The 70,267-nt window shown below is 43.3% G+C and overlaps 6 protein-coding genes across 13 annotated transcripts in view; 2 read left to right on the top strand and 4 right to left on the bottom strand.

Annotated features, from left to right (window-relative positions):
- Nucleotides 1–16,458, bottom strand: part of ppp2r3a (protein phosphatase 2, regulatory subunit B'', alpha) — a 78,540-nt gene extending 62,082 nt beyond the window's left edge. For 2 of the 4 annotated variants that reach the window (XM_048245033.1, XM_048245025.1), the window contains exons 1-2: nt 16,289–16,458; nt 2,190–2,243 (exon numbers count right to left, since the gene is read on the bottom strand). The gene's annotated coding sequence lies outside the window, so the exon portion shown is untranslated. Of the gene's footprint in view, nt 1–2,189; nt 2,244–3,414; nt 3,506–16,288 lie in introns of all 4 variants that reach the window. The other 2 variants (XM_048245042.1, XM_048245051.1) reach the window with 2 other exon arrangements.
- A 26,787-nt stretch (nt 16,459–43,245) lies between these two features.
- LOC125300026 (neutral cholesterol ester hydrolase 1-like) lies at nt 43,246–46,138 on the top strand. Its single transcript, XM_048251504.1, has 5 exons — nt 43,246–43,505; nt 44,095–44,311; nt 44,741–44,810; nt 44,937–45,108; nt 45,334–46,138. Exons 1-5 carry the CDS (start codon nt 43,368–43,370, stop codon nt 45,949–45,951), a joined length of 1,215 nt encoding a protein of 404 aa, XP_048107461.1. The 5' UTR covers nt 43,246–43,367; the 3' UTR covers nt 45,952–46,138.
- Nucleotides 46,139–50,959: 4,821 nt separating this feature from the next.
- LOC125306108 (tumor necrosis factor ligand superfamily member 10-like) lies at nt 50,960–53,403 on the top strand. Its single transcript, XM_048261279.1, has 5 exons — nt 50,960–51,093; nt 51,294–51,422; nt 51,525–51,579; nt 52,153–52,269; nt 52,445–53,403. The coding sequence occupies exons 1-5, from the start codon at nt 50,983–50,985 to the stop codon at nt 52,867–52,869; spliced, it is 837 nt and encodes a 278-aa protein (XP_048117236.1). The 5' UTR covers nt 50,960–50,982; the 3' UTR covers nt 52,870–53,403.
- Nucleotides 53,404–53,623: 220 nt separating this feature from the next.
- On the bottom strand, nt 53,624–58,807 carry LOC125306085 (E3 ubiquitin-protein ligase MSL2-like). 4 transcript variants are annotated; one of them, XM_048261241.1, is made up of 3 exons: nt 58,673–58,807; nt 57,263–57,417; nt 53,624–56,987 (listed from the first exon to the last, which is right to left on the bottom strand). In XM_048261241.1, exons 2-3 carry the CDS (start codon nt 57,402–57,404, stop codon nt 55,453–55,455), a joined length of 1,677 nt encoding a protein of 558 aa, XP_048117198.1. In that variant the 5' UTR covers nt 57,405–57,417; nt 58,673–58,807; the 3' UTR covers nt 53,624–55,452. The 4 variants fall into 4 exon arrangements, with proteins under 4 accessions (XP_048117198.1, XP_048117224.1, XP_048117207.1 ...); XM_048261267.1 differs by lacking the exon at nt 58,673–58,807 and adding an exon at nt 58,406–58,562; XM_048261250.1 differs by lacking the exon at nt 58,673–58,807 and adding an exon at nt 58,150–58,358.
- Nucleotides 58,808–61,912: 3,105 nt separating this feature from the next.
- On the bottom strand, nt 61,913–66,392 carry bag1 (BCL2 associated athanogene 1). Of its 2 annotated transcripts, none has more exons than XM_048260018.1 (7): nt 65,486–66,392; nt 63,896–64,021; nt 63,678–63,760; nt 63,460–63,576; nt 63,232–63,339; nt 63,054–63,116; nt 61,913–62,877 (listed from the first exon to the last, which is right to left on the bottom strand). In XM_048260018.1, the coding sequence occupies exons 1-7, from the start codon at nt 65,520–65,522 to the stop codon at nt 62,788–62,790; spliced, it is 624 nt and encodes a 207-aa protein (XP_048115975.1). In that variant the 5' UTR covers nt 65,523–66,392; the 3' UTR covers nt 61,913–62,787. The 2 variants fall into 2 exon arrangements, with proteins under 2 accessions (XP_048115975.1, XP_048115984.1); XM_048260027.1 differs by having other exon boundaries at nt 63,460–63,573.
- A 459-nt stretch (nt 66,393–66,851) lies between these two features.
- chmp5a (charged multivesicular body protein 5a) lies at nt 66,852–69,416 on the bottom strand. Its single transcript, XM_048260005.1, has 8 exons — nt 69,273–69,416; nt 68,420–68,524; nt 68,250–68,296; nt 67,980–68,073; nt 67,452–67,523; nt 67,247–67,355; nt 67,034–67,149; nt 66,852–66,937 (listed from the first exon to the last, which is right to left on the bottom strand). The coding sequence occupies exons 1-8, from the start codon at nt 69,339–69,341 to the stop codon at nt 66,887–66,889; spliced, it is 663 nt and encodes a 220-aa protein (XP_048115962.1). The 5' UTR covers nt 69,342–69,416; the 3' UTR covers nt 66,852–66,886.
- Between the last annotated feature and the right edge of the window lie 851 nt (nt 69,417–70,267).

The following is a 70,267-nucleotide window of genomic DNA, read 5'->3' as shown; positions in this document are numbered from 1 at the left end:
TTAACAGAGTTAGGTTTGCAACTTTACGAAAGTATAAAACAATGAAAAAAAATCAATGTTAAACAGAGAGGACAAGTGTTCAACACATTAGTAAGCATCCTGCTGCACTATGCTGCCTTGAGAAATGCCCTACCGCATTGCCCTCTTAGCGCTCACTCCTCCTCCATCTGTCTCAGCACTGCGGTGGACCGTGTCTATGGCCAGACCCACACATGGCATCTATTTAACCTATACATTTCTGCTAAAGGTGCCACCCATTATACATCGAAGGCACAATACAGAATAGCCAGCCAGCAGGGCACTTGCTTGTGCGTGGTGCACTGACTAGTCTAGACAGATATAATTGGAAACACCCCCGCTTTGTTTCAACTGGGCAAGAAAATATCTTCCAGGCAGATTTTTGTGGATGTCTCTTTAGTTGGGATGATACGGTGCAGGACTGTGATGTCATTTCCCACCAAAGCATGTGTGTGCAGTGGGATAGTGGGCAGAGGAGAACCAAATCGTCACGGCAACAGCTGCAGGATGTGAAGCACCACACTTCCAAGGTTTGCCAGGAGGCAGTCAGAAAAGAAGAGAAGAAGATGTGCTAGCCATAAACAGTCCTGAGTGTGTGCTAGTCTTAAACAGTGCTGAGTGTGTGCTTGGGACAAATATATGACAGAACTTCTTTCTGCCTTGCAGGCTAACAGATCAAGGTGTCACAGTGTCACAGTATTATCAGATCTCCATGAGTGAGACATCATTGGATAGCTTTGAAACTACACTTTCAGAATCTGTGAATAACTCAAAATGTCTCTGGGGAGACATGTGCCTGGTTTTCCCACGCCTGGTCACATATTTTAAAAATGGTAAATTGGTCAGAAATTAGTTCTAATGAGGTTCTAATGTGACCATGTCCAGAGGGAATCAAGTCTCAAGTTTAACATTTAGCATAAAAAATCAGTCTCATCAGACCACAGTTTCCGCTCTTCCAGGCGCATCTACATTAAGAGGAAAGTCATCTACAGAAAGTGTCATGTCTACACTGTTATGATGACACATTGCTGCTTCATTGGTGCATCATGATTCACATCCATGTTGAATTCAAGCTCAAATCAAGTGTAACCCAGAGGCTGGGTCATCCAGGAACAGCAGAGTTCAACTCAGAGTTCTCGTCTGAGCTACAATCTTGAGCCAAGTGTATGTGTGAAGTCAAGTCAAGTCAAGTCAAAATGTATTATCCCACAGGGGGAAATTTTTGCAGTTGCAAAAACACAACCAGCGACACAACACACAAGATAATAAATTAAGACAGTATTACAACACAGATAGACAAGGACCAGTACATTAAATAAAACACAGTGCAAGATCACTACATGGAGAGGCCAGGATAAGCAGTCCAAAAAAGTCTAAATATGCAAAGAAGCGGCAGATTAAAAAGATGACATCATTTGTGCAAATTCAGCATGTTAAAGGAATTATCCGGAGTAAAATGCACTTTAGATCAATTTACGAATGATTGGGAGTACATACGTTGAGTTGACATCAAAATCATGTAATTCGGATGTGTTTTGAGAAAGTTTGATTTTGCTTTTTTCAGTCAAAGCTAATGTTGTTTGGAACTGTAGAAGCGGTATAAAATAGCGTGGAAGTGACCAGGGCAAAATCGAATTTCTCAAAACACACAAAATGCATGATTTTTTATACCTTTAATGACAGTACATACATATAATTCCTTTAATGACAGTACATACAAAGGAGAGTTGGTAACGTTTAGTACTATGGGTGGGAACTCTGTACCTTCTACCTGAAGGTAGTAGCACAAACTTCCTAGGGGATGGTCAACACAGTCCAAAATGGCCAGAGCCTTCCTAACGACATGACGGTCGTAGGTTGTGGCAAAGTTAGTTCAGACCTACTAGTGCTGGGCCATCTGGACTGTTGTTTGTGTTTATTCTTGTTACCATCAGCTGTAGGGTTTGATAAGTAAGATAAAAGTTATCATTATCTTAAGGTTTGATAATAAGATAACCTTTCTTGGCCTCTGCTCTACTCATCACATCCTAGCTTGTGTGAGCAGCTGGGTTGACCCATTTTGTAATGTAATGTTAATGAGAGGATGCTTTTGGACCGCAATGCATTTTGTCTGTGATGCTTTTTGACTGTGATGCTTTTTGAGCGTTTTGCTTTGATTTTTGGCCACTTACCTAAGAAGCCATGTCAGACACCGCCATACTATGCGAGCTTCTACTCAGCAATTCCTGTTAAAACACAGAAAAAAGCGGTGTCTTGGTTACAGGAATATTGTGAAAAGCCTAGGAAATAACCACAGATATCCCACGGTGGCACACAAAGAAGACACTTTTTTGAGACAGAGTTAAATGTACTGGAAGAGGCTCTAGAAAATAACACATCTGACAGATGGCGACGCTACCAACCCAGGAGGCTTTTCACTCCCCAGATCCGCACCTCCCCTGTGCTCTCTCTGGCTGGCCTCAAGGCCTAAACTAAGTGAGGCACTTCTGATGGCCAGCGCAGTGTTTTCTTTTTGAAACTGGACTAAGTTGACCCACATTCTGCAGGGTTATATAAGGCGTCTATCGTGACGTCTAAACCCCTACATCCACAAACAGCGCCATTCTAGGACTGGGGCCCCAGCATCTCAGCAATGTTGAAAAACAAATGCTTTGCCATCTGACTAATTGGGCTTTCTACATATGCTCAAATTGAGAACAACAGCATCCATCACAGCTGCTTAAGCTCCAAGGACAACTTACCACAACCAGACATTAAATGACTGTCTAAAGAAACAGCTTGTTAGGAAGGATAGATGATTACAGAAGAGCTTTCAAGGTTAGTGGAAACGTATGGTGAATTATTCCAAACCACTCCATTTCTCTCAAAACACTAACCTGCATTTCTGATTCAACAGGTCACCCGAGGTAAAGGTGAAAATGTCAATTACCAACGATGTAGTGGCTTCACTAAAAATGCCAAACAACTCTTCTAATTTTTGATGGTTGTGTTTCTGAAGGGAGAAGGCCACTTTTAACAATCATTCAGAAAGTCTCTCCGAGAGCCACTGGGATTATGTGGTGACCACTTGGCGGACTTATGATATATAGCTTCCCGCAGTTTGGCTAGGTTTGAAAATGCATACGTGGACAGCATATTGAGCACCAAGGCCTTAAAAGCTGTCATTATGCTAAAAGAGATAGAGGGCCCCGTCAACACACAAACACTTCAGCGCTAGTGCGGAAAACTAATCATTTTAGTGAATTACTGTGTTCCAACGGCAAACGGCAAACTAACACTGACCGAGAAAAACTATATATTACCTTGGCTTGAATAATTACCTTCTTCTCTCTCTCTCTCTCTCTCTCTCTCACACACACACACACACACACAGTAGTATAAAGTAAGTCAACCTACCCAAGCTTCTTCGCAAATTAAGAGAGAAAGGTCGCCACTGTCATCTTACTTCTGCATCTCAGTTGACGCACAACAGTTATCTGCCAAGTTTCTGACAAAAAAAATACTACAATAAGAAAAAAAAATACTACCGGTACAATACCAGAGTAAGTGGAACCGCAAAGTAAACCTCACTGTGAAAATCACAGTGCAACTCAGTGCAACCTGTGGCTTTCTGGAGGAATGCACTTTGCATGGACTATGGTGATATACACTACAGACGTATGCAGTCATGATAAATATAGCACAGGGTTTGCATATCCTGAATTCTAAAAATTCAGATGGGATGGCTCTCGCAGCTCTTGCGGTGGATAGTCAGGACCATCTGACTCACTCTGAGCTGCTGCACAGATCAAATGTTGGAGGTCCAGGACGTCTGTGTGCTTTGCAACGGCATGTTTGCTGGTTGTTTTTGCTTCAGATTTTGGAACCTTAAAGCCGTTATTATTACTTTTTTGGATGCACAGTTTGTTTATAACAGACCACAGAGTGATCAAAACCTCTCTACTATAGTATCCTATAGTATAGCTAACACATTTCTGGTCTAGCTGTAATGGCCAGCACACAATTCACTTGTCAACTTTTCTGGAGCTAATTGCTGTCAGGTTTGAATTTGAAAAATGTCAACAGAATATTACTTCAAAAGAGTGCTGGCAACAGACCAAAGACACCCCACATCAACCAAAAACACTGCAGTCCCCTTCTGAATTCAAAAGTTCTAATAGCTAAGGAGATTTCCATCTACATGTGGATGACTAATGATGTGTGGCTATTGCTGAAACGGTGTCTAATGACACATTTGCTTTGGCAAATGAATGGTCAGGTAGATCCTTCTGATGGTAGATGGTAGAGTTGGGGCAAACTAATCACTGAGAATAAGGCTACATCCACACTAATCTGTTTTCGTTTTTAAAACATTGTTTCGTTTTACAGTAGTACTACAGCTAGTAGTGGAAGTGAGTCACGAAGAGTCAAGACACATCAGACTGACAAGGTCCAATCAGGACGGGAGCGTGGGTTTCCATGTCACCGCTTTCACATGCCGTCCACATTAGAACGCCAGGAGTTTTCAAATGAATACAGGAGCCGACAGCGTTTTCCAATTTTGCAGTTTTTGCAGGAGCCCGAAATCGCCAGAGTGGTGTAGATGAGGAGTGCAAACAAATCAGGATGTGTGGATGTAGTCTAGAAGTCATCTGTCAGTCATGCATACAGGGCAACTGCACCATCAGGCCCATAACCTAACCCCATAGTCTAGTGCTCCATTATGAGATTATGACACTGCTTGTGGGCACACTTCTTGGGTACAACATGTACACTCACAGCACCAAAATACTGGTCAAAGGGCGCTCCCCATTTCACAGTGCAGCTCTTCCCACCCATTCAAGGCGAAACCAAACCACACCAAACCACTAATGGGAGTTGTTAATGGACCTCAAGCAGTCTGTGGTAATGGGGTGTGACGCCAGATCAGGATCACTCATGCACATGTGCACTCTTTGATCTGCATGCCAATTTGTGTTCTAGGTACTGTAGCGACCTGAAAAGAGAGGGTGTTGCTGTGGACAGGCCCTTAGTAAGTAAGTAATTATCTGGTTATTACGCAATGCACCTCTCTGTTTCTCTTTCTTTTTCTTTCTCTCTCTCTCTATCCCTCTATCACTATCTCTTCTTTCTCACACTTCCACGTTGAGTTCCTCAGAAGTATGAAGAAATATGACAGTATGTTTTCGTAATTAACCATGTAAATAGTTTCAGAAGCATGTTTGTCTGGACAGCTGCCAGGGAGCGACCAACGCTTCATGAGTTGTTTAGACATTCAACTGGACAATGCCATAATTATGCAGGCTGTCTCTCTCCCTCCGATCTGTCTGATTTACAAGCCTTGCTAGAGTAATAATGCAGGCAATCAAATCATTATGTTGTATGCATTTCTGAGGCTAGCATTACTTCTCAAATGATCGAGTATCTGCAAAGATGAATCCTAACTCATACACGAGTTCAGACACAAGGCCAGCAGTGATTAAACATTCTGAGTGAGTCTGTACAGACGCCTACAGTAGTCCTTGTGGTTTTCCATGAGTCTAACAGCTAGAGCTACAGTTACCTGAGGCTAAGCCTTTATAGCCATGCTTGTACAAACAGCTCTGCCTTCAGGTCAATGCCATGCTCTCTCATTTTCCTTACATGAGTTATGGTTAAGGTGTTTTTTTGTTTTGTTTTTCATCAAGGTCGCTCAGTAATCAGTGTACTTACAAGTCTTTATTTCATTTGGGACATGAATCAATATGAAGTAATGCTGCAGGTGAAATGTTTTACGCAAACAAACTCAAACTAAATAAGTGGGTCAGGTTGTTAACATGCCAAATTCTCTGAAGGAAGAAGGCTGGTGTATGTTTGTCATTCCTCTCCTTGCTCTCCTACTTTAGGCTACTTTAGGCTTTTACCGCTTTCACTGGGCAGATCCTGTCTCAACTGTTAGGGCTCTTCCAAAGTGCACTTCATCTGTTCATGATCTGTGCATGTCCTTAAACACAACTCTATCAATTCCACGATTATTAAAAGGAGGAGCTTTTGAAAAAAAAAATAATTACAGTATGAGTCAAAACTACATTTTCATCACAATGTATTTTCCTCGACGAGTGACTCTACAGACGGACTGAGGAATTTGTCATGAGTGTTGTTCTCCCAGGGCCACATCATATCCAGAGCACTAAGATCTGCCCCTCCCCACCTCCCCGACCACTAGACTTGTCCTACTCACACAGACACACACCAGAAAAATTAACAGAGACCCTCTGTCATCACACTTACCCAATATCAAATGAATGTTTCTTCTCACTCATACGGCATACACCCCCCACACACACACACACACACAGCCACACACACTCACAGCCACTCACCCACACACACAGACACACACACACACATTCACATGCCTTTCGATCACAGCCTGACCATAGTCAAGGGGGTTGATACAGTGAATACCTTCAGACGCAGCGAGAGTGAGAGTGCTCATGTGGACTTGAGGGAGAGACCAACAGAATTAAATCAATAGGAAGTGTCTCCGCATGCTTTCCACATCACCACCCCTGAGCTGGCCAGTCCTGGGGACACCTTGTTCGCGCCCTACCCTATTATCAGCTACCATTGTTGTAGCCATGGCAACTACTTAAAATAAGCAAGGGCACTTCACAGTGGGCCGAAGCAGGCGATTATTCCAGCATCTCCTTTTGCCAACTCAACAGACGAAACAAAGACAGTCATAGAAGTGTCAGTTTATGAAGAGACAGTATTATGCTGACGCTAACACACTTGAATAAACAAACACACAGATACCACCACTGCCACACCATCGTTGACGAGCACTGTGCAGCGTCCTTTGTGTTGTGATGACTACATGGTTATGCCAGCGCTGGAGACATGCTGAAACACTTCCCTCATCTTCCTTTTGCAACACTGTGTTTTCTAGCAGGGCAGCACCCACCAACAGGGTGTTTTCCAAATGCAATTAAAGGAGATGGCTGCTGGCTCAAGGCCTTCACACAACACTACCACACCTCTCACAGTCTACTGACGCCCATATACACACAGGCGGCGAGCACGTCCTGAGATTGCCTTTGAACTGTGAGAAGATGTTCTGAATGGTCTTTGACAGGAAATCTGTCCGTTAAGAATCCCTTTGTGAGTGATTTAACTGCGCTGGGATGGTAAACACACTCTTGGTATCACTCTCAGTGTTTACCTCTTTCCAGGCATCTGCAGCTATAATTAAAAAATAATTATCCACATTCAACACCCCCCCCCCTTCTCTCTCTCTCTCTCTCTCTCTCTCTCTAGTCTTTAAATTAAGCCATGTGTTTTGACTAGGGCTGTCAATCGATTAAAAAAAATAATCTAATTAATTACATACTCTGTGATGAATTAATCTAAATTAATCGCATATATAATATTTGCTGTGAAAGTATTTTAAATATTTAAATTCAAATGAATCATTGAATAATCAGCATTAATGACGTTAAAGTTCAAAAACTCTTTTATTATTATTTTAATAATGGACATAATAATCTATGATATGACCTAATATGCTGAAGAAATAAATTTAAATACAAGGTATTTCAGGCCACAGATATAACCTAGGGGACACAATGAAAATAAATGAACACTCCCCTCAATGTCTATTTCTTTGCATTGATGTGCGACTTTAGAGTTGATGAACTCCGGTGATATGCAAATTCCTTGCTGCAGACATTGCAGAGGACTTTATTTTAATCAACACCATCAGGCCATTTTTTAAAAGTAAATGTTCCAATCAATGATCTAAGCAGCACATTTTCTTCTCTCCTTCTTTTTACAGTCTAATGGTTACTGACTACAATGGCTCGGGGTCAAAGGTCATACGGAATCGATTAATCTGATTTAATCAGTTATTTTTTTCTCAAATTAATTAATCAAAATTAATCAGTTATTTTGACAGCCCTAGTTTTGACTATCCTTCACATCCTGGACAGCAAGCTACACAAGCATGGCCACAGCAAAACTGGGCAGTAACGCAGAATTCCCTCAGACATTAACGTTCTTTATTTACACCGTTGGTTTGCAATGCACTTTCACCAACCTCTAACACCAACACGATTATAATAACCCATAACCAGGCTGCTGACCGGGCCGGTGTCGGAGTGAAACTGGGCAACAGGTAGGCCTGTGGGGTGGCGGACGGGAAGCCGTGTGGGTGGTCCGTCCGCTCCCGAAGTCTCCCGCTGCTGGGATGACCGCAGTTCTGCCCGCTGCCGACCGGCTCCAGCCCCGCGGCCACAGCCGCCGCTGCCTGGGCCTGGAAATGCACCGCTGAGGTTCCGCCCGTCTAGCACATGGCCCATGGCGCTCACTACTGCCCTTTCGCCATCTCCTTGCTCTGTGCGACCTTCCATGTTTACAAACAAATGGTTTCAGGGTTTACCTTAGCTAAGTTAATGGAATATGATAAAAGCCGTGTTCTTCCCCACCCCCCCTTTTTGTCCTTTGTAGACTACCGCCCCTAGGGTCTCATCAAAATTTACAATCTCCTCTTTCTCTCTCTCTCTCTCTCTCTCTTTCTCTCTACTGAGAGGGTATTAAAGGGCAAAATGAGCATAGTTTCCCACTGTAAAAGCATATGTGTGTGTGTGTGTGTGTGTGTGTGTGTGTGTGTGTGTGTGTGTGTGTGTGTGTGTGTGTGTGTGTGTGTGTGTGTCGTGTGTGTGTGTGTGTGTATATATGTGTGAGTGTGTGTGTGTGTGTGTGTGTGAAGGGGGGGCTTGAAACTCCCACAGCAGCACAGCTGTTGAAGCTGACTAAACAACAACACATTAATCTTTGCCAGTTTCCACAAAACAAATTTCCATTTCAAACTAGGAAAAATCACAGGGAGCATGAGCAAGACATGGGGTCAGATTGGGCAGAGGGGCGGTGGAGCGAGACAGGGGGTCAGACAGACTGGGTAGACAGACAACGGTGGTTAACAGACAGGATGAAGAGTTTAGACTGAACGGGTCATCCTCAGAGAATGATGGTGGAAGAAAAAAAGTTGGCCCTGCCCAATGGCTGAGTCATACCTGGATGGAGACCTGAGAACGTTCCCAACACACTCATCTGGGAATAGTGGCGCAGTTTTGGGATCAGCCCTGGCCTCCACCATGCCCAAGCCGGAGGCCTGATGAGCCTCTCATGACTGATTCTCCATCAGCTCGGCTGCGCTGCTGCTGCTGCACTTTGGTGATTCATGAGTCCTGGCTTAGGTCATGCTTTAAAAAGGACTGCAGGATGGCGTCCCATGTGTTAAAGAGTTCAGGCACAGCTCATGTAGCATTCATTGTGTTCAACTGCAGTGGCCGCGCTCCAAGGGAAAACAAACAAGGCCGCCGGCCGGTCACTGGTCTCCATTGATATTCCATATGTGAACAGATTAAAATGGCCTCTCTGACTTTGCCACAAGCCTCTCAAAGAAAACACACTAGACTCACTACACAATTCTGCTAAGATTGCTTTAAAATTAACCTCCATGCAGTCTTCCCTGTGTGCTTTAATACGCCCGCCTACATGATGTGATTTAGAAACGGTTGTTGAGTGTATATTGTGGTAAGTTAGAGAGCGGAGAATGGAGATGAGGAGTGAGTTATTAACCCCATTTCTGAACACTACTTCAGCAACCAAGCACACAAGGATCCAAGCACTCTTCTTATGTACGTTCGATTCATTTTCATTGTACACAGGCCTACGCACTGCACCGTCGTAAAGCCCATTTAACTGCAGTTTAAAATAAGGCCTATGAATTATTTTCCCATTTATGTGCTGAAACCGTGCCAATAAGTGAGGCATGTTCCAGCGGCCACACAATGGCTTTGTTCTTTTGGGGACGCTGTGGGGTTTTTTTCTCCCTCGCTCTCTCTGCCTCTCGGCCTCGCTCCTTTCTTTATAATTTTCCTCTGGAACACTCTGGCACTGGGAGAACGTCTCTGGGTCGCTTGCTCTCTCTGTGGCGGAGCCGCGCAAACGCGCACAAAGGAGACCAGTGTTGCAAAGGGAGAGGAGGAGGACAACAATCGGCCACTCAGTGGACGACCATTTACTCATGGAGCCGCATTCCACAGGCTGCAGGGGCCAGGCCATGACATTCAGATTGACTCCGGAGAGGGAGAGAGGGAGAGAGGGGGAGGGGAGAACCAGGGGCGGCCGGAGAGAGAGAGGGAGGGGGTTGGATTGGGACTTGTTGCGCCTTGTTGTGGTTGAGGGACCCCAGTGCAGTGAATGGATTCAGCTTCAGGGTAATCACACCAGGGTCAGGTCATGGTGTCTCCTCATACTGCTGTCATGACCATGGTACAGAGGAGGTAGATCTACCAGTAACATTTCTACAGCTAACAATGCTCACGTCAATTGTTCTTTGTTAGCACCGGTTATTTGCAACCGAGTTTTCTATTTACATTCGTCTGTCAGTGCACTCACACAGCGATGGGGGGATGGGCGAGTGCATGCTTCCTTCATTGTCTTGGTTAATGTTTGTTCTCTATTTGCATGCTAATAAGACATGGATTTTGCATTTCAAAAGTTCCAGTGTGTTCATGTTCTGTACTTCAGAGGGGGGTGGATAATCTATTCCACGACGCTGATCTAAATCAGATGGCTCACCTGACAGTCCTAAGGGACAGACCACCCACACGAGGGGGGCTCCGTCGTCAGCTGGATTTAAGATGTGTCAGGTGCAATTAGCCAGAAAATCTGGATAAACCCAGTTCTATGACAAAGCAAAGAGACGCTGGGCCACAATGGTGCCTATTGTTACGACAAGGCTGAAGCAGATGTGATAGATAGACACAATACGCAAAAACACGCTTTAGTTTACATCATGTGAAAAGTATTTGCTACGTTCTGAACGGGTGCAAGGCCGCTGCTTCGCCTAGGCACGGCTGCAAGCTGTCAGCTCTGCCTGTCATCGTACAGTAAGCCGTCATTAAGGGCTCGGAGGGCTCTGCATATGCAGAGCTGGGACCTCAGAGACACAGTTTAGCATAGCGAGAAGTACCCACCACCAGCGTCTATGAGGCCTGATGGAGTATCAGTCATGTAAGGCAACACCTAACTGAGTTAGACACTCTTATGATGCCCTGGTGACTAGAAACGTGTTTTTGCACAGTAGCACGCCACTAGACACGTAGGCAGGCCGGACGAACGCTTATTATTTCTAAATAAGGGTTGTGTCTGTGTGCTGCGCTCAAGAGTCGCGGGTGACGGGGTGTAAAGTCCAACGTGAAGGGCTGCTTATCAGAGGCGATGATGTGGCGACCCAGTCTGACACAGCTGGACGCTGCGATGGCAGCCAAACCCAAGATTGTGGTGTGGCAGCTCAGGTGGAGCGGGCTACGTAGACGACACACACTGAGGTCAAGACTCACTTTATGACCTTGAAATATATGGTTCACTCTCTATTTAGTTCTCTGGTACTGTGTGTGTGTGTGTGTGTGTGTGTGTGTGTGTGTGTGTGTGTGTGTGTGTGTGTGTGTGTGTGTGTCTGTTTAAAAATTAAAGACTGAATGATATTTGGAAAATAATATCAAGACACAATTGTGGCAATAAGTTAGCACTACACCACTGGGAGTTATTTGTATCATCTTATTACTTGCTTTGAATGAGAGCAGAACAACTAAGCAATAAGAATGGAACAACTGATTTAGTTGCCAACAGTCTCAACAGTAGGTTCATATGAAATACAACAATAAAAAGATTGAATCCTGGTATATGGCACATAGTTAGAAGTCATGCTAGTCTGCTGGATTGATTCCTCTCTTGTTCTTCCAGCTACTGCTAACTGCTCCTAAAAGGGATTTGGTATAAAGTGCATTTCTGATTTGAAGCCAAAAGAGGAACTTGAGGACGAACCCAACATTATTCTCCACTGTGCAAACATACCTAAACAAACAAAGCCTTGTCAACTTAAGGCCCTGAGTCATTCCCCATAACAGCACACAAGATTAAGGAATGCTTTGCCAGGTAATGATTGAACCCTCTTGCAGTTAGCGCATTCAGAAGAGGTTCAGTGCACACTAGTGTCTGCAGTTGTTATTCAACATTTCTCATCCCATTTAGGTCTTCATTTGAGCAAACAGAAGAGAAGTTTCTACTTATAGCTCAAAGCCACAAGATTTAGAATGAAATAAATGCAGTTACTATGGCGATGCCTGAGTTTTTTTCCTTGTGTTTGAAGCTGCTTTCCTCCACAATCTTTCCTTACCTGCGCCACCCATGCCCTTAATACCCACTCTGTCTGTCTGTGCACAGATTATCCCAAACCAGATCTGATAGCCAGGAGGAAACTCCATCTTGTGAGTTATGAGAGGGAGTAACCACAGCACACAGACCTGCACATTCCTTCCAAGGCGAAGCAGCTGAGGTGGTTTGTGCGTGCCAAAGCGACCTCACAGTGAGGGATAGAGTATTTCCCATTTAACAAATTCATCTCCTAACCACATCCTCTCAATGGCAGCAGCACTGATGGAGCCTTCCGAGGGAAACGTGAACAAAAGGAAAAGCTGTTCAGTGAGAGAGGGGCAGGTGAAGTGGAGGTGTAATGTGCACCCAGCACTGCAACTCAATGGGCTGATTGGAACGGACAGGTAGCGTGGGCCAGTATTTGGCGGGCTACTACGGGACTAATTGGCCGATGGCCACAAACTGCCGGCGAGGCTTATGGACACACTTTCCCTCCCTGAGGCAGCCCTCCTCCTCCTGCTCTCTGCCACAGCGTGTGGGTGAAGATGTGGACGAGCTCCAAATCAAACAGCAATCTCTATCCAACCGTGTTTGCCTGGCGCTAAATGCGTCTGTAGAAGGATGGAAAGGGACTATAAAGGGCTGAGGGAAAAGTACCTTGACCATCGAAAACAGAGCGGCACTGCTGCAACCACTGTGCAAAAAACTCCCCCTCCCAACACTCAAGCACACCTACTTCAGCATACCTCATTTCATTCCTAACTCTTAACTGGAGAGCCATGGCTAGACGAGGGGCATGTGAGCCATTGTAGCCTTTTGAAAGTAAGCCTAAACAAATGCCTTATAAATGTTCAATTCTGCCACCCAAGTGCAGCAACAAGGCCTTAGTAGCATCTATATTCCATGAGCCAGCTGGAGCGTGCCTTGTCCTTGTTCCTGACTAGATCACTAGGTACAATTCCACAGCACTGACACTGGGGCTTCCTAAGGAGAGAGTGGAGGATGAGAGAAAGAGTGCCGAGCAGAACGAGAGGAGATCACATCATCATGTTTTTCAAGCACTCGCCTGAGGGACTAATTCTGAGATGTTCACGACCTATTTCCATATGTGCAATGGCAGACTGAGAGGATTCTTCCATGGAAATCACAGCTTTTACTGGAAGCTCCACACATACTGTAAGAAAACCTCGCTGCCACCTCTCTGCCTCTGTCCTGGAACCACTGAGAACTTGGTGTGTGTGTGTGTGTGTGTGTGTGTGTGTGTGTGTGCACGTGTGTGAGTAAGATGACTCAGTGTACCTCACTGCCTTACAACCAGGCATTTATCCCTCATGATGCTTCACACAGATGATGCCTCACCTACTATGAACACAGCTGCACATTAAAATAAAAAAGATCTAGTAAACTAACGTGTAGACTTTACAGTCAGGGAGCGCTTGCGGGCCAGCAAATACTTCAGGCCTTGGAAATGAGATTTCAGTGCACTGGACAGGCTTCAGGCAAGAGTGCTCATATTATCACTGCTAGTTGCCCAATACTATTACTCCCTCACTGACATTTGGATATGGCTTTAGAGAAAGAAAAAACAAGAAATGTGTTTCTTATCAAACCCACGCACAAGCCCATCCAAACCTCAATTATCGCAAAAGCAGCTGAAGGAGAAACGCCGGCACGACGGCCTCAACGGGGAACGCCTGAAAGCTGAGAGGGAATCTGGCGCCGCTTCCAGGGGCTTTTCTCCCGGCCGCTCGCTCGAACAAGTGCTGCTAGCCCAGTATGTCCCGCAGCATGTGGCCTAGTTGGACAGGCCACTCAGACCGGGAGGGTCTGGAGGTCATGGTTGCCAGTGGCACTCAGTATCCTGTCCAGGTGCGAGTGTGTGACTGTGTGTGTGTGTGTGTGTGTGTGTGTGTGTGTGTGTGTGTGTGTGTGTGTGTGTGTGTGTGGTTGTGTGGTTGTGTGGTTGTGTGGTTGTGTGTGTGTGTGGTTGTGTGGTTGTGTGTGTGTGTGTGGTTGTGTGTGCGTGTGCGTGCGTGCGTGTCTGTGTGTGTGTTTGTGTGGTTGCGTGTGAATGTGCGTGCGTGTGTGTGTGTGTGTGGGAGGGGGGACTCAGGACTTAAGACATGAGAGACACATTTCCTGTCATCTACTCAAATCAAATGACAAACTAGTGTGTGGTCCTTTGACAAATCTTTTAGAGTATTCTGCGCACAGGACCCTTTGAAGAATTGCATCACTTAGAAATTCAGTGAAGGGGCTCTAACTACTCTTTGAATGTGTTCCCAAAACAAACACAAGCTGCAGCAGTAAACCAACAATAAACAGGCAGGATTAACATAATGCCTCTGCAAAAAACACAAGGCCCACTTAACTATGCTAAGGCCAAAAGGAAGGACGTTGCTTCATAAAGTCCATCAAATGTGAGCGTGCGACTGGTTTTCAGGAGACGCATCACCGGTTCATGTGTGCTTCCCCCTTTTCAAACTCAAAGGAGCAAGTTTTTTTTTAGATCAGATCCTGTTATTTACCCGGCAAAGCAGCAGTGGAGCGCTGCTGCACCATACAAACACATAAAAGTTATTATGTGGTGTAGAGTGCACCCACTCTTCTGGCCTCACCGGAGTGCAGTGCCACTGACATGGTGCCAGTGTTGGGAGGAGGGGACATACCCAGTGAGTGAATCAGCCCCGGGGCACAACGCACGCCGCACAGGGCCGTCACGGCCGGTGGTGTAGCAGTAGCTGTGGCTCGACGGGGAAACACTTCTAGCAGCGCAGCCTCTGAGATCTCAGCTGACCACATGCAGGGCCAAACAGGAGGCACTCTCAGAGAGGGCAGGCCGACTCAGGGCAAAGAGGAGTGAGTGAGTGAGTGAGTGAGTGTGTGTGTGTGTGACAGTATGAGTGTGTGTGCCAAATCCAGTAAACACAGGTGGCAAATCATATAGTGCACTGCAAAAGGTGTGCTTTGTGGTGCTGTTGTTGACATCATTTGACAATGGTGCAGGCACAGAGATTAACTAAACAGTCTTTTTGGGGGAAAGTGTGTGTTTGTCTGTCTGCCCATGTGCTGTGTGTGTGTGTGTGTGTGTGTGTGTGTGTCTGCCCTGCACTTATCAATAGCTGCCCTGAAGGTCTCATCAGCTCCAGTAGTTCCGTTTCTATTTTCGGGTAATTGTACAGGAAGTGATAGTGTGACTAGCCAGCCTTTCAGAATCTGTCAACTTATCAGGAAACGGAGAAAGAACAGGGCACATCACGAGCCTCCACATGGGGAAGACACACGTGCATTAGTGCCAGCAGGATGCCTAGTTACACTTGCAGATGATACACCTCGGCAGTACATTTATAAAGGCAGCATGACAGAGAGCCAGTCCTCTTGGCATTCACAGGATATAGGGGGTGTGCTGTTGCCGGTGGGGAGGATGCAGATTACGCTCACCAGTCGTTTGACAACTAGGCCTATTAATTAGCCTTTGATGTGCTCAGGATCTTGTTAAAATAGACTACAGAGACTCACGGAACACAAAGCAGTTGCCTCGCCTATAAACTCTTGTTGTGGAAGTAGATGATACAACCATAGCCTACTGAGCATAAGGAGAGATAAAACTTTTTTAATGTAGCTGAGGTATTTTCCTGAAATAGAAGCAAACATTGTTGTAATGTTGCATTCTATAGGCTACTATACATGTCTTATTCATATAGATTAAAAACTATTCTCACTTTCGGTCATGAATTCATGTTAGCTTAGGCTACTCCAACCATCGCCGCGGCGTTTTACAAAATCGGTGTTTGTGTGGTGGTTCACTCACGATTCAGTCCTGAGGTTAACTGAAGCGCAGGTAGGTGCCGAAATACTATCATCATTCTATCCACTCTGAACTCAGTGATCACGACATGATCTTTAAAATGTTTCATGTATGGCAATTAGCCTAATAACACCGTTAAAACAAGGAACGACCGAAGTTTTCACGAATTTCTTGTCTACATTGTAGCAGCCACTGCCACTACTCGCTGCAACATAGCTTACAAGCCGTAGTTTAAACAGACTCGATGTAGCCTATGACTGAGACGGACACACAGCTTACCTTTTTTTCAAGTCAAAGTTTTCTTTGTGATGATCATAACGAGCTGACGGATATCCAGGGTCAATTTTAAACTTCCCCAGACTGTCAATGTCAAACGCGAGTCCGTGTCGGTGTGTTTTTCAGGAGCTGGAGCGCAACGCCTCTCAGTCGTGAGAACTCTACCCTGTGCTGCGTACCGCTGACAGTCGGAGGAGAATATGAGGATTGAACCGGCGACTAGAGGGGAGTTCCTGACAGCCAAATCGGGGCGGGAATTTCTAAAGAGTGACATTTGGAGCTGATCTGTATCACACACGGACTCTGGACGACGATCTCGGTTGCATCCAGCAAGCTGTCGTCAGAAGAAACCAGAGTTGGGTTCATCACCATGCTGCGCTGAAATGATTTAATTCACGTGTAGGCTAATTCGTGATGAATAGATCTACTCAGAAACAAAGATTTTGGAGCGGAGTGCCCCAAAATCTTTTCTCAGAACAAAGCCAAAAGATCCTTGCCTGTGTTTCTATAGAAACCACTCGGGCTACTCCATCTCTATTTTCAAAAAGCTCAGGCTACATGGAGTTTGTCATATTCATTTACTTTCCCTTAGGCTACTGCATTGTTTAGTTCGAGTAAAAAGCCTCTTTACTAACACCACATTTCTCTGTTGGTAGTCACAGAATAGAAAACATAACTCAGTATGACACAGCATCTGTAGCCCTGCCCCAGTTAGCAAAAGATAAATCAGTCATTATTTTCTTTATGATAATTTTTATGTAACAATGGAATTGACCTACCGGTAAATTGTGATTGTGGTTTGTATTGCTTTAGCCTAGGCATATAAAAATGGCTGTCAGCTTATGTTAGTCCTTCTCATAGGCCCTAAACTTAATTCCTGTCTGCAGCTTCTGTGCAGATGTAGGTTACATGTCAGGTTTTGCAGAGGCCATGTGCTGGAGTCCAATCTGACCTAGGCTCACTGATGGATGGTGTGCAGGGGGACTGCAATTTAGAGCATGTCTCTGGTCTCATCCACGGAGGAATTTGGCTCCCATAACAACATCAGGGGATCATAAGATTTATCACATGATGGTTGGAGAAGTGTTTAAACAGTCGGGCACCTGGCCTGGCCAGCCATGCCCCTGGTGGAGGACTTTGTGCAATGGTGCAAACTCAATCATCTTCAACTTAACACTTCAAAGACCAAGGAGATGGTGGTGGATTTCCGCAGGTCTAAGGCCTAGTCCACACGTACCAAACCAATCTTTTTTTCCTCCGTCTTCCCTGGAACCGTATCAAGAATATTTGCATCCAAACGGATCCATCTCAACACGACTCAACACATTACTTCACACCCCAGGCCTATAGGTGGCACTGTGTCTTTACAGAAATTCACCAAAACTTGCAAAACTTGCGCTTTAAAAACAGACAGAATAGGCTAGGCGAAATGGCTAGTTCAAGGAAACCAGAATTGTTTGTGTGGACTGACGGTGAACTGTCAACTGTAGCCAACTGTAAAACTAATAAACTTTATTTTACGGTTTGTGAAGGGTGCAGTCCCGTCTTTTATTTGGCTAACGCAGGTAGGCCTACTAATCACCTTTACTTTCTTTGGTTGTAGGATAGTCCGTGATTCACATTAGTTTTGGCTATCACCGCAATTAGGATACTAAACGCAAGGCTTACCCAAGTTCTAGGCTATTCTGTCGCCACATTTATAATATTGCTATAAAACCTTCGTTAGCAGTCAATACTTTTGCCTGCATCAAATCGCATTCGCGATTCAGTGTGCTACCATCGGCTTAACGTGAGTTCTAAGCCGCCTTTGTATGCTTATATCTGATTTCACTTTCGACTGTGAATGCATGTATATATGTTGTAAGACATGTAAAATAAATGAATGACACTGGCACTACGCACAAATTAATGTAGCCTAAACTTACACCGCACTTCCCTAATAACTTAAGTTCTCTCGTGTCACTGACAGTAGCTAGAATGCATAAAAAACACCGGGAAAAACAGTGTTCAGTCCACCAAGTCATAAGCTATCGGTGCCAAGCAGCATCAGTTGTGATATTTATCTTAACGGAGTGTAATCGAGGTAATGTCATGTATGAAAACTAGTATTGTTAGGCAATACTATAAGTGCAAGTCCAGGGCAGCTGAGGTGTGGCGATGACATCATCGATACGCTAAGCAGGATGTGCGGTTTCGCTGTCTAAACTAACTCAAACGGGCTACGGTTTTCAGATTTCTCCACTCTGGGACCAGGTTTCAGAAAAGTGCGGTTTCGGGCAGTACGTTTACAGGATTCGTTTGGACGCTCGGCCAAGACGAAGCAAAACCTCTGCGTTTAACCTAAAAAGCGTCTCCGTGTGGACAGGCCCTAAGCCCACTCTGCTACCAGTCCACATTGATGGGGTCAATGTGGAGGTGGTTAGCACCTGCAAGTATCTGGGTCTCCACCTGGACAATAAACTGGACTGGTCAGCCAACACTGATGCACTCTACAAGAAAGGGCAGAGCAGGCTGTACTTCCTGAGGAGGCTGCGGTCCTTCAATGTGTGCAGTAAGCTCCTCAGGATGTTCTACCAGTCTGTTGTTGCCAGCATCCTCTTCTATGCAGTAGTATGTTGGGGAGGAAGCACAAGGAAGAAGGATGCGGGGCGAATTGACAGGCTGGTAAGGAAAGCTGGCTTTGTAGTGGGAGCTGAGCTGGAGTGCATCACTTCACTATCTGACCCTGAACAAACTGATCAACATCTTGGACAATGAGTGTCACCCACTCCACAGCACTATTGTTAAGCAGAAGAGCCTGATCAGCTGGAGACTTCTGCCACTGCCTTGCACAACTGACAGACTGAGAAAAGTCATTTGTCCCCAGGGCCATTGAACTGTTCAATGCCTCACTTAAGGGAAGAGGAGAGATAGACTTCTCTGCATAGTCTGTCTGCCTCTTCACCCCCTCCATGTTTGGTACTGTCTGTCCACTAGCCACTTTTACCACTGTCTTTATGCCTCACTGTTTGCGTGCTATATTAGCACATTAGCACATATGCACACACCCCCCCCCCTCCATGCCACAGCCGAACTGTGGCCACACTTATACATTTTCTTAAATAGTTAAATATATACATATATAGACTTTACTTTACATTATTTCTGCATTGTTGCACTGTTGGACTTACTCACTTGCACTATCACCATGACCACTATCACCATTGCACTACCACCATGACACTCATTCACTCATATGCACAGAGAATCACAGGCTCAGTCCCTGCCTCAGTCATTGGAAGAGCCTAAACTGTTTTTAGAATTGATTCTAAACTGTTTTTAGAATTGATTTAGATTAAGTGTTAGTTAGTATAATTTGTATTTTTGTAATTTGTATTTTAGTATATTTTTATATATTGTATTTAAGTTTAGTTAGTATAATTTGTATTTTAGTATATTTAGCATATTCTTTATCTTCTACTGTCCTTATTGCTTAGTTGTGTTTTTATATTATATACTTTAATTACTCTTTCTGCTGTTAAAGAATGTGTTTGTGTTGTCTGTATGCTGCTGAGACCTTGAATTTCCCCTGGGGATCAATAAAGTATCTATCTATCTATCTATTACGATCAAAAAGGCAGGGAGGTTGGAGTAAAAGAGATTGAACAAATTGCTGCAGTGTTTTCCTGCGTTTAAGCTGCCGTCTTTGGCACTGTGGCATGGCAGGCAAGATATGGAGTGTCGTGCCTATACCCTCATTCCAGTCTTGAGGGGCCAAGCCGGTGTGGTGGGGTGTCGCTCCGCGTCAAGAATCGGAATCCACAGAAGTCAGCAGTGACCTGAATGAAGACAGGCTCTCACAGCCGTCAAAGAGGACCTGAATGAAGACAGGCTCTCACAGCCGTCAAAGAGGACCTGCTGCTGGTCTGATGGACACATTCATGTCACGCATTGCAAGTGGGACCCACACAATATTTACCACATAAAAACAAGTTGTTTTCCAAACAGAGAACATTTAATGATACTGAGATTTGGACAACATGGAATAGCGTATTAATAATGTCAATACACTCATTATAGTGTAGCACACTGCTGTAGTAGAGAAGGGTTACGTGGAATATAATCAGTGTAGTGTAATGTGGTTTACTGAGGTACCTTTCAGAGGGAATAGTGTGTAGGGAAATCATTGTTATAACCTCTAATTAAATTCCCTTCAACCAGAAAACTCACCAAATATCTCCACCTCTCCCCAAGCCCTGCATTTGCAACCCGTCAGAGAACAAAATGCCTCCATCCGTAATCAAACAGCCATTCAACCTCGCTACAACCCACCGTTAACCTTACAGGCTTCCCTAATTGACAGCCTCAGACTTATCAAAGCTAAACCAATCTGTGTTCCTGTCAGCCACCTCTTATGCATGTTTATGCAACACTCTCCTGGGGCGTGACTGTGTCTCAGGCCTCTGCGAGGCCGTGTGTGTGTGCGTGTGTGTGTGTGTGTGTGTGTGTGTGTGTGTGTGTGTGTGTGTGTGCGTGTGTGTGTGCGTGTGTGTGTGTGGGGTTGGTTGGCAGCCTCAGAGCTCCAGTAGGTGAGACATAATTGCCCTGCCGCTCTGTGGCTAAAAGTGTCACTGCGATGACAGGGCCGGCAGCTCACCGCGGGGGCAAGCGAGGCGCAATATGTGGGGGGCACCGGGGCAGTTGAAGTCAAGAGTCAGTGTGTCCTCATTTCACAGACCAAGCCTCAACACACACACACATATACATACATTACAAAATGACTTTGAAACAATCCCCCTTATAAGTCATTGAGGGGAAAAAATGAATGCAAAGCTGACAGAAAAAAAACAGATTAGTATCAATTCTCCTCTTACTATGTATCATTCCTCATCCCTTTGGCTATCTCTCCTGACATTTTGACAGACACTACAGTCCCAAAGGGCAAACAGATACCTTCCAGAGTGAGCAGTGACTATATTCTGAGTTGAAAAGGGCCCTTCAGCTCAGTAAAGATATCAGTTCCCACTACAGATGGAATAAGACAGGGATGGATAAGGTATTGTGTGTGTGTGTGTGTGTGTGTGTGTGTGTGTGTGTGTGCGTGCCTGCGTGTGTGCGTGCGTGCATGTTTGTGCATGAGTGTGTAAGAGAATGCTTATGCCCGTCTGTGTGTGGATGTATGTAGGGAGTGTGTTTCTATGCGCTGTCTGTCCAGGTTGGGTGGGAATTTTGGCATGTGCGTTGGCAGACACCCAGCTCTCCCAGCGTCAGCTCTGCCCGCTGGGTGAATCTTTCCCCTCTGTCGGCCCCTGCTTCCTGCCACCTCCGCTGCCACCCCCACCTGTGCCGGCCGGCACACAACAAGCCTCCCAGGCTGGCTGTCACACAGAGACGTGGCCAGACAGGGTGTTTCCACACGGATCAGACTTGCTAAGGCCGACCCCCCCCCCCCACCCACCCCAGTAGTTCCTCTGTATGCACGCTGGTGGAAGCTGGCGCATTAACACCCGAGTTCCTCCCAACAACAGGAGCTGAAGGGGAGGCCAAAAATACGACATCGGTGGTGGCGAGGGGCCACATGAAGGGCACAGGCATCACGGCCAGACCTGCGGCCCAGATCAGACAACAGACACATGTGACCCTCTGGAGGTGAGGGGGACTGGGGCTTAACACACACTGTGTTGTCTTAAGCTGGTGATACACAAGGCAACTTTTGGAGCAGTGTTGCTGGGCAGTGTCCCTGAGTGTTGATGTCCAGGATGATTTCCATTGGGCATCATTGGTTTTCTGGATATTGGGCATCCGGATGCCGAAACACTACTGACTTTGTGATTAGTAGATAGGTGGAGGGTGGCGCATCAGGCCAAAACACAACATGACATGACAAAACACAACATCAACAACAGTTGAGGGCTGCAACTTCACTTTTTAAATGACAATATCCTGGCCGGATTACTGTTGTCAGTGATATAAGTATTTAAAAATGAACATGATTTCTTAATGTCTAGTGACATATCAGGGCCATTTTATGATTAATTGAAATACATTTCTTACATACGGTTCCTTTAATCATCAGTAGGCAAATGAGGACCATCATCCAATCAAAACACATGGAGACAGTTATGAGGTTGTGCAGAAACATTGCTCAAAATGTATACCCTGTTTATCAGTGCCTAAACGAGCATGACCAGTTACAGTACATTTCAGAATCAGACATCAACACATTTATTAAAGTTGGTTTGACCTAGATAATGAGGTCAAAGACACTGGACTTTGAGGAAGTAAACATACAGAAGACGATGATCAGGTGTGAGAGTGTGGGTGTGGCTGGGTGTGCACATGGGTGTGTTCATGTATGTGTGTGTGTGTGTGAGAGAGAGCTCTTGCCAGGTCACAGGAGGGTCAATTCCAGCACTTCCTCTCCTAGTCTGTTGAGATTTCTTCTTCATTTCTTGTGAAAGAAGTTGTTGTATCTTTGTAGCTTTTCTACTGCTTTGTCTCTGTCTGTCTGTCTTTTCTCTCTCTCTCTCTGTGTGTGTGTGTGTGTGTGTGTGTGTCTGTCTGTGTGTGTGTGTGTGTGTGTGTGTGTGTACAGTATGTGTTGTGTGAAGGCGTTGTGAGGCCAGTACAGCCTAATTGCTGTTGCATGTCAGCCCTTGTGCAGCCTGCCAGACTGGCTCCCAGGCGTATTTGGCTTTGGCCTCTCTGCTGGCCAGACCAAGGTTACGTGTCAGGGGAGCTCTCTCTCTCTCTCTCTTGGCTCAGGGCAGCCGCTTCCTGATGGCTTGCATTTGTTGGTCTGAAAATTCCAGTTTCACTGGAGAATTGGAGTTTAGAAGACATACCTAATCCTGGGGATTCCACTTGGAGTTTTGTTTGGGTTTACCTAACAAAAAAGGCAAGCAAGGAATTGTTGATCTTCTGAACTTCTTCTGAATCAGTAAAATTCCAATGTTGTGTCCGAAGTAACTCTAGTAGATGCCCTTTTAGCCTTTACTGAGCCTGTGTGAACCCAGACGAACCTCTTAGCAAATTTGAATTTGTTCTGCAGGTCCATAGAAAGGATCCCACTAATGCTCATTTCATTTCCGAACTTCCCGTTTTATGACTTCCAGCAGTGAAATTAAACTTAAATTGGTGCAATAAACTTTTATCAAATTGTTCAGAAGTGTAAACACATCTTTCATGTAAGGGAAGGTTCTGAATGCTGTCGTTTACTCAATTGCAAAGAAATCACACGCCCACATCTGTTTAACCCTGTTGCCATCAGAGCAGCCACTGGTTGTGCTGAATGTATTGCACTGTGCATCTGTCATCATATAAGCCCACCCCATGCCGAATAAGTGTTTGTGATTGGATCCCGGCTGAACACATTGTAAGTAACAAGAGTACTCCATCAGTGTGACCATCAGGGTTGAGGTACACCTTTGGAATTCCATTTGACTAGAGTACTTTGCAGAAGCTCTGTGCACGTTCAAACAATATTTCCCTTGCCACTTTCAAAAATAAAACTGGAGGCAAACCATACTTTTCCTGGTCTAATCTTTCAGTTGCAAGAACTAAAAATAATCATTTGCATATGTCAATTAGAGTGAAAACTGTTCTGTTTAGACCTTTGGATACGTTAACATCAGAGGCCACATAATGGCATATTTCAGTCTGTTTAACTTCATTTGGAATGGAAGAAAAAAACCTTTATCTAAACACTGCGACAAAACATGTTTTAGCATCAAATTGGCCCTTAACAGGAAGCACCAGAGAGCTTGACTGTCCTCACATCCTTGCTGCAGTCCTGGAGAGAGACACATGAGACAGTCTTCACGAGACAGAACCGTCCTGGCAGATGATCCTAATTAAAGGCATTTTAGTTGAATTAAAAGAACATGATTTAGTTGGCCTGAGATGCAATAAGATGTCAAATCACATATCCAGACCATACCTGTCAACACTCCCGTTTTCCCGGGTTCTCCCGTATTTCAAGGTCATCTCCCAGCACCCTCCCGTTTTGTTATTTCTCCCGGAAAACTCCAGTAATTTGCATGGCCATCAAACTTCATTTTAAAATCATTGATCCATTCATTTTTTCTATTAGTCTGACATCTCCCAGGTTGCCAGATTGTATATGAAATACACCCGACACATACAAGATCACTTAGTTTCAATTTCAACCGTTTTGTCATAGGTTAAAACCTGGCAATCCAAAACCCAAATAAGGTGCCGACTGCGCAGCCTGAGTCTCGTCATAAGCAAGCGGGCTGGTTGAATGGCCTACTCCAGAACTAGCTGTGAAATTGTTGGGAATTTAATTGATTAACACATCACATAAACTGTTATTGAGTGTTGTTGATACACTGAACTTGTGCCCTGAATATTGAACCATATCTGACAGCAAGCTTTCCGAGTTTTGGAAGTAGGCTGCAGGCAGGCAGCTGGTGGATACATAACTGGCATATGTGTAAGGTAATGGTAAGGTAAAAGCAACGACCGAAATGCAGTGTTGAAACATGTGTATGAAACGTATTAAATATGCAAACACAGATCCCGTATAAACACTGCCCCCCAAAAAAAAAAATCTCCCGTTTTTGGAAAGCTAAATGTTGACAGGTATGATCCAGATGGACGGTTGACCCGACAGCTTGAGCCTATAATCTAGTAAATGCACTGCAATGGCCGGAGCATTCATGTTGTGCTCTCACAGATGCACCTTTCCCCTCTTCTCAGCCACATACACACATTTTCAGCCCTCCAAACAGAACTCCAGGTCCATAGTGGAAAACTCTGCCACGTGAGATGGCCAGAGTGTCAGAGTGACCCTTCATATGGTGAAAAGATTGCTCTGTTTTTGGCATGGAGGTGTCTAGTGCTGGCATTGTTTGTGTCTCAGGGCCCTCAGCTCAGTCTGTGGCAGAACTGCTCCCTGAGTTACACACGGTCCATAGTGGAAAACACTGCCACATGAGATGGCCAGAGTGTCAGAGTGACCCTTCATATGGTGAAAAGATTGCTCTGTTTTTGGCATGGAGGTGTCTAGTGCTGGCATTGTTTGTGTCTCAGGCCCTCAGCTCAGTCTGTGGCAGAACTGCTCCCTGAGTTACACACGGTCCATAGTGGGAAAACACTGCCACATGAGATGGCCAGAGTGTCAGAGTGACCCTTCATATGGTGAAAAGATTGCTCTGTTTTTGGCATGGAGGTGTCTAGTGCTGGCATTGTTTGTGTCTCAGGGCCCTCGGCTCAGTCTGTGCCAGAACTGCTCCCTGAGTTACACACGGAGCCTGCGTCCTCATGGCAACAGTTGTTTGTCCTGCCCTCTGAGTCTCAACAGCTGAGGTCGGCTGTTAGCAAAAGCTCACTTTTTCTTTTTCATTCTTCAAAAAGGACAAGGAAAAAAACAGAATGAAAGGGGGTGGCAGGCAACTCTGTATATATGTTGTATTGTGTGTGTGTGTGTGTGTGTGTGTGTGTGTGTGTGTGTGTGTGTGTTGTGTATATGTGTGCATGCAAGGGTGTGGGCTATTTGTGTGTGTTTTTGCAGGACTCTATGCAGAGACGAGCCACATCAGGATCTCATTTCCTTCCACTGGAGCCTGTGGGGGTAGAGACAGAGAGTGAGCAACGTGCCAAAAGCAAGCGTCCACTGAGATCCTTACACTGCGCGGAAGCAAAAGGTCAGGAGCCCGAGGGGAGACCCAGACAGTAGAGAGAGAGAGAGAGAAAGAGAAAGAGAGAAAGACAAAGATAGAAAGCCTTGACTTCAAAAATTCCAACTTTTTTTTGTTGGGACATACGGCCCTGCCAGCAACAGAACACAGTCCTCTTTCTATGAGGTCAAATGCCAGAGGTTAAAAGGTCAAATCTGATGCATCAGCCCTTCCACATGTGAGAGCTGGCTTCCCTTGCGTCTCAGCTCCGAGCCTTCTGCCATATGTTGCCAGCGTAGCTCCAATCCACTCACTTCCACATGTTGTTTATGCAATGATGTGTCCTCTGCACCGCTCATTGCTTCTTAACGAGCAGAGTCACACGCAGACAGCCTCCGTCCAAATGACTCCACGTAACGAGTCTTCAGCTCAACTCAGGCTTGAAAAGAGGAAGGAAGCTAAAAGCACCGTGGCTGAATATCAACCCTGACAACCACACCCAGAGTTGCAGTAGTGAAGCCTCTGTATTTTTCATTTTTATTTCCATGTTATGACGGACGCATGATGAATGACAAACAATGGGCCTGGAAAGGGTAGTTTGTGAGTCGGGAAATGGCTTGTCAGTGAATGCAGCAGCAGGATGTTGGAGGCAGGAGGTGGAGTCTATTTGTGCTGATAACCCAGATAACTCCATATGCATCCATCAGAGAGCGTGGACACTTTTCCCAGGCCACTGGCTCCATGCAAACAACTGCAAGAGTGTCAGCTCGGGAGGGGAGCTCTGTGCACACAAGTGTCAGCAGCAGCAGCCTCCACATCGTTTCCTGCTCACGACACGCTGAGAGCTGATTAAAGATACCAGAGATTGAGCAGAATGTGTGAGAGTTATGAGTGTTTGTGTGTGTGTATGGGTGTGGGTGTGTGTATGTGTGTGAGAGTGTGTCTAACTCTCTCCTTGCTGCTCTCTCTCTTGTTCCATCTCTCTCTCTCTCCGTCTCTCTCTCTCTCTCTATACTTGTGATCGTGACATCTGCTGGGGGCAGAGGCGAGAGTGACATCTCTCTGCAGAAGGCGTCTGCAGCGCTGGGATGTGTATGTGCTAATAAACTCCCTTATTATCCCCACCCTCACCTCCTGCTGAGAGCACAGAGACTCACTCCTCACCAGTGTGAGTGAGAATGGAGTTTTCACTGACTTTCTTTGTGAGATAAGTGTTCTACTTTTCTTTTAAAAATAGTTGTCTACATCACAGCATGGCACTAAATTACAGCTAATCTCACTTATTCTCAGTCTCTGAAACCAAAGGTAACAGCTCAGGTATAAGCATGCCACGTTTGCAACTAGTGTGATTCTGTTAAATAAAAAATAAATAAATACAAATGTATTCATTCAAATTCCTTTTGCTTTTTTTACTTCATTGTATCAGAGTGTATCTTTTCTTTTGGTTTCTGTCTTCCGAAACATATTTAACATTTCCTCATGGAAGTCTTTCCAACCCTACAGATTTGCCCACAGCCAGAGCTCGGCAATGGAGTCTGCCCTCAAATATGTAATTACATTGGCTTTTCTCCAGATGTATGGTGAACACAAGAGAGACAGAGAGAAGATGGTGGATTCCCCTGAGGGGAAGGGTGTGTGTGTGTGTGAGAGAGAGAGAGTTGTTTAGAAAGAGGCCCATGTAGAGATTTGTGTGTGGAGACTGCTGCGTTACTCTATCCCTCTGTGCAGTGCACCTGTCCTTTGATATCACTTGGCAAAGGAGGAGATGCAGATGCTTTTTGAATGTGAAGCTCATATGAGATGCACTGCCAAAGAGCGCTGACAGCATCGCCTCTGGCAAATGAGGCCATTTCTGCACAATCTTATTTAGAAATGGCTTCACAAAAAACTTTCATAAACCGTTACTGCAGTTAAAGTGATTGTACGAGCGATGGATTGAAAACAATGGTGTGGCTGTGGAGCCATGCGTAAAACCTGTTTTTTCTTGCTGGCCTGGTCCGCAGTCAGATTCAAATGGCTAAAGTCTGGAAGAGGGGTGTTCCTGTAGGCAGACAAATTTATGGCTGCAGCGCTTGGAGGGGGTATGGGGGCTGAGCGTGGTTTGTTACCGATGCATCCTCTGTTGTTTTTAGCCACTCTCCAAAGACCATCGTGGCCAACTGATTGACTTGAGGGAGAACTCATTGCAATGGAAGAACAGATGCTTTGATAACACTTCATAGTAACAGTCCAAAGTAAACGGCATAGTAGCCATTTAAAATAGTTTGTTGTTACCTATGTAGCTTATAGGTATTACTAAATCGTTTTATTTTCCTTATTCAGAAGATCAGGGTTTTCATACAAACCATGTATTAGTGTAATAGCACACAGTGGGTTTTGGAATGGGTATCCCTCACGCTCCCCAGCCCTCAGTGCTCACGGAGCAAGAGTACAGAATCAGCAGCAGGCCCTGGCCACTCCACATGACTGGACCCAGGGAAGGACCGGAGCACACAAATCACTTTTTCAGACTTTAAAGGGACACCAGGCAAGCCTGATGCTTTTTCTCTACGAAACTCCCCCTCGCACGGTCTGAAGCTCTTTTCCTTTTCTTTGCATCTTCCGTCAAGGGTTTTCGCTGCTTCTTCGCCGGCTCTGCCATTATACACACGTTTGCAACAATCGCTAGCGATTCGTTAGCCTGCCTCTGTGCTGTGGATGGAGGATGTAAACTGATCCTGCTTCGGTCTGCGGGTACAATACACTGAACTTGCAAGCGGGATATTCTTCCTACAGGCAGTAGGGGCGGGCGAGAGAGTCTTCATTCGCCCTGTAATGAGTCATTTAACCATATACCAACTTACGAAGATGAGTAATTAACATGAAAACGTTGCCTGGTGTCCCTTTAATGGTGGCGCAAACGACTAACTTTTCAACGCCTAGCATCTTTTACATAGTAGGTTTTGTAAAATTATTTATTGGCAGTTGGTAAGGGACTATGGTTACAGCCCATGGTTTTTATAGCAATCTTTATTCATTAATTACTGGTCATAGATCATTTGGATAATCATCATTAAAGATATATGGATCATTAAGAAGTAATTCATTATATTGGTGGTTATTTTATTGTAGCCTGTTATTACAAAGTTTTATCGCTGCTTAAATCAGGTTTTGAACTACTCAAGAGTAATGACTCTGATACCATTGTCAGACAGTCATTTCAAATGAATATATAATATCCTGTATATATATATTTTTCCATATATTATATAAGTAATGTTATCCTGAGGGTTGGCAGTGAAACGGATGGAGGCTTCTCAATGGTGCACATGCTTGATAACAACCTGTTCCTTATAAATAGTCCTGCTTGCACAGTGTATTTAATCTAACTCCATGTATCACCCCGAGCCATGGTGAATCACTGGTCTAACACCTCTGACAGAGTCCTTTGGTGGCCTCTTTTTGAACAACGCCATGGATGATGGTCTCGTCTAAAATTAAAACGCAAACTCAAAATTCATGACCACAGTGCCACTGACCCGGCCTGCCAATCCCCCTCCCTCCCTGGGGGGGTGGGGGGGTTGGGCTTTCTGATCCATCTCTCACCACACAGGGATTGTAAGCGAGGAAGAGTGTGTATAAAATTGCAGCCGACCTGAGGTGGGTGGATGAAGCCAAGCCCCCGGCCACAGAGAGCAGAATATGAACTGGAAACTACGCTCTCGTCCTGCAGCCAGAGCAGCTGTGCGGCGAGACATAGAGATGCAAGCCATCCTTACACAACACTCATCAAAACTGTCTGCAACTCGCGGGTATAAAAAGCTCCCGGTCTTACGTGTTAACTTCAGGTTGGAGTGTGTGTGTGTGTTGCAGTGGGGGTGCAGTGGGCAACAGAATAGTCTTTAGAAATAGCTAATGCTGCCGTTTCAACAACAGACAGTGGTGGCATGCTTGGAGACGCATGTCACCGAGTGCATATGTTGGGAATGGAAGGCTGCCATGTTGGAGAGCTCTGAGCGGGTGCGTCTCCTGTCAGCTGTAGGGGGACGAGGCCCCTGACAAGCTAAAGCGCTGTCTCCCAAAGGAGTTCATGCTAGAGGCCTCCTGCACCTCCACAGGGGGCTTTGTGACTGGCATTATGACAGGCGGACAGTCCTCCAATCCACTCTCTTGACGCACGATCCCCCGTGAGACCACGGACAGGACTCAGACATGAACTGTCTGAACAGAGTAAATGCACACACAGTGTGTGGTTTCCATCTTTATTGAGCTTCCTGACTTTCAAATGTGGCCATGCTGAAACAGCAAGAGGTTCAAACAGTGGATATTAACTATTCCTGGCATCAAAGTGAGCCTCTGACTTAGAATGGCAAATACAGAAAGCAGACAGATAGATGGTGTCCTGTTGGCAGTGTGTGTATTTCACAAATGTGGCCAATGCAGTGCATTCTTTTTCCATCAAGTTCATGTCTGTCTCTCTCTCTCTCTCTCTCTCTCTCTCTCTCTCTCTCTCTCTGTACGACTCCAGTGAGCAGCAGTGGCAACACAAAGAACAGCTACTGAGCAACAGGATTTTCTGGCATTTTCTTTTTTCAGGTCAGCATCTTCTGGGCTGTCCTGAGAGGACCTCCTCATCCCTCTTGTCCGCATTTGAGCAGAATGACCAAACTATCCAGAGCGGCGCTCCATAAATCAGCACACTTGAGAGAAGTTGCTCCAGAAAGGCCAGCCTGCCTCCACTCGACCCCCCCCCCTCAGCTACTGGCCCTCCCCTTCGCTTCACCCAGAGTGGACACGGACGAGCCTCCGCAATCTGCTCTCTTCAGCCCCAGCCAGCAAGTCATTCAGTCAGTCAGTCAGTCAGTCACACAAAGAGCCATGAAGTCATCTGGCAAAATGAAAGGTGTCTCTGCGGGGTAGGCATTGAGCTCACAGACTCACATTGCATGCTGGCTCAGAGATACAGACATCCACCCCAGAGTGAGAGAGAGAGAGAGAGTGCGAGAGAGAGGGGGAGGGTTGACAGAGGGCAAGAAGAAGCCCAAATCAGGGCCTTAAGTGTGTGAGGAAAGGAAATGTGGAGTTTGAGAAAGGGGGTCGAGAGCGAGAGAGAGTGCGAGGAGTGGGAAGATGAGATCAAAGAAGAGTGAGTTTGAATGAGACATGGCAAAATGGAGAGGAAATCTAAAGAGGGGCCCAGAGAGAGGAGGGGGGGTGGATAAATTGGAATATGTTATGGAAGGAGAGAGAGCACAGGAAACATGTGTACATGAGTTAATGATGAGGGAGAACATGCAAAAGGCTTTTTCCTGATGAGACTGTTGTTTAATGAAGACAGCGGAAACATGTAAACACACACACACACACACACACACCGAGAGTGGGAGAGGGGAAAAGAGCAATAAAAACATGCCTGTACACACAGAGGCACCAGGTTCTCTCAGTACTCTGAGGTGTGTGGATCATGCCTCTGCCTCCCACACTGATTCACAAATCATAACAAAGGGCCAACACACACACACACACACACACACACACACACACACACACACACACACAGACAAAGGACCAACACAGCTGCCTCTAATGTGGGTCCTATGACCAAAGAAAACGTCCCTCCACAAGATGAGCAGAGCTGCCATGCCGAGGTGGAGAGGAAAGGAGAGGAGTTCCCAGGCTGTATTTAAAGAACGGAAACGACCAGTCACCCTATTTCACTGACAAATCTAATCAACTCTTTAGAGAGGCACAGTTACTTGGAGATAAAAAAACGGATTGTTGGATGGCTGCCAGCTGCAGTATAGAACCGCACCTCTACATCAACCATGTTTTACGTCATGTCATACACGTAGGGGAGAAGAAAGAAAACACCCACGACACCTTTTGAAATCCAACATCCAGCACGGTGAGAGGTGCGTGTCTTTCCCGTCGGAGCCTGTCATTTATTCAGGGAGGTAAGCATCCAGACAAAAGCGGGGTGGGTGGATTGAGGGGGGTGGGGTGGTCTCTGGCTAAAGGGAGTGTGGGTGTGGAATGTGGTGAAATCTGACCTGAGCGCACGTAGAGCGTTTCCAGCAGCCTGATGAAGCAGCCCTTTGTGCCGCTCTTGAGGAGAGGAATCTCTGTTCAGCCGACATCTGGCACGATGCCAACACAGAAGGCCTCAAACACCGGGATACACACACGCATACACACACGCACACACACAGAGAGAGATAGAGAGAGAGAGAGATGCATTCTGCACACAGGTACATACACACAAATACATGTTGTCTGTGCACATTCTGTCCAGATGTGTACAAGCTGACAGAGCTGCACACATGCACAGATGTTTGTAAACACTATAACACAACTGCAAACCTTTATCGACACACATGCACAAGCACAGTTAGATTTAGATATACAGAGAGAAAACAAGGCAAGCATGAACATGTAAGATGTTAAGTCACACAGACATTGATTCATAGACGCAAAATTTCATTCTGCTTCATAATTTGGTATATCCATCAACAAAACACTTGCAAGGCGTACTCCCTCACAGTGTTTCAGTCCAACTTATCAGATCTGCTTTTAGACTCTTACATATGCATATAATGTGTGTGTATGTCACAGAGAAAGAAATCATAGGACCATAATAAAGGAGAGAGAGGAGATAGGAGAGAGACTCAGCACAAAACTACATTTGAATGAGCAGTGATCGCAGGATGAGCAGGAGCGGACGTGAGAGGACCTCTGCAGCCACACAGGAGCACAGAAAACAGACAGGATGCAAGAATAATACATGTATGTGTCCCAATATGTGAGATAGATAGATAGAGAGAGAGAGGTGGATTGATAGCATTTTTATGCGCAGCTGCAAACTATCACTCTTTGTCCACCCTCCCGGTCAGCCAGTTAACAGGAATCTAAAGAATCATAAAAACATGCTCCCTCACTGCATAGGATATAAACAGTCAGCGTATGTGGACATTACAAACCAGACAGCGAGCGAAGGGGGCTAGCAAGGAACCTGGGCAGTCAGAAGAAAGAAACTAGAGGCCTAACTAGAATAGATACAATACTGTACAGAAGCATGCAGAATTACATAAACACACACACACACACAATTGCATAAACACACACACACACACACACACACACACACACACACACATGGACACTTGACAGCAACATTGAAGCTATATAGCTCTATCGGATAAAGCTGTCTCCCCCAGCAGAGAATAATGTGTTTAGAGAGTACGTAGCATAACCCTGTGACTGGATCCAAAGTGCAACGTTTCTCAGTGGCATGAGCACACCTTATTGAAACAATACAAAAGACTTTATCATTGGGTAAGTAGGCTAGGTGCAGAATATACCATTTATGCTTTGTCAGAACTGGTGCTTAGAATGCCTTCATTTAAATGCCAAGATGCTGAAAAGAAAGCCATGAACAGTAGGAAATAGAAAGAAGACATTAGGGAGAGAGTGAGATGGAGAGGCAGAGAAAAATTAGAGGGAAGAGATACAGTGTTAATGCGGAGGAAGGTGAATGTAACGGGAAATATGTGGAAAATCTCTGGTTTTATTATTCATTTCTCAGTGTATATTTATACTATTTGTGCATAACTCTCTCTCTCTCTCTCTCTCTCTCTCTCTCTGTGTGTGTGTGTGTGTTTGTGTGTGTGTGTGTGTGTGTGTGTGTGTGCGTATCTATGTACACTTGCCTGTATAGATGCTGCAAACACTGTGTGCAGAAAGAGATTTTCAGTTTATGTGGATCTTGTGCACTCCACCAATCTGACGGAGATCCACATGTGATACTACTCTGCTTGATGAGGTAGACAGAGAGACATAATAAGAGAGTTCACTTTGGTAGTGGGCCCTCTAAAAATCAGCATTTACAAGCTAGGACAAACAACATCCAGTGTAATTTATACGTCTGCTGGCAACATGCAATCATGTGGCTTTGTTGCCATCTATCTCAGACAGAAAGGTTTGGAAATCCTGCAGTCACGTAAAATTATATTCATATTATTAATAACAAAGATATATTTAACATGTAAGTGTTTAGTAAGATAAATGGTTAAGTTGAGGGAGGGGAAAGAATAGCACTCAAGTACAATACATGCAGGACTGTCTGTCCACTGTGGGCATGAGTCAGTGTCATTTAGACTCCAGAGTCACAGTCAACTGCCCTGCCCTGCCCACTACCTCTGGACATGCCACAGTGTGGGCCTGGTGTACCCATGAAGACTCCTCCAGATGCCTCCAATTACATGAGCAGTGTGGATCTCTCCTCCAATAATTAAACCACATTAGAAACATGAGGAGGCAGTATGTGTAAGGAGTTCTGACCCACACACCCACAGACAGACAAGCAACTATATATATCCTTTATATTACTATGGTTTTAGCTCAATTGCTACCACACTCGAGTTGCGGGTTTGTATTTTGTAACCAGCAAACCAGAGCACTGGTGAGTGCTAACTGGTCCATCACACCAGACTGGCATCACAGAAGAAAAGCACTTTCACAATTGACAGTGATGTAAAACATCTAAAAAAGTAAGTGTCTGTTATGTGTGTATGTTAAACCTCTCTAGATCAAGATACAATGCTAAACTACTACTACTAACAAACAACTTCCTTATCTGATTTCCCTGCAGCAATCAACAAAATGGTTATCTAGTCCGGCCATACTCTAGAACCATACATGAACAATCATGAATCTGTTGCACAATTGCCACTAAACAAAGTATCATTGTTTAGGGGGCTTTTCTTAGTAGTATAGTTTGAGCACTTTTCATTTGTGACTCACACAATGTGTACCTACACAGAGTATGTAGTAAGTTTAGCTACCATATAGTTCCAGTGCGGGCGCACAAGAATGAACTCCTTAAGTAAACGATGACCTCATCCGTCCTGCGTGGAGCGCCAGAGAGGTGAGGCTGCATGGGGAAAACAGGGAGGTTTCCGTGGCAATGGAGGATGGGAGCATGATGGGGGATGAGGTCATTGGAGCGCTGGTGTCTGAGAAGCTGGGGGCTCAGTAGCTTGCAGAGGCGCTCCATCTGAGAGTGTGCCGGGAATTCTGGGGAGGCGGAGGGGTGGAGGGGGTATCATCGCTCATGTTCCTCTTCTCCCAGCCCCAGCTGTTGGGATCTCTGGCGTCACCCGCTCAAGCGAGGGGCCTGCAAAGAAGATTATTTATCCTTGTGATTTTCTCCCGTCGTGTCTCTTCGGCTTTGTGGCTGTTTCTTTGGCCCGGCCTCCAATGCCTCCTTCCACACTCCATTCACACAGATTATGAAACGTGGGGCTGTGGCTGCAAGCAGAGTGCCCTGCCCTCATCCCCAACACTGGCTCCAGGCCCCCACACTATTGTGAGGCTTCGGGGAAGTTTTACATGCAGTTTTTTACAAAGTCCCCTAAAGGGTGTGACACCATCCAAACAATTAAAAACATTTCACAGCAATTTTAAGGAAACATTTTAATCAAACAACAGCTTAGGTTGCAATTCATCACGTAAATATTTATGTCAAGGCAGCGAATAGCAGATACTATACAGTAATTGCTTAAGTGTGAGCATGCAATAGGTTCCAAAATGTGTGATTTGATGGTGACTGTGGTTAGATAGTCAATTACAAACTGCTTGTTGCCAACTCTAGTGTCGCCATGTTAATTGAAACCAACCACAGAAGTGTTGATCATGAATATACAGTCTCAATGGCTCTGTGGCTTTGAGAATAGCTAACACAAATGAAAACCATATTTGCTCAGTTTATATGTCTATGTATTTGTATGATAAATGCTCCCTTGTCTTGAAATAGATTCTGTGATGTTTCTTCAACTGAAGTGAAGTTTTCTTTCCAGAAAGGTTAAATTATATGAACCTACTGTCATGTGTAGATTCACAGCTCTGATCAGCTCAAAACAGCTGTAAAAATCTCTACTTTTCAGTCATACATAACTTGGATGGTCTCCAATGCAGTGGTGTAGTCTACGTGATACGCAGGACTACGCAGTATACATACCCACTTAAAAAGCATCACCATCTCAGTATACACACTTAAAATAGGTAATGATACTTTTTGACATTTGGGGTTGATCACAGTATACCCACTACAGCTAACTACATCACAGTATATCCACTACAGCTAACTAGACGGATGTTTGCTCAGATTATGAACAAACTACCTGTGACACTCTAGTAACACCAATGTATGGTTAAGGTTAAGGGTTGGGGTTATGTTTGGTTGAGGTGATGTTTAGTAATTGTTTAACAAAAAATGTTAAGACTGAACTTGAATTTCAACAAAGCATCTGTTAAAGGTGCTATGAGGGACTCTGTAGGCTTTGAGTTGTTTTAGGGCACTCTTGCATTGACTTGCATTGGATTTGATACAGTGCCACACGTGGTCCAGCGTGGTATTACAAGAGAGCTAGTTGGTCAGCGCTAGTTGATTTGCATGCTAACTTCTGTGGATATCTCGACAACACAGAGCTTTTGTCAGAACTGTTGTTCCTTCACATTCTGTTGCTATTTCTGGGTCCTTTTTTATGTTTTTTAAGAACTAAGAACACACCACATAGCACCTTTAAGTCTCTGTAGATGGACTGTCCAAGTAAACGTTTCACTGAAAATGTTTCTTTGCTTTGTGGTTGTGGTCCGTGGGGTATTTAAGACCTGGCATTTCTTCAACCATGATGTTCTTATTTTTTACATAAAGGGATAGTGAGTATTAGTAGATGTTAGCAATAGTGGAGGTTAACAAAAAGGAAATAAGAAAATGGAGGGGGTTTGAACTGTTTTTCTTTCCTTCCTCTTCCATGGCTACTTTTTCAAAGTGTTTAGGGCAGTATGTTATTTTTGGACACAGTGAAATGTGAAGGTCATTCTGCCTTACATAAGGCTGGCTGACACAAATTCAACCCAGTTTGGGATTTGTGTTGTGGTCAGACATGGCCCAGGGATGTGGGTCAGGCTGTCACCAGCGGAGGTAGATTTCAGTGGTTGACTCGAGGAGCCACACAACCTATCAACCCAGTGACCCCGTCCAGCAGGGGGTCGAGAGGAAAAAGCAACGGAGGGCCCGGGATACCTGAAACCCCCCAGGTTTCAACCACGTCCACACCACACCTTCTACTGGACCCAGAAATCCAACTCTCCCAAGAAAATATGTTTTAGAGGAAGACGTTCAGATGACAGAGCTGCTTCCAAATGTGGAAGTCCTCCTCACATAGATCTTTCACTTGCACGGAACGGAGGAAGAGGTGGTGGCTAACCTTGAGTCATGTTAAGGTCAAATTCTGCTGAGGCTGGACAGACATGTTCTAAATGTTAGCCCTCTCAGCCCCTGAATGCCATATGGATGAGATACTTGTCCCATCACTATGGAGAGGGGAGGCATGCAGTGGGTCTGGTGACATGAGTGTGACCATGCAATGGTGGGACTCTAATGAATATTACTGTGAGAGCTGGAGAGGAGTGAGTGAGCTCTGAGCTTATAGTCTCATCAACCCCTGCTGAAATATTCATATCAAAGCATTGCCTTTCATGCCAGCAGCCTGGTGGAAGAGCTCTAAAAGAAGACACATACACACAGACACAGACATACAGTGTGAATATACGGCATACGTGTATCTATATACAAATATGTGGACACAGGACTTGATTGATGGCTGACGACGGCATTAAGGAAGCGATATGTCAAAGTGTGATAGTCTGGATTCATGGACATGAGACTTCCTGCAAAGCCATTCAACTGGCCCACAAATCAGTTCCCACCCTGCACGGTCTTCACCTAAGAATGGACCTCAGATTCGCGCAGTGTTGGAAGGGTAATGGAAAGTGAATACGGCTGTCCAGAGGCTTCTGCCAATAGAGACACACTAATGCCATATGTCTTGTTATGCGTCACATGAACGCTTCTGCTTTTATAAGACAACCACATTTCACATCACGCATATGAAATCATTATGACTTGCAAATGGCGTCTTTGGATATTTGATTGAAGGGAAATGCTTGCCTAGCATCACCATGTTTCCAAGAGTTGCTCTGGATCAAGTCTGACATGGTCAACAGATGCGTCATGATGATATCCCTTCATAGTAATCCAGCCATAGGAAGCGATTGGTCTCAAAGTAACCAGTTCCACACCACAGATGGTTTCATTGAAGGCAGTATGTTTTTCCTTCACAGATTTCACACGGACATTTGGGCCATTTTCAATGCTTAACCAGCCAAATACAACAGGCTGTCTGTGAAAGATTATGGTGATGAAGCGTAACCCTGGACTTGGAGGTCCAGCTTTGCATTGTGTTTAAATTGCCTCTTTAAAATAGCTCATAATAATAATTCATTTTATTTAAAGCGCCTTTCAAGTCACCCAAGGACACTGTACAATAAGAGAAAAGGATATAGACATAAGAGTAGCATAAAAACATCAGACAGAGACAGTATACAAGAGAACATAAAAGCAACATATACAGGGACAATACAAATAGACAGTACACTTAGTAAAACACACTATACATTCAGCAGAAGACAGACATAAAAAGTAGAATAAAATAAAATAAAACAGTAATAGAGGAGCAAGTGGGATGGAGGAGGCATGGTTATGAGTAGGAAGGAAAAGCAAGAGTGAAAAGGTGAGTTTTCAACATGGATTTAAAGGTGGACAGGGAAGTGTTTTGACGTACCAGAGGGAGTTCCAGAGTTTGGGGCCAGCCACGCTAAAGGCCCTGTCACCCATAGAACGGAGATGTGCAGTGGGGGTGGATAGGAGGTGGGCATCAGTGGAGTGTAAAGTGCGGGTTGGTTGGTAAGGGGTCAGGAGGTTAGAAAGATAAGAGGATGCAAGATTATGTTGTGCTTTGAAGACAAGAAGGATGATTTTGAATTGAATACGGTATTGTACAGTGAGCCAGTGTAGTTGATGGAGGATGGGAGTGATATGTTGCCAGGGCCTGGTACGGGTGAGAACTCTTGCAGCGGAATTTTGTATGTATTGTAGCCTGTCTAATCTCTTTGCTGAGACACCAAAGAGCAGGGTATTACAGTAGTCAGCAGTAATAAAATGCTGACATGGCCTGTATCAGCCGCAAGGAGTTGACCAGGGCCGTCTTGGTGCTGTGCTGAGCCCTAAAACCAGACTGAAACACATAGGGCATGAGCAGTCAGGTGTTCTTGGAGTTGTGTGGCTACAGTGCGCTCAAGGAGTGTGGAAATAAATAGCAGGTTGGAGATGGGACGATAGTTTTTGAGATCATCAGTAGCTGCTCCAGATCTTTTAAGAACAGGAGTGATAGCTGCATTTTTGAGAGAGTGAGGGACAGAACCAGTGAGAAGAGATGAATTTATAATGTGAACGAGGAGGGGGCACAGCACCGGTAGGCAGGTCTTGACCAGTGGAGTAGGCATAGGGTCCAGGGGGCAGGTAGAGGACCTAGCCTTAGTGGCAAGGTCATGGACAAAGTGCTCATCCACAGGTGTAAAAGCAGCAAAGGACTGGACTGGTAATGCAGGGGTAGTGGGGGCATCACTCAGTGTAGCAACAGTGGGGAGTAATTGAAATTGCTGTAGATGATGTTAATTTTGTTTTGGAAAAAAATCAAGAAAGTCATAGCAAAGATCAGTTGAAGGGGTAAGTGGAAAGGATTTGTTAGGCTGGAGTAGTTTATTGACAGTGGAGAACAGGGCTGTAGGGTTATTCTTATTATTATACTTATATATTATACATCAGCGTAATTCGAAAATATGAACTGTGTTGCTTTGATTGCTTTTCCTTTCACTTTCGTCTCTCAGCAGACATTTCGCAGTGTGGAGGAACAACATAACATTTCAAAAGATGTTGCTGGACAGGCTGGCATTTCTAGTTTTTCTGAGCACTTAACATTTACAGGTTTCCCCCGTTGGATGTGTATGTATTGCTCTGTCTTTTCTGTAGAGTTGCATGACTTGAGTAGTCTACTTGGGAACTGTGGAAGAAAATCAACCAGATATGTCAAAATGATAATTTGTGTAATTATGTATATATGACTGTAATTATATACATAAACTATAACACCACAATTACTACTAACTTCTCGGAAGTATGGACATATTTAAGAGCCTTAGAAAACCCAACAAGGCCACTTGCATGCTAACCATATCTTCAACACTGCCTTCTCTGCCCTAAGGATTGTGGGTGGTGCTTTCACTTAAAAACACATGAAGCCCATAATTTACAGTCTGCTTGAGTGACGACGGTACCTTTCACAACACAGCATTGCTGACAATATCGCCAAAAGACACCAGTTAGCATGTTAGCAAGCTTAGCAGTGCCAGTTCAGCTCTGAGTGGTGTTTGCAATACTTTGCTTGCCTATTAGGTAGCTCCTACAGTTTTAAACTACAATTCCCATGATGTTGGTTTAATGTGACCATGCTGAGCACGCTCATCACCAAGAGGCAAACAACAGCCAACGCAGAGGAGTCACCACCAGTTTGGTGTGATTTGCCCGTGGCTGCAGCTGCACCCACTTACGTCCCAAACTCCAGCCGTTCGGTGCCAGCGTGTGCAGCGCAGCCCTTCAGCCCTCCCCATCCCCACTGCTCCGTCGGCAGACAGGCCCCGGGGCACGTGCGCCGCAGATGACAATGACTTAGCTTGATAGAACTCTCCCATTGATCTCTGCACTGCTCTGCATGTTGGTTGTGTACGTTTAAGCATCACTGTGTGGAGGTTCATTTAGGTGAAATGCTGCTGTCTGTAAAGTGCACAAGATACCAAAGTTAGTATCATGCATTCCTAATCACAGCTGCAGGCAAGCAGGTGCAGAGCTCCTCCGAAAGAGGACACAGGGCTCCGCCTTGAAAGAGGACGCAGCTCAGGGGGACAGAATGATCCAGAGCTGACTGCAAGCCCGAGCCCTTGTATTTATGAACTAATCCTGCATCCTGAAACAGACCATAATGTGGGGAGATCCAGATGTGATGGCCCTCTAGCTTGTACACAAATGAGTTGTATAATGCATTGTAGATCAGACCAGTACTAAATTATGTGATTGGAAAGACAGACAGGCAGACCTTCAGAAATTGACAGACTGGCAGACAGACAGATGGACCAACAGACGGACCCAATTATTTTTCTCAATTAGTATTATTTTTCTCAATTACTTGGGGGAAATATTCACAGAAATCAACAGTCAAAAACATGACCACACTAATAATAGCACAGAAGAGTCATTAGTGGCATGGTGATTAAACCAGTAAACAGAAATACAGGAGGCCATAGCAGTAAACAGCCACTTCCAACAACACCACTTAAACCCTGGGGATCTTCTCAGAGCATGCACAGGAGGACACCTTCACATCCTTCTGTCTGCCTAGTGGGTGGAAAACAGAGGGACTGGAGAGGTTCAGTTCACCAACATTCCTGACAGACGCATTATAATTTAAAAAGGTTTGATTCACGCAAAGGACTATTGGCAACAAACGTCATGAGTCCCTTAAGATTATCAAAAAAGGACCAAATTAAGATGTATGCTGGGAATACTCACACATAGCCTCTGATTTAAAGGACAAATGAATATTTCCATTTCACCAGGGTCACAGAGCTTTCCTTTTTACCCGTTGCCATGTTTACACTGAATGGTAAGGTGGCCCTCTAGTGGTAGACCAGTCAAAGCGCAGACAAGTATAGACTAATGGAGCGGATTTGATCTGATGTTGTTTAACATGGTAATCTTGGAAAGGATATTTTCTTTCTGGTGTTGACAAGTCTTAAGGTCTTAAGCCTGAGATCAGCTACTTCAGCTGGGTTGTTGGAGCAGCTGTGGGCATTCAGACAGGACAGCCAACTTTGCCTGAGCCCAGCACCACCACTCTAGACAGGGGCTTATAATCAGGGATGTAGTGGTAAAATAAGAGGTGTAAACTATGAATTCTATGATCTCGGTGAGGTGGACTGTGCCATGCGGTATCAGATTTTTGCATGTTTGATGAGCATGTTTGATGATGGTGGAGGTTATTGTCCAATGTTTATAACAATACCAGTGGTAAGTATAAGTATATAACCCCTCACTGTTCGGGGAGCAGTGAGGGGTTAGGTGCCTTGCTCAAGGGCACTTCAGCCGCGGTCCACTGGTCGGGGCTCGAACTGGCAACCCTCCGGTTACAAGTCCAGAGTGCTAACCAGTGGGCCCAATAAATGGTTCTTAGAGTGTTGATGAGTGTACATATTGTGAATGTGGATAATACAGTGTGATTTTTTAATGTTAAACGTTGCAATTGGTCAATAAACTCTTTTGAGAGGTTGATAACTCTAATAAGAGGTGGATAAACTCTATTTCTGAAATTTCAGAGGTGAATAAACTGTGTTTACTTGCGTTTAGCCTCCACTACATCCCTGCTTATAATCATACTGACATGAAAAAGCTAGTGATTTGGTAATGAATTTCACCAAAGGTTGAACAGAAACTGTACCAAGAACGAAGGGAATAAGGCTGTATTAATAGTTATTTCTCCTGACAAACACCATAACCCCACACCAAAACTGCAAAACCTTACACTACTTCTCAGTGTTTAACATAGTTTTCTAAATCACATTTTGCAAAACACCACACACAAAAATCTAAGGAAGTAACTTTGTTAGATTGTTTTTCAAACACAACCTATCAAAGTGCCACACTTATTCGCCACTTATTCACACTCTGTGATTCACACTTTCAATCTGTTCAGAGGATTTCCAGGTTGAAATGTTCAGAACCCATGCAGATACTTTGAAATGAAAATTAATTGGTCTTTAGCATAATACAAAAAGTCGACTTCACATAAAACTTGTCTTTTGTCCCCAAGTTACCATTAGCTCAATGTTGCTTTCTGGGCTTCCGGAAATGCCTTAGGACATACATGTTTGTTTCTGCAGTTGAAAGGGTTTTGAAAATATGTGTAAACAGTTGTAAAAACTGTAATAACCTCAAGTAACAACTGGAACCCTTCAGTGTTTTTCTGGTCAACGATGCCACCTGGTGTTTGTACAGAAAAAATATGAACTGCCACCAAAATGATTTATATATCTTTCTTTATTTGAGGGTGAAGTGCCTACATTTTCAAAGCATATGTGTTGCAATGACTTATATTTCAGTTTATCTTTTTAACATTATGTTCTCATAACATCAGCATCAGAATCGGTTTGTTTATGAAGTGAGATTGATATAACTGTGCATAGAGTGCCTTTAAGATCAACCTTAAGTTATCAAGTTTTTCTCCTGCTTGAATATCACATGGATTGCTGCTTTTAATCTAACCAATGATAACACTCAGAGGACTGGTATGGTTGTGCAAAGTCCACTCCGTCCCTGGGCGTAAACTCAAGTGACCTATATATCCAGTGACCCTTTCCTTTGATTTCCCTCTTTGACAGAATTTCAGAATCACAACACGATCGACCAACTCTTTTATAACTTCCCAGTCAGTCAGATGAGGTGACAGAGACAACTTTACGTCAACAAACTTATAATGAAGCTGTTCTGTTTTGCTACATTGTTACTATCTCTTGCTCTTGCATATTATGTCTATACCCCAATGCCTGAAACCATTTCAGAACCATGGAAACTCATGATTTTGGATGCAGCTATTCGCTCCACGATGCACGTGGTAAGTAAGAAATGTAAAGAAATGTTTAACCAAAATTACATTTGTAAAAGTAAATGCATGATTGCCTGAACTGTTGTGCAGGAAAATGTCCATTATAATGTGCCAAGATAGGCCCTATTCATAATTTACTAAGACATTGAGATCACTATCTTCTTTGACTTTGCACCCCGTAACAGTTACCAACATCTAACATCAGCCTTGTTTGCAAAGAGAAAAAAAAACTAAAGACTTTTTTGTGTTCAGTTATATTTTCTCAAATATTTTTCAGAAAGCGGCAATGTTTTACTCTAAATATCTTTTGAGAAACATTCTTCAATTTCAGTATGTGGATGTCAGTATGTTCAGTATGTCAGAATTGGTGAACATTGAAAGTTAAGATATCTACATGAGTTCCTGAATATTGACCAACTTATTGTCCGTTGGGATTGGGTAAACTGCACAATAGTCTGTTTTAGCTTGACCTCTACCTTGCTTTCATAACGTCAAACCAGTTTGATGAAACAGGCTTTTCTCAACAGCAGAAGTGTTGCAGGATGATCCTGTTGATGGGCAAGCTATAGTAACAACTCCACAATTTGTTCCTTTGCAGGGGGCCTTTTTGCAGACATTAGGTATCTGCCATCAAGTTCACGTGGTACGCTTCGTGCAGCAAATGCAACCTATGCCCAGTGGAGATACTAAGGTCCAAGACCTCACCTTTGCTGGGGTGCAAGTGCGAGTGTACGAGGGGACAGGAGGGGAGGAAGGCAGGCTGAGGAGAGGAATGGTCTTCCTGCATGGTGGGGGCTGGGCTTTGGCATCTACCAGTAAGTGCCACAGCTGACATTTCTTTATCAACTGGCTGCAATTGTATGAGGCATGTGTGTCAATGACAGAGAGAGAGAGAGATTAGTGAGTGAGAGAGAGAGAGGGTGGGAGAGAGAGATTCAGTGAGTGAGAGAGAGGGAGGGAGAGAGAGATTAAGTGAGTGAGAGAAAGAGAGAGAAGGAGAGAGAGAGATTCAGTGAATAAGAGAAAGGGAGGGAGGTAGAGAGATTCAGTGAGTGAGAGAGGGATGGACGTAGACAGAAAGAGAAAGCAAGAGAGAGAAAGGGAGAGAGTGAGGCACTGTAATAATGTAATTTTCTAATGCCATTATTACAGTGTGCTTCTTTTCTCAATTCATAATAAATGTTGACTGTATTTTCCATGGACTGCATGCATTTAAATATGTCTCTGTTTCCCTTGGCCATCAGAGGAGCGATCCTATGACCATCTCTGCAGGAAAATGGCAGACGAGCTGAAAGCAGTCATTGTATCTGTGGAGTAAGCATATTCCCTGAGAGAAAAAACTTATGATGAACTGCTTGTTTGACTACTTCGCATGGTAAGTGGTTGCTCACTCAGTGGGTTCAGTCAGGAAAAAAAAACAATAAACCCTGTGCTTTGCAGATACCGCCTGGCCCCTGAAGTCCACTTCCCAAAGCAGTATGACGACTGCCTGGAGGCCACCAAGCACTTCCTGACCCCTGAGGTGCTGGCCCTCTACTCCGTGGACCCTGCGCATGTGGGAATAGCAGGGGACAGCGCTGGGGGAAACCTGGCAGCCGCGGTGGCTCAGCAGGTACCAGAGCTGCGGCAATTGTACACGACAACATCTGAAATCCAAAACCTACTGGTCTTTATTTAAATCCCAAACCTTTGCTTACTGCAACCTGATACATACCCATACTATCCGAATCTGGGCACAGCCTCATACATGATTCAGTTTCTATTATGCAGTTATTGTACACTCTTTTTAACCCAGATGTGTCACATCTATTTGGCCATTATGGTTCTCTTATTTCAGATCAGTGTGGATGACACCATTTCAGTGAAGCTCCGGGTGCAGGCCTTGATATATCCTGTGCTCCAAGCCCTGGATTTCAACACCCCTTCATACCAGCAGAATCATAACATACCCATTCTTTACCGGTCTTCTATGGTCCATTTCTGGCTTGAATATCTAGACGCTGATCGCACCTTAATCCATACCATGCTTATTAACAACCACACCGCCAAAGACCAGAAGGCACTGTCCAAACATCGTGCCAAGTTCGACTGGACCGCCCTCCTCAGCCCAGAATTCCAGAAAAACTACAAGGCTGTCGTGCCACGCAAGGGGTCACCTAAGATCCTGAAGAAGGTTCCGGCACTGCTGGACGTGCGTGCTGCACCGCTGCTGGCAGAAGAAGTGGTTCTGCAGAAGACACCACAGGCCTATGTTCTGACCTGCGAGCACGACGTCCTGCGGGATGACGGGCTGATGTATGCCCGACGCCTTGAGCAGGCTGGGGTGAAAGTCACCAGCGAACACTACGCTGACGGCTTCCACGGCTGCCTATCTTTTGCCTCCGACCCTATCAAATTCTCAGTGGGAGAGCGGGCCGTGCAGAACTACATCTCTTGGCTCAATGACAATCTGTAGTCTTTGCATTAGAGGTTCATCACGACACTGTGCTTAGCATAGATCATTTTTTCTCACTAATGTTTCAAAGAAATATTCTTCCCAAAACTGCTACTGTGTACTGTGCAACTTTGTTGACTGCTCCAGCTCTTACTTTCAGATTTTAGTGTGTTTGAGGAAATGTGTTATAAAGTTAAGGCCTTGCAAAGTGTTGTAGATCAGTTTTAAACTGATCCACTGTGTCTGTGTTCCACTGATCCACTGTGTCTGAAAATATACATTTGTCTGGAAAAGTAAGTCTAGTTCCATTACAGAGCACTTCTAAAAGTATGTCTCTTACTTCTCAGTAATATGATTTCCAAATGTCCACCATACCTGAGATTTTGCCATGTAACCAACTCAAAGCAACATTGATCAATGAACTCCTGAAATGGCAATTTCTTTTGAGCTGCTTTTTCAAAATGAATTTAGATTTTATATGGCTCATCATCTCCCACTCAAACTCCAAGTTAGTTCCTAAACCCTATAGGGTCCACATGACACCTACACAGGAGATTCGTGTTCCAGCCTGGAAACAAAAACACAGCACATTCACTTACAAAGATACTATGTACATGATTGTGCATTTTAGCATTTCATACACTGGAATCAAACAACCAATAGAACCTGCTCTCTCTCTCTCTCTCTCTCTCTCTCTCTCTCTCAGCAGCAATGCCACAGTGAATTACTTTCTGATGACAGCCTAAAGTGCACAATGATGAAATGGCCACATACCAAAACTCATGCCCCTTAGAACATTCAGTTCGGTCCATGCAGTTCGGTCCATGCAATAGCTTATTACTGAATTAAATTAAATGAAATATCTTTATACCCACTACAAATTTAGTTTGCTTTGTCTGTGTTTGTTTGTGGTCAAACAAAATGATGCACCATTCACCCATCTGCCAGTTCACACACTTTTAACCTCACTCAACCTCACAAGGATGCCTCAGAGTGAATAATAGCTTCTCACTGCCCAAGGTGATGAAGAGTGCAAAGCACCTCCGTGGGAAAGTATGACAGGTGTGTTTCTCTTGAAGGGTGACATTTTAGGAACATTCTTCCAGAAGACGCGCCATAGGCTATTGTTTCCGCTGAACAACTCCTGTACATGAAATTACTCTTAGGTTTTAAAGGCATCATGAACTGAACTTTAAGTATAAGTATATATAATTTTGATCCTGTGAGGGAAATTTGGTCTCTGCATTTAACCCAATCGGGTGGGTTAGTGAAACACAAACAGCAGTGAGGTGAAGCACACACTAATCCCGGCGCAGTGAGCTGCCTGCTTCAACTGCGGCACTCCAGAAGCAGTGAGAGGTTAGGTGCCTTGCTCAAAGGGCACTTCAGCTGTGGCCCACTGGTCGGGGCTCAAACCAGCAACCCTCTGGTTACAAGTCCAGAGTGCTAACCAGTGGGCCACGGCTGCCTTTATCCCTTAAACAATCACAGCTGCAGCCCTCTCATGAGAAGGACTGGATTATGGAGAAATTAATCAAAAGCATTAACACTCAGATTTCTCATGCCATCGACATCAATCAAATTAGGTTACTTTTAAAACTGCAACACATGCTTGCCACTGCTGTTTGCTCTGCTGTTGGCGGTCCCCAACCACCGGGCCTAACCGGGCCGTAGCCTATATGACTTAAAAAAAAAATGCATGCAAACTAAACTCAATTTAATTCGCAATAATGACACGTTTTTACATGACATAGGCCATGCAGTTGTTTGATTGCACGCATGTTTGCATTTTGCAAGGTCTATTTTCTTACGTCTGTCTGTCCCGCCTTCAACGCTTTACATATTGCCTTCAGCGCTGCGCAGCCTCAGGTCAGCTCACTTCACTTGATCAGTTCTTGGCGAACGGAGGTGTCACACGAAGTTAGAATGAGCAACAAAAAACAGGCATCTTTAGCAGGTCACTGGCCAGAATGTATGAGTTGCGAGAGCCGCTGCAGAGATTTCTTACAGAAAAAAAGTCACCGTTAGCTGCACATTTTAGTGATGAGGACTGGGTGTCAAAACTCGTTTACCTGTGTGACATATTCGGGTTGCTTAATGACCTCAACCTGTCACTCCAGGGGAGAATGACGACTGTCTTTAAACTGGCATATAAAGTCGCTGCATTTAAAGCCAAGCTTGATTTGTGGGGACGACGAGTGGACCGGGGTGTATTTGTTAGTAGTAGCTAGTGGAGGTTTTGGGAGAGACTGAGGCAGGGCCCTTTCTCTCGCAGCTGGTGCGCGATCACCTTGTTACGCTTTCAAATGGTCCGCAACCCATTTGTCAATGTCCCGAATAGTCCTAACTTGTCAGCGCAGGAGGAAGAGCAATTGATCGAAATTGCAAACGACGGTGGTCTTAAGAGTGTGTATGAGGAAACCTCTCTGGCGGGTTTTTGGATCAAAACCAAAGAAGAATATCCCGAGATAGCCGTAAAAGCGCTGAAAACGTTACCATTTCCCACCACGTAGGCCTATCTATGCGAGGCCGGGTTTTCGGCAATGACTGCAACTAAGACCAAATTGCGCAATCGACTGGACATTTCAAACACACTGGGGGTGTCACCAGGGTTGCCAACTTTGGGCGTTTGGCTGGAGTGAGATTTTGTGAAGTCATAGTGCGTGTGCATTACATTTTTCCCTAAACCTAATTTTAAAAATGTCTGTCACCTGACTTTTTTGCTATGTACAGTATAATCCCTGATTTATGTTTTTTTATTTAAAAAAAAAAACTAATAGAATGGAAAAGTTTCTTCAAAATGTACAATTAAATTATTGATTGCACTTGAAAACAAGACCAGTGTTTTAACCCCGTGGCATGGAAGGATTATGAGCCACTGGGCCCCTGGGCACAGACATGAAAAGGCCCCCCCTGCCCACCTGAAAAAGGTAGTAGCTCAGTAGAAAAAAATGAAAAATAACCCCTTAAATGATGACTTCTGGCTAGTTTTGTGGAAAGAAATGGACAGATTGAGACGTATGAATGTATGTATGAGTGTACATATGTATCAGGGATGGAAATAGCCTAAAATATTTTTTCCACCTACCATTGTGGCTGGTGGATTCCAAAGTCTACCAGCCACTAGAGATACAGTATGAACATTTGATGAAAAATCATGACCATAATGATCACGGTTATTGGTATTATTGCAATATGATTAAAATGTGCTGACTTTTTTTCTAAACCTACCATCAATGTTGGACAGAACTCATAATTGGCCTGCCCTTCATGCCCAGTAGCAACAAATCTAAAGGTCAACAGAACAGCTATAGTGTCATAAAAGTGGTGTGGCTCCTTTAAGACCCAATCCACTGGTGTGAGTTCTGGAGCCATCCAACTTTATCTAACTCTAATACTATCCTACATCATCTGATTTTAATATTATGTCTAGGCTATATTTGACATTTAACATTTATTTTCTATTTGGCCTGTTATGAAATTATGCATTGACCAATATAAGCACACTTTTTTAAGACACTTAAATACATAGGCTACATGCTTAGCATTTTGTGAAAACAAATCATTATGGCTACATCGACAAACTCTTAGCCATGAGCTGTATATCCTCTGATTTTAATATTTAGGCCTACACATATGTAGGTATTTAAGCACAGCTCAGTTTTAAGACACTTAAAGCCCAAAATTGGAGACCATATAGAAATTTGCTACCATTTCAAAACCGGATTACTCTGGAACTGCTTATTGTACAGGGGATTGCATTACACCTTTGTGTTTGGTATCTGCTGTTTATTCTGGTTTACGGTTTGTCATGTGTGGAACGAAAAGTTTGTGAAATATTCCTCCTATATGAATTGAAATGAGCGCAGAGCTATAGTAGCCTAATATGATTATTTCTTGAAAGTTAATTTTTTCGCGAACCGTTTATCGCAGCGAATCAGCGAATCAACAATCAGAGAAAACTGCGCTGAGAACGTTGTAGGCGGATATTAGACCTACCTGCTGTTGGTCTAGACATATGTATGTCTTAAACTCGCATCCTGTCATTTAGAAACAATGCTGTGGTCTAGTCTAGTCATCAACAAAAAATGAACGGATTGCAAAAAAAAAGAATGGATTTGGCGTGACATTTCTTGAGTGTGCGTGAGAGCGTGAGATTGGTGCTGAAAGCGTGAGTGTCACGCCAGATGTGAGAGTTGGCAACCCTGGTGTCACTATCTTCCATCACCCCCAGATGGAACCTTCTTGTTGTAGGGAAACAAGCACAGGGCTCCCACTGATTATATTCGTAGCCTAATGCACGTTTAGTTCCCATGTTTTATTCTCATATTTTGTTAAACATGTTCACACTTGATAGATGTAGCTTCAAGTTCTTCAATATTCATAGTTCATATTGTTTAATTTTCACTTCATCAAGTTCACGTTTTTCACATGTTTAAGAGTTCGTTACCTTCACTGTTCATACATAACTGGAGCAAGTTCTTTTCAAGTAATGCATGCACAACACATATGGAACATTGAACCCCCGAACCCCCCCCGGTCCGTGAAAAAAAAAAGGGAATCAAAGCGGTCCATGGTACATAAAAGGTTGGGGACCCCTGGGCTAGGATGTCTTTCAGTAGCCTAAGTGCAAGAATGCGTGAGAATTATGAGACAGTAGGCTACTCGAAGTGTTGCAGGTGCTGACACGATAGCCCTTGCCAACAGGTTCTAAGATGTTTCTTGCTTCATCTAACTTGACAGCTCAGAATCAGTAACTTTACTCAGGCTACATTAAATGTTGTGGTAGGCTATTAGCCCAGTCTGGGTTAAAGTTAGTGAGAGTCATTCGCCTGGTGTCATTGAGGTACAGTAAAATGATTTTCAGGATGAGAATGATCTGCTAGAAACTTCCTTTAAAGAGCATGGGTTTTCACTGTGGAAGGCAGCAAACAACCATTTCTGCCAACTCCAACTGTCAAGACCAACCACGCCTATTTTCGCAGCTTCGAGGACAAGGCTATGAGGCTTATCCAGCTCCAGTCCGCATTTGAAGTATTGGGTGCAACAACAATGGAAAGCTCTCACTCCTTGTATCTCGGACTAATCCTCCTTGGTGCAGTGCTTCTCCAGACAGTTGCTGTGGCCATTAGCTTTCTGTACTTCAACTATGCTCTCAGCACGGTAAGAAAACCAGAATTGTATAAGATGTCCATTACATTGTCATCAAACAGCAATCCAAAGATTATTTGGAAATTATTGAACAATGACCCACGTAAAAAGTAGGCCTACATTTAAGTGGATAGCCTAAGGACATCAATACACGCGACTTCAGCGCATTAGTAGCCAACGAAGGGTAGGCCTAATTCTTTTTTATTTTTCAGGTAAAACAAGCTTTTTCAAGGAGCAGCGTTTCGTGTCTGATGGGAACAAGTATTCTATATGACAAAGAAGAAAGAAAGTATGACCCCTGCTGGCAAATACTGCAACAACTACAGTATCGAATTGAAAAGGTAGGTTACTTTGACCTCGAATAGATCCCCACACACACACACACACACACACACACACCCCGAACTGGAGATTTAACTTGAATGTGTTGGTTTAATTTACAGACTATGGCTTTTGAAAAGGCAACGTTTAATACAGAATTCAACTCTGATGTGAGAGGTACACTATTTGTATAGACTGTTTAAATCAGTTTATTACACGGCTCTTCACAAGACAAGTAGAACGCTCCATTGGCTTGAATGGGATTTCTCAAAGTTCTACGGTAAAATATATTCATATAATTACCGCTGTTTTGTGCTTCTGATGTCTTCCATATCACTAAGCACTGCTGGAACTTCATTCAAAAGTGAAAGCAGACAGTTGATCAGCTGTGTTCTAAAGAATGTTTGATTCAAGTTCAGCATGTGTTGATGCGAACTATTTGTTTCTCAGCAAATGCCATGATGAACGGTAACAAATAGGCTAGGCTATGTAGGCTAAAGTCATATCATGGGGAGTATATTATTTCGTTTTGGCAAGTAGCCGTGTAATAAGCGGGATAATGTATAGAACGCCGGTCATTACTGGTAAAATAAGTCCCTTCAGGGCGGAACAAGAGCCCTCCGCTGCGTGTCGGGGCCCGGTTCGCCCTGTCGGGACTTATTTTCCCAGCAATGATCGGCGTTCTATACATCCCTTACATAAATTAGCAGAATTAAAAATGGTAATAAGCTATCTCATCTTTTGTCAAAGGTGAGTGGATTTCACCTTCAACGGTCGAGAATTATGTCTATGGCCATCGTCCTGAAATTGCAGCCCACCTAACAGCTAGGCCTACGTTTTTGACAAAAGAAGACACAGATATTGAAAGTGAGTGAGAATATGAACATTTGTGTTAACCTGCCATTTTGACATATCAATGCATTTTCAGAAGAGAACTATAAAAGCAGATGTGCAGAGATCATGTGTTTTTCATCAGGGTAGCCAGTTTCCTGTCATTGTGAAGAACTTGTTTGTGAAATCCTGTTGGCTCTTGCTGTCCCAGGTCCACCCAGCAACGCGAAAGTCCTGGGCCAAAAAATTGAGGCCTGGGAGTTTCAAAGAGGCCTTGCTTTCCAGAGCAATCTGGTGATGAGCGATGGGGAGCTGATCTTCCCCCAAGCCGGTCTCTACTACATCTACTCCCAGACCTACTTCAGGCTCTCACAGCAGGAATCAGAGGAAGAGTATGGAGAGGTACTCCAGTACATCTACCAGAAGATGAGCTCTTATCCTGTGCCCATCCTTTTAATGAAGAATGCAAGGACCACTTGTTGGTCCAGGGACCAGGACTACGGCCTTTATTCCATCTATCAGGCCGCTGTCGTCCCACTGAGTACTGGTGACAGAGTGTTTGTGACAGTCAGCAACATCAGCACCTTAGACATGGACGAGAGGACAAGCTTTTTTGGGGCCTTCCTGGTTACTTGATGAGACTGTATTGACACAGGGAATGCTTGAATTGTGGGTTCAAACTGTGTGACTGTGAATAACTTGGCTAAAAGGTTTCTGTACAGGGGTTCCTCTTGCAGTTCTAAAATGAGAACAGCACAGGGCCACAAACAAAGCAAGATACAAACAAAGCAAAGAAAGCAAATAAGCAGAGCTGAGATGCCATCTGTTCTCCTGATATTTGTCATCCACACAGATTGTGTTCCAAGTATTACAGAGGGATCTCCATGGAAACACATCACTGGATGCCCCAGTTGTCAATACTCCATTACACCGCAATAATGGAAAACTATATATATATATATATACAATAAATAAATATATATATATATATATTTTTTTTTTTTTTTAAAACAGACTATCATAGTGGTTCTGCATTAGCCACCATAATGGCCCTCTTCTCTAACATTGGAATTACACATTTCCAAAGACTTATTAACCCTTACACAACCAAAGACTGCATTAGGCTACATCTGATGTTCCCATGGTGTGAGTGTGAGCATGAGGTGATTTGGATTGAAGGTTTCTCTGTGATAGATAAAGATCAAGTGCTCTGTGAGGGAAAGTCATGTCAAACTGAATGATCTCCTGAGAAATGAGAACATTTCAAGCATGTCATACCTTGCATGATGGTGAATTTAACTATCTGTGGCATACACTACACAAATGTCTATGAAAGTCTGCGATAAAAGTGATGGCGTGGATATCATATATTGAGTGGTTGAAAAAGAAGTAAAAAACTATTGTTTATTGTTGTATTACAATTTTCCAAATGTGGCAGTGAATTAACCCGCATTAACTGGAAACACAAAAAAACATCTAGAAACCAAACACATTTCATGTAAACAACCAAGGCTCAAAACATGACAAAACACAAAAAATAAACAAAGAAATTCAACAAACTGATACATTCTACAGCAAGTCAAACAGCCTATGTTTGTACTACTGTGTTTCATGATACAGACTTTGTTTCAATATTTGGTAAGAGTCCTAGTAATAGTGTTATCAAGTATTTAAAATCATTTTTATCATAATAAATGACGCATTGCATCCACTGCAAAGAAACATGTTGATACAGCACAATGTGGCAGTAAACAGAAAGAGTCGTTTCTCTTCCTTTTTAAGTGATTCAACTGTGTTTTGGTCAGGTAAATAGCAAACCACAGTACAAATACATCAATGTAAATAATAACAAAACAACATGCTGAGGTATGTATGGTGCAAGGAACTGGGGGGTTGAAAGGGTACTGCTGATAGGGGAATGGATTCACGGGAGCCTTCTTATGGTTTATGAAAAATAATAATTTGACTTTCAGCAACACAGTAAATCAAGTCATTTAACCTTTTATGGCTTATTCAACAACACTACCTGAACATGTTCTTAAACATCATCTTATTGTGGAATTCTGAGTGCTCTTGGAAGCAGATCAGGCTGATTCAATATATTATATAATTTCATGCTACAGTTTAAGCACTGATCCATAACTTCCTGAAGACCCTTGATTGAAGAGTTTTTAAAAAATGAATTGTGATGAAAAATGGATTTGGATTTGAATGAACAGAGTTGATTCATTCTTTGTTTAAAGAGAGAGGGTTGTACCATGGTAAGGGACAAAAATACAGGAAGATGGCACCTCAGAGGAAAGACTTCAAGTCAAATCATAAGGTTCTCAATCTCCTGTATGGTGTCCTGGAGAAATAAATAGCTCACAAAGGGAGGTTACAGTTAAGTAATGTTTAAGTTAATTCAGACAACAACTAACTTCCACCAAAAATGTCATTTTCCATCCTGATGATTCCATACAAGGTGAGAGTAATGAGACTACAAGTCAGTGTTGATGCCATCGGTGTTGATGCCTATAGTAAATCTAAGAGCATAACTAATCAAACTAAGTGCTGTATTAATGGTCATGTGAAGTGCTCAGCTTTTAAATAATAAAAAATAATGATTAAAAATAAAAAAGTCAGAATGGTGCTCATTCCTTGAGCAGCAAGTCAACAAGCCAGCTAATGGTTAGGGGATCTTTACAGGATGATGTGCAGAACCTATGAATGAGGAAGGTAAATTGTAACTTTAATTCATAAAGAGGTTTTGCACTTCTAAAACCGACAACTCCTCTGAACACACACGACAAGCTTTGTGGTGAAAGTATTTGACTTCGGACATTTGTCCAAGAAAAACATATTGATGATAAGCAAGTCATATTAGGACATTACTACAGGTTTTACTTTGGACTTCATTTAGAAATACATCTATGTGTCAGCCAAAAGACAGAACATATGCTGCCCTATCTGCAAAATATTGCCATCTCCTCACATAAACTTGTGCCCCAAGAACCTGATTCACATATAATTACTCACAAAACATGACACACAGTAATCTAGTCAATGTTCTTTGTGACTGCAAACTACAAACTGTGTTTAAAACTAGATGCTGTGTTTGGAGCCATACTTTTTTCAAGGCAGTTGTTTTGGCAAACTTTCATTTAAGACAATCTAGCACAATAACATAGCTGCCTTAGGAGTCTTTATCACTGCAATGTAAGTCTCAAAACACCACCCTTAAATTTTCTTTCGATGTTGTGATCCATCATGGGAGCTGGCAACAAGAAAAGACGTTATGGGCGAGTCAGCTGAAAGACTGAGCACACCTGCATTCGCTCCAACGTTCCTGACAGCTATGCTCGTGTAGTTGATGCCCAGCGTCAACCGAGTCTGCTCGAGTGCCTTCTCTGGCACAGCAAACGCTTCTAACTTCTTCTCACCATTAGCCATGTAGGAGTTCTGGCAGCCTCGGCATATGCAGTCCAAGCAGGCTTTGCGAGTGGAGTAACAGGGACAGCGTTGGCCACGGCAGGTAAGAACACTTGGATTTTGTGTGGCCCGGCCACACTTGCAGCCTTTCTTCTCCTTGGCCTTCTTGTAAACTTTGGTTGAGTTCCCTGACGTAACACTACCAGAGAGAGGCCTGTCCTTCGTCTTGTCCTTGGGCCTATTTGTTTTGGTGGTCTTCGTGGTGCAGATGTTCTTGACGCTCTGCCCGAGATTTTGCTGTATGTTCTTAGTGGTGTCCAGAAGTGCCTTGTTGACTTGGAGCACTCGATCGCTGGGGATTTTTGCAAAGGGCTGAACAGTGTCATTTGGTTCATGTGTTACTGTAAGAGGGGCTGGAGATGCAACAGGGGGTTCTTCAATAAAGCTGGCGATAGGCAGTGGCTTGACCTTCTCGCTGTCGCTCTCCGAGTGGGAGCGTTTGCGGTGAAGCCGGGCCGTTCTTGGCGTTGCAGCCGAGCAGGAGATTCCAGACGGTGGTTTCTGGGAGTGACTGGACGTGAGCGTCCGAGAGTCCTGTTGTGATGAGGTCCGAGGCTCGCTCAGACCCGATGCCAGGCCGACGGACATCAGCAGGTCCCGCTGCAGCCCGTCGTGAAGGTCCTCATCTAGACAGCCCGACTCAAGGCTCTCCAGCGCCTCGTCAACACTGAATAAAACAGGCTCGTGGCTGTGTTTTGAGTCACTAAAACTGCTGAAGGTCCCCGAACTGGGCTCTCTGGGAACTGGGGATTCCTGTACAGTGACAACGTCCATGTTCACAGGCAATACTGAACTCGAAACCTCCACAACAGCTCCTGCTGTTGCTGCTTTGGCGTGGTTATCTTGAATAGCATGGTCAAGCGGCTCCTCCTTCACTGCCCCCTCGGCATCCAGTGAGGATGCAGCCTGCTCAGCAAGCTGAGAGGTGGGGGGGAGGCCCTCAGACGCAGCTGAAGACAGAGGCAGCATCAGGCTGGGAATGTCCAGGACACCAGGGCTCTCCTGCTCCAGTTTCATTCCCAGGACGTCCTCCAGCATGAACATGATTTCCGGTGAGCCGCCTGCGGTGCTGGCGATCTGCTCCACCAAGGGCGACTCGGAGATGTACTCACAGAGCTTTCTGTAGCACTCCACCAGGATGCCCAGCTGTTTGTTCTCTGTAAATTGGTCATAGTCTTTGCACCAGCTGCAAGCCGGCTTTATTGTCATCTTTTTACCTTTGCAGGCTTTGCAGACATAGTGCTGGCAAGTGTTGGGCGCTATGGGATCCTGAAGCAAATTCCCTAAAGCAGGGCATAGAAAAGCATAACTAAATATTAGGTCTTTTCAGCTGTGCAGTAAATGAATCAAGAACTGCACTTGTATAACTGTGTTCCCTTAATGTCAAATATAATTAAGGACTAACAAGCAAAGACAAATTACTTTAAAGGCCTTCAGGAGTTAGGCTAGTGCTATTCATAGACCTTCAGTCTTGGGAATTTTGGAACAAGTTACCACTTAATCACTCTGCACAAAACTTTAATTAAATATGAGTGTGGTTATAACTTGTACCACTTACCACACACAAGGCAGGAGAGAGAATCCCTAAAAAAAGGAAGAACTCTGTAAAGCTCAACATATGTCTCAGGGTCCCCCGCGTCACACTGCAGCACTGACCGACAGGCAGACAGGTAAAGACTGGTGGCATTTACTGGGTTCATCTCAGCAGCCTCACTAAGAAGGGACACAACAGAATCCAACAACACACAAGACAAACGTAAACACATGGCATAGACACAACACTGAAATTTGTGTGAAGACACATTCTCTTCCACAAGAGTAAAACATATGATGTATTGCATGTTCCATTTAACACCTGGGGTAACGTTAGGTGGGATGCTATTCGGGTAAATTACAGAGGAGTAACGTAACGTTGGTAAGAGTTGACACAAAACTCTACCTGGTTATGATCCATAGGAAAGCTGGCTAACTAACTCAAACTAGTCAATAGTCAATAAATAACAAAAACACTGTTCAACACTGTTTAGCTTAGAGCGTTTACACCATGAAAACGGTGTAGCTTTTCCCAAAACATTGATGCACTTACTACACTTCAATCTCTATTCGCGCATTTAGTTGCAACATTTTGGTTCCTCACTCATACAGTACCCGCATATTCTATTGTTCTACTTCACGTGGAACACTCAGCAAGAAGGCGGAGAGCTCGAAAGCTAGCTATGCCGAGGCTAATTAATTACAAGCAGGTTGGCTAGCAAGCTAATCAGTTACGAGTTGCTTATGTCATGTGTGTTGCATTTAACTTCAAGCCCTGTATTTCCACATCGTATCATAATATTAACATCGATTAATGTGTACAGTTACTGTGCATATTTTAGTTACAAACAGAATATGGACTTGAATATGCCCGTCACTTCACGTTAGCTTGTAACTCAACTAGTAGCTAACCTAGCATTATGTTGATAGAATCCTTTCCGTTTTCAGAGTAAATCACTGACCCTTGCCAAACAAAATGAGATATTCTCATACACAAAGTTACCATATGACCTCTAGACACCTATGCTTAGCGCGACTCCTTCATTTAAATTATTGGCCACTTTAACTTACGCACATTCGTCAAATAACCCCCTCTAACCTAGCTAACGTTAGCTAGCTGTAGAGCTAAGGGGTAGAAGGTAAAGTTAGAGCACTGAAGATACGTTACGTGGAAGGTTCAGAGAGCAGTTACAAGATGGGTTGCTTATGATCGTGCCTGTCTTTTGGAATTCACAAGATGCCTTCAACATTATATTTTCTCATTTTCATTTCCATGTGTAGCGCTACCGATAACCAACTTGGCTTGCTAGCAACCTAACGTTAGCTGGCTAAGTGCATTTTGTGAGGTATCTATGATGCTTTAGTTAGTTGGTAATTGTTCAATCAGTACCTTTACATCTTAGCATTAAATCCTAACATATTAACAAACCAGTACCTCACGTCTTCTTATGTGTACAACCGTGTGATTTTCTTGGTTTTGTTTGATAGCCACACTTCCCTGTTGACACTTGCTTCTCATTACTGTTTTTTTTTTCCTCCATACATGAGACTGCAGCAGTGCAACGAAGAGTAATTTAGCCCCTAGCGGACAACTCCAGCACACACACGCTTACATGTTGCATGGTAATCATAACCAGGAAAACTTTGAAGGTTACTTGAAATGGTCTTTACTATCTATGTTATTAATTCAACTTGAATATTAAGAAAATATGTGAAATGTTATTAAAATAAAGGAATCATTATAACTGGGAAAACCAATGAGCAGTGCTCTAGCGCAGCGGTCCCCAACCACCGGGCCGCCTACGACATGAGTTTAAAAAAAATGCATGCAAACTAAACTAAATTTAATTCGCAATAATGTCACGTTTTTACATGGCATAGGTACGACGGAGTATTAGGGCCACACATGAAGGAAAAAAATATGTTTGCCATGACGAGATTAAACTCGACATGTCGACTTTAAAGTCGCCATGTCAACATTAAACTCGACATTTCGAGAATAAAGTTGAAATGTAATATCGACTTTAATCTTGACGTATCGACTTTAATCTCGACGTGTCGACATTAAACTCAACATTTTGAGAATAAAGTTAGTTTGGAGAGAGAACGACCGCTCGGGACGATTGAAAGGGAGGACGAATGAAACAATGTAACAAGTGCAACAATGATTAGACATAGGCCTAGGCCTATATCATGTGGACAAAACAGAGAACATATTAACCTACGTTGCTCAGCCAAATACTTTGCTGTTAGGTCCTTATCACGGAGTTACAGGCGATAAATGCGATGGTCAAAAGTAGCCTAAACGTCATAGCGGTTTATTTATTTATTGTAGGCCTATTAAAGTGTTGTTCTAAACATTTAGTTGTTGCATCTAAATGTTCAACTTCATGCTTATGCACTAGAGGCATACTAGGCGCTCTCCAATCCTAGACTTTCAAGTTGCTTGTTTGTAATGGATGCAAAACAGCCCATTGCTGAATGTCTATGGAGGGACGAATGAAGCTGTCCTCCCGACCACCCCATGTAGGCTAGTAGCCTACATATGCACACAAAGTGTATAAATAAAGTGCATGCACACATATTCTCTCACGAGATCAAAATAGTATATATGCTTAGGCTATACCTGTGTTTCTAGCCTCCTATAGGCTACGTATTGCAGGTGAGACATGGAAAAGCAGTTTTAGAAAAATGAGTTTTGCCATGTTATCCTATGGAGAGTGACGCCCGTGGGTCATGAAGGGCAGTTATTTGGATGTGCAGTGGCCTTAACCACGTAAAACAGAGTGAAATAACATTTTGTATAGAAACATCATTGGATACATATATTTTTCTAGCTCTTTAGCCTAAACGGCATAGTTTCCACAACCGCGAGACAGCACTTCACGATGACGGCAATGATAGTTAACAGACAAGACACAATCTATCTGAATATCTGCAATCTATCTGAAATAACACCTATTTGAAGCCCATTTTTCATGTAACATATTGTGTATTAGTGTAGGCTACATAGCTTAAACTGTGTAGGCAGTAGGGCCTATTGCGAGTTTAATGTCAGCATGTCGACTTTAAAGTCGACACGTCGAGATTAAAGTCGACATTAAATTTCAACTTTATTCTCGAAATGTCGAGTTTAATGTCGACATGTCGACTTTAAAGTCAACATGTCGAGTTTAATGTCGACATGTCGACTTTAAAGTCAACATGTCGAGTTTAATCTCGCCATGGCAAAAATATTTTTTCTCTTCATGTGTGGCCCTAATACTCCGTTGTACATAGGCCTATATGCAGTTGTTTGCACGCATGTTTGCATTTTGCAAGGTCTATTTTTTTTACGTCTGTCTGTCCCGCCTTCAACACTTTTACATGTTGCCTTCAGTGCTGCGCAGCCTCAGGCCAGCTCACTTCACTTGATCAGTTCTTGGCGAACGGTATGTCACACGAAGTTAGCTAAACTGCTCAAATGAGCAACAAAAAACAAGCATCTTTAGTAGGTCACTGGCCAGAGTGTTTGAGTTGAGAGAGCCGCTGAAGAAATGTCATACAGAAAAAATGTCACCGTTAGCTGCACATTTTAGCGATGAGGACTGGGTGTCAAAACTCGCTTACCTGTGTGACATATTCGGGATGCTTAATGACCTCAACCTGTCACTCCAGGGGAGAATGACGACTGTCTTTAAACTGCCAGATAAAGTCGCTGCATTTAAAGCCAAGCTTGATTTGTGGGGACGACGAGTGGACCGGGGTGTTTTTGATATGTTCCAAACAGTAGTGGGGGTTTTGGGATGAGGCAGGGGCAGGGCCCTTTCTCTCGCAGCTGGTGCGCGATCACCTTGTTGCGCTTTCAAATGAGTTTGAGCGTTACTTCCCATCCTCCAAAGATCCACGGCAAACCAATGAGTGGGTCCGCAACCCATTTGTCAATATCCCGAATAGTCCTAACTTGTCAGCGCAGGAGGAAGAGCAGTTGATCGAAATTGCAAATGACGGTGGTCTTAAGAGTGTCTATAAGGAAACCTCTCTGGCGGGTTTTTGGATCAAAAACAAAGCAGAATATCCCGAGATAAAAGCGCTGAAAACGCTGCCATTTCCCACCACCTATATGCGAGGCAGGGTTTTCGGCAATGACTGCACCTAAGACCAAATTGCGCAATCGACTGGACATTTCAACACTGAGGGTGTCACTGTCTTCCATCATTCCATAAGCATGGCTCCTACTGATTATATTCCTAATGCACGTTTAGTTCCCATGTTTTGTTAAGCATGTTCACACTTATATGTAGCTTCAAGTTGTTCAATATTCAGATCATATTGTTCAATTTTCACTTCTTCAAGTTCACGTTTTTCACATTTTTAAGAGATCGTTACCTTCACTGTTCATACATAACTGGAGCTAGTTCTTTTCAAGTAATGCATGCACAACACATATGGATCATGGAACCCCCGAATAATGCACAGACTTTCTGCAGTGCTCGCCCTTATTAAAATAAAGTTATGAAAATGCATTGAACCAAGGATTGTGCAGAGGATGATACTACAGGAGCTGTGTTGAGCTATATGGACACTGGCGCTCTGGGATGGTCTGTAATATAATGCACATGAGCACTCAAACTTGTACATAGCTAAGACAAACCTCTGAAAATGACATAGAACAAATGATGACGCACAGAAATACTGTTTTTTTTCTCTTTTTTAATCGACTTGAAATGAAAGACCGAATTTTGCAAAAAATGTCACGGGGCACACTAAGGATGAGTAATTCCATACAATCCATGTATTTTTTACATTTGATAAATATGAGTCTCAGATCTCCATACATATAATTACAGACAAAGTATGTATCGCCATACTCTCCATTTGGAGGAGAGAGAGCATAAAAAAAATGAACTGACATGAAAAGACAAAGATTTTAACTGACCGAAACACATTTAACAAGATTGATCTAACAGGCTACCTTCAAGTCAAGAATCAATCAAAAAACCTATATACAGTCTTCCCAAAAAATGGTATTCCTGGACTTTTTTTGACTTGACTTCCTTGATTCTGTCCATTTTGATGTTACAAACTAAATTCTCCATATAACCATAATATTCTCAATTTCTTAAATGCAATGCACAATGTAAACCACTAGCGCTCAACCAAGCACACACAATGGGCACTAATGTGAAAATATTCAAATGCAGATACCAAAGCATTGCTGGTGGTTTGTTGGGGCCCTTACAGTTTATTTGGGATAAAAGACTTGGGGAGTAACTGACACAAATACCTTTCCCCTGCTTAACACACAATTCAGGAAAATTATGAAAATCTACTTTCAACATTATACCATAATTAGGTTTACAACGTTGCTTGATATGTCTTATCAAGTGTTGAGGGTCAAAACTGTCCAGTCAGGTTCTCTTGCAAGCCCAACATTAACAGGGCGCAGTATCCTAGAAAGAGCCAGAGTTCACTACAGCGCCACCCTTCATTGCTCACAGAGCAAGATACAGAGAGAGACGCTGGTCTAGGTCAGGACAGTGGAGGGGAGGAGTATGAGGTCTCTTAGCTCTACTCCGCCAAGGCGAGGTTCTTGGATTGGATTTTGGCCAGATGATCTGATATGCCAGCTTCGATCCTGTCACACTGGGCCAGGAATCCCTGTGCAGAAATGATGTCAATACTGTTTTAATCAGTGTAACACCTAATACTCAGCATATTATGACATTCACGTATATAAAGGTGATGCTTGGCAACTTCCACCATAGAAAATAGTTTTATAGCAATAATAGTAAGGTAAAAAGGCTGGGTATATGTGGACCAGTTCAACTACTCACCTGGACAGTTTTCACAAGGCCTTTTTTCTTCATTCTGCAGTCACTGAAGTTTTCTGGCAAACTCTGCGGAATCCAGACAACAAAGTGTGATATGCATTGAACGCTTCATGTGGTGGTTGAAATAGATTATTTACAGATACAGTATTTCAGATAATACAGTGAAGTATGCAGATCTGACCATAGAATCAATCTGTTCCAATATCTTCATAAACTGTTCTGAAGCAACTTTCACCCTGTGGTCCAGTTTGTTAAGAGCTTCGGCCTGCAGATCCTTTGCAAGGAAGCCCTACAGAATAACTAAAGTGATGAGATATTTGACTGTTGCTGTGAAAGGCTTAAATAAAATGTATTATCAAAGTGTAAAGCCAGTGAATTTAGTAGTCATCTTTAGGGTTAATACACTTACATTCTTCAGCCCAGAAAGTTCACCATCTACCTTCTCCAACTTTTTGGCATTCTGTTCCACTGATTTTTCGATATCTTTCAGCTTCCGTAACTCGGCTTCCTCTTCTGGGCTATTCTGCTGGAAAACAACTCTGTTGAACCTTTGCTACAATTTCACTTGCTGAATTAGACTCCAATGATAGAAACCAATGATATTATTTAATTGTACATTAACGTTACCCTTTTCCCAATCAACATGACTTTACAGCCTTGTTTCATGCCATAGCTGGCAAGGGTTTCGTCCATTTCCTTCAATGATTTTCCTGAAAAAAAGTTTTGAGCGATGGTAATGATCACGGTCAATACGTATGTTTTTTTTTAAATTATTATTATTATTTATTTATTCATAAACGGTGTAAACTGATTGCAATGTTGTGGATGCAGACTACATTAGCCACCTTTGAAAATGAGTTTCTGTGATGGTCCTGGAACACCCGTCGCTTCTGTCAGTGCCTCTGACAGATCTTTTAACAGAGGTTCCTTGCCATCCTGTCCTGTTAATGTGATGCTATGCTTCTCTGTGCCTGAGGAAGATGTATGTCAGCATTCAACGTTAGTAGCACCGCTGTCACGCTATCCAGAGAAATAGTCTTTGGTTACCACTATTTACCATTTTACGGCTCCTATTGACTTCCATTCAACACATCAAAACAATACTAAGAAGATACCAAGGCACTCATCTGGTGAACAAGTTACGTAGGAAGGCTTTTTGCACACCTCTTTTGTCGGGCAGGTGCGTAGGGTATGACCAAAGGTCTCAGATCAGGAACTTAGAAAGAGTCCCGCACACTAACCATTCCGCAAGCAATTATTTATTTATTTATTAGAAATTACAACGTTTCGGTCTTAGACCTTCATCAGGTACATTTAGGATAGAACTCTGGGATTTAGGATAGGATTCTGTGATGTGTTTTGTTGGCAGGACTAAACACAGACTACAGGATAGAGTCTCAAAGCATAAATATGCCATAAAACCCAAAAATGACAGTTACCCAATGGCTCATCATTTTAAGGACAAACATAATAGTGATCCTTCAATCCTAAGGGCAATTGGCATTGATCACATTACCACAAACTATAAGGGGCGCAAGACTTATGCTTATTTTATATGTACATGTGATGTACATAATGTTTGTCTATATCTGATGCACTCTTTGCTGGGTAGATTTGAGGCCCCCTGTTGGTTGTGGCTACCTTTCTCTGCCATTGGTTATTTGATGATCCAATGTTCATACCTGTTAACCAACCCATATTGATGTTTTAACCAGACTTGTCTCACTTCCTGACTAAGGCTTTTGAGCCGAAACACGTAGAAGTGCTTTTTAATTATGATCTGCCCTTATAAAAATAAAGGCAATTTAACTTTTTCACCAGAGGAGTGCCTTGGTATCTTCTAAGTTTTGCATTTGATCAAGCCCTCAACCAAGACCACCATCTCTACATTAAAAGCTTATCGTTCCAGGTAGCACTCCAACTCAACAGCTTGTTTTACTACATCAAAACAATACTTCAATTATGTGCTCAAACTAACGCAGCTGATATACCAGCAACATTTTATTTGATAATAAACTACATTTTGGTACAATATATACACAGCAAGAATAACGGTGACCAAAGTATACTTCTCTAGATAGTGTGACAGCGGTATTAGATGCTAGATGCTGCAGCAGTATGTCAACACAGATGCTAATAGCTAACTTTGACGTTATCACAAAAATCCTCCGCTTCCACCCTCTCTGATTATAACGCTTAATGAGGTCTTATGTCTGCAGTTAGGTCTATACTACAAAACATTATATGTTAAATATACAAAATAGCATCATGCTTTCTTTTAACGTACAGCTAACCTTAGCAAGCTCCAGCTAATATAATTTTAAGCTAACTAGCAAGCAATATCCAGCCAAGTTACAGAGCGGTCTCAAATCTGACATAAAGGCGTGAGCAGGTATATCGTGAAAACGTTTTTATGTACAACCTTGGATACTTACCATAGGCAACTGTGACTGTCATCGTATCGCTTGCCATCGTTAATGTTCAATGTATATGATCCAAACGCTAAATTAGTTTACCACAAAAATATTCAACGTGTTTCCTGGTTGCGCAGGAAATGGTCAACGCTCAAGGAGTTCCCGATTGAACGGTTGCCAGGAAGTGGACAAAATCTGCCATGATTTTTTACCCCATTAGCTTTCAATCTTTTTTGAAGCAGTCTCTTGTTGTGCATGTGCACTCTCTACGTCTACGCCACACGCTTTTTACTTATAACAGTTCCCTACATGTTTTGAGAACATCAGCTACTCACACTGTCCTCCCATAAGACACCCATCCAAAGTATGAGTCTGTACAGTTCATGCTCCCATCTCTTAGACTAAGTTCAGTGCTTTGACAAAAGTTGGCTTGTTTTAAAAAGTGCATTTTATAACATCATTGTAACATCAATGTAAAAGACATCACCATAATACACATAGAAATTGCAACTCATCAATTAACACAATTCTTTAACAGAGCACATAATATTACACTATCCACTACAATACCAATGAATACTGAAGAGGAGGTGTTGAGGTACGGCAAAGGATTCTTAAAAAAAGAACTATTTTACTATTTTAATGCTAAAACATTTCTATAGTAGTTCTATGGTAGTGTATAATACTTCTATGATGCTCTGTAACACCTCTCTAACATCCGTATCCTCTAGTGTTCCTGTAGCATAGTCTTATAGTATTTCTATAGAATGCCCCCAAATATTATACAATTCCTACAATATCTTAACCTGACCCTAGCCAGATGAATGTCGTTCCGCTTAGCTCCGCCTAGCTTCACTCACATCCATCTGGGACCTCTTCCATTGAGAGTGATTTCTCCAACCAACTTTATGGTTTAGCCAATCAGGACGCAGGGCGGGAGTTTCATAGATGTGACATAGCGTAGAAGTCTGTCTGTTATTAGCGTCACGGTTTGGCTTCGATGTGAGTGGTTGAAGTAGCACGTCAATAGATGACGGACAAGTGGCTTATTCAATCATATGCAAGCATTTTTTGATTAGGCCCAGCCTTCTGAAGCAACACTTCAATGGATCAGTTCCAGATGGATGAGTGGAGCTAGGCGGAGCGAAATTCATCTGGCTATTGCCAGGTTAACAATATCTATAGATCACTATAATATTTTGTGTTAAATACTATAAGATTCCTAAAGTTCTTTTTCATAAGGGGATTAAGGGTGGTACCATATTCTGACCTTCAAGACCACATGCCAGCATGTCAGTAGGAACAAAACAAAGACCAAGAGGTTTGCAGCTTAATGACATTAATGTTGGCAGTCAAATTATCATGCCAATGTTCCTATACAAATATATACGTATATACACACAGTATTTATTAATCCATCATTTACGTAGCTGGGATTTGTGGTAGCCCAAACTCATCAACCAGCACTCCATCCTGAAAAGAAACACACAAAAAGGTGTGTTAAGGCATGGTGAAAGCAAAAAATATCTATTCTGAATTGTGAATGGTCACTAAAGATCCTGTAAACACCTTGTTGGTTTTGCTGTCACTTGGCATTCCCTCAGGGATGGAAGGTGCAGCAGAGGCTTCGTCGAGGTAAGTGCTGTCATCGTCTAACAGCAACTCATCTCCAAGAGCATCCAATTCTGAGAAAAAACGAACATCAAGGTAAGAGATCATTGATTTCTCTTATTCTCGAGTTTCAAAATGTTATATATATAATATATTGGCTACAAACACAACCTGCTTCTAGGTCATCCTCGTCAATTTCGGGCATGCCATAGCTCCGACTCAAGGCATCCTGGACCTCATTGGCATCCTCCATCATGTCCTCCAGCTGGTCCTGCAAGTCCTGAGGACCACAGACACAAACATGATCCCACATTGCCATCACATTTGGCATTTAGAAATGTATAATGCATAAATCAGTGAGCAGAGACAACCATACCTCAATATCATCCATTCTCACTTGCTTGTAGGCCTTTTTCATTTCCTTTGCTCCAATCTTCATAGCATCCACCTAGAGAGACATGGAATATATGCATGTATTAATACAATGTAAATCATCAAAGAGTCCACCAAGGCATTTTCAGTCCAGAAAGAGATCACTACCTCACATCTCACTACCTAAGTATAAGTATATACACTCTTTTGATCCCGTGAGGGAAATTTGGTCTCTGCATTTATCCCAATCTGTGAATTAGCGAAACACACTCAGCACACAGTGAACACACAGTGCGACACTAATCCCGACGCAGTGAGCTGCCTGCTACAGCAGCAGCATTCGGCGAGCAGTGAGGGGTTAGGTGCCTTGCTCAAGGGCATTTCAGCCGTTCCTACTGGTCGGGGTTCGAACCCGCAACCCTCCGATTACAAGTCCGAAACCCTAACCAGTAGGCCACGGCTGCCCAGTAAACAGAACAGTAAACACAATTAATGAACACAGGAGGATGATAATGATGACCAAGGTCCTTACGGTTGTTTTTGTATCTTTCAGGGTCTGAATGGTGTAGTTTGCTTGTTCCATATTAAAGGACTGCTGTGCAAGCTGGTCTCTTTGACCCTCATACCTAACACAGAATAAAACAACACGATTACAGTAAGAACTGTGTGTCAATAGGGTATCTGGCCTACACTCTCCAGGTGAATTTAGTCACATTTAAAAGTGATATGGTCAGTGTTGTTGTTTTTTATAAACATTTTTTATTTATTCTTGTTTCAATAAACATGATATGCTGACACATACATTCGCTTCTGCTTCAGGACTCTCATGGCCTTCTGTTTAACCATGTTCTGTAAAGACAAAAATTATTTTAAGCTAACTCATGTCATTATTAGCGTTTCAGTAAAGCTTTAGCATCTAGACAAAAATAATTTGAACAGCCACTAAATAAACCTAGAGCTAACGTTACCTACCTTGGAGGGCCCATCTCTCATCTTTTTCATCTGATCTTTGAACTTCACTAGCTCGGCGTCAAGTCGAGCTATCTTCTTGTCAATAGATTCCGTCCTTGCCTCCACCTACAGAGGGTGAATTACCATGAATATAGATTTTATTGCGAGAAAACATGGCTAGAATCAGCTTTAACTAACTTATCGTAACACCCCCAATTATCACCACTTTTTGTTCAAAATCAGAACAACGATGTTTTTAACACTTAAAATTTTGCTAAATTAACCTTTTTTTCAACCTAAGATTTGAACAAAATCTAACATTTACAAATATCCGAAACATTATAGTGCTGGCATGGGTCGCCTACACCGTTTCAACGGCACATGAACGGTTAACAGCCGTCGTGAAATTAAAATTCCACTGCATTGTGTAAACCTTTACAACACTGTCTTTGAGTCACGGTAAAATCTTTTTGGTACATTAATTTATACTATAGGAGTCTGCTGTCTTGGTTTGTATAGAAATTGATATTAAGTGACGCATACACGGACGGTAAATACGGGACCGACGATAATAGGGGGAGTTCCGATAACATCACAAACATCAACACATCAACAGCCACTGCATAAACGCGCCTATCTTATTAAATCTATAACGTTAGTTAACTAGGTAACGTTAACTGCTTGACTTCTTTACAAGTTCAATAACGTTATCTTTATTATATATCTATAATACTAGGTATGATCAGAAACCGTTAGCAGTTATGTGAAATGACGTTAACGGTAACATGCTAGCGCAGCGTATACATCCTAGGCTATGTCAGTTATTCAGCAAGTCATCAAGTTTTACATTAAGCTTATCGTTAACCATACTTACATTTCCAATGCAGTCCGATAGATTTGGAGGCGGATCCTTTCCTTTACTCCTACCGAAAATCCGATTCATTGTTATGTTGAGAAATCAAAACAGTGTTAGCACCTAGGTCTGTAGAAGGAGGCACAATCCGGACACAATCAAAGCATCGATATGGTAACCCGGAAACAGTGAACCAACGTGATGCCATTGGTCAAAAACGGCCTATGTAGTGTTTAGATTGATTGGGCTGTATCTGTTTCAGTGACCTTGTGGCTGTTCCAGTTAACTGAATAATACTAATAATACTACTACTAATAATAATAATATTACGGGTCCCAACAGTGGTACCAGCAGTAATAAAGATAATGTACCTGTGAAAAGGTGGAAAAACAAGGAGATGACACAGGCTGTTTCTAGTCAGTTTTTTATCCAAAGTGCATATTTTATTTACTAGCAATCATATCAAAGTAGGCTATGTGCAATAATTCTCTGATAAGTCTGTTTCAACAGTAACATGTTATTTAACATTACATTTATGTATCTCAATACATTCATCACATACATATGCTCATGTATCCCAAAAACACATTCATACATTCACATTTTTTGTCTTTACACCTGTGAGAAATAGGCCACTATGGCTGAATAGTGCAATAACATGGACATTCCATTGTATTTATAGCCTACAGGCTACCTGTAGCAAACCACCTGACTATAACCATTCATACCGAATTGAATTCTAAAGTAGCAAAAGTCAGAGAATAGCACATAAAGATTCAGTTCAATACTATAAAACACTTAACCCGTTTAAATATACATAAAAAACAGCAATATCAAAGGCACTAGGCTACATTACGGAAATGATTCAGATAACAAACATTCATTCCAGTGTCATAGCTTTGTATATTTACATTCATTACTTCAGGATAACTGTTGTATCAAAACTGTGTTTCTTAACATACGTCTTCATACTTTACAAAATACTATTCCTTGTATCAACATAGGCCTATCTATTT

This window comes from Alosa alosa, chromosome 1 (genome assembly GCF_017589495.1).
Source record: "Alosa alosa isolate M-15738 ecotype Scorff River chromosome 1, AALO_Geno_1.1, whole genome shotgun sequence".
NCBI lineage: Eukaryota > Metazoa > Chordata > Actinopteri > Clupeiformes > Clupeidae > Alosa > Alosa alosa.
The sequence above is the reverse complement of the archived record's forward strand: the minus strand, read 5'-3'. Positions and strand labels throughout refer to the sequence as shown.

Excerpts from the sequence above, each read along its gene's own strand:
- LOC125300026 (XM_048251504.1), top strand. The coding sequence starts at position 43,368 with ATGAAGCTGTTCTGTTTTGCTACATTGTTACTATCTCTTGCTCTTGCA. Across the intron at positions 43,506-44,094 it reads TTCGCTCCACGATGCACGTG|GGGGCCTTTTTGCAGACATT; the intron begins GTAAGTAAGAAA and ends GTTCCTTTGCAG. Across the intron at positions 44,811-44,936 it reads GCAGTCATTGTATCTGTGGA|ATACCGCCTGGCCCCTGAAG; the intron begins GTAAGCATATTC and ends TGTGCTTTGCAG.
- LOC125306108 (XM_048261279.1), top strand. The coding sequence starts at position 50,983 with ATGGAAAGCTCTCACTCCTTGTATCTCGGACTAATCCTCCTTGGTGCA. Across the intron at positions 51,580-52,152 it reads ATTCAACTCTGATGTGAGAG|GTGAGTGGATTTCACCTTCA; the intron begins GTACACTATTTG and ends CTTTTGTCAAAG. Across the intron at positions 52,270-52,444 it reads AGAAGACACAGATATTGAAA|GTCCACCCAGCAACGCGAAA; the intron begins GTGAGTGAGAAT and ends TTGCTGTCCCAG.
- LOC125306085 (XM_048261241.1), bottom strand. The coding sequence starts at position 57,404 with ATGAACCCAGTAAATGCCACCAGTCTTTACCTGTCTGCCTGTCGGTCA. Across the intron at positions 56,988-57,262 it reads TCTCTCCTGCCTTGTGTGTG|GGAATTTGCTTCAGGATCCC; the intron begins GTAAGTGGTACA and ends GCCCTGCTTTAG.
- bag1 (XM_048260018.1), bottom strand. The coding sequence starts at position 65,522 with ATGGCAAGCGATACGATGACAGTCACAGTTGCCTATG. Across the intron at positions 64,022-65,485 it reads GACAGTCACAGTTGCCTATG|GCACAGAGAAGCATAGCATC; the intron begins GTAAGTATCCAA and ends CATCTTCCTCAG. Across the intron at positions 63,340-63,459 it reads AACTTTCTGGGCTGAAGAAT|GGCTTCCTTGCAAAGGATCT; the intron begins GTAAGTGTATTA and ends GTTATTCTGTAG.
- chmp5a (XM_048260005.1), bottom strand. The coding sequence starts at position 69,341 with ATGAATCGGATTTTCGGTAGGAGTAAAGGAAAGGATCCGCCTCCAAAT. Across the intron at positions 68,525-69,272 it reads TATCGGACTGCATTGGAAAT|GTGGAGGCAAGGACGGAATC; the intron begins GTAAGTATGGTT and ends CACCCTCTGTAG. Across the intron at positions 67,524-67,979 it reads TGAAAGATACAAAAACAACC|GTGGATGCTATGAAGATTGG; the intron begins GTAAGGACCTTG and ends ATGTCTCTCTAG.